General features: G+C 52.8%; 1 protein-coding gene across 1 annotated transcript; it reads left to right on the forward strand.

Annotated features, from left to right (window-relative positions):
- The first annotated feature begins 13,926 nt into the window (after positions 1-13,926).
- LOC119951013 (amiloride-sensitive sodium channel subunit alpha-like) lies at positions 13,927-60,017 on the forward strand. Its single transcript, XM_038774046.1, has 11 exons — positions 13,927-13,952; positions 27,977-28,305; positions 29,401-29,707; positions 32,317-32,507; positions 42,768-42,871; positions 45,365-45,528; positions 54,028-54,126; positions 54,378-54,495; positions 56,159-56,237; positions 58,275-58,332; positions 59,772-60,017. The coding sequence occupies exons 2-11, from the start codon at positions 27,986-27,988 to the stop codon at positions 60,015-60,017; spliced, it is 1,686 nt and encodes a 561-aa protein (XP_038629974.1). The 5' UTR covers positions 13,927-13,952; positions 27,977-27,985.
- The last annotated feature ends 1,751 nt before the right edge of the window (positions 60,018-61,768 follow it).

Consider the following 61,768-nt stretch of genomic DNA (forward strand, 5'->3'; position numbering starts at 1 on the left):
TCGTTCTTGATCTTGCCCCGCTGCGTGTTGTTGAACATGAAGGCTACCGACCGTTGGTCAGTGAGGAGAGTGAATCTCCTGCCGGCCAGGTAATGCCTCCAGTGCCGCACTGCTTCAACGATTGCCTGGGCCTCCTTTTCGACAGAGGAATGCCGAATTTCAGAGGCGTGGAGGGTGCGTGAAAAGAATGCCACGGGTCTGCCGGCCTGATTTAGTGTGGCGGCAAGAGCGACATCTGAAGCGTCGCTCTCTACTTGGAATGGCAGAGTCTCGTCTACGGCGTGCATCCCCGCCTTGGCTATGTCAGATCGGATGCAGGCGAAGGCCTGTTGTGCCTCGGCCGAGAGGGGAAAATGTGTGGACTGGATAAGTGGCCGGGCCTTGTCTGCGTATTGCGGGACCCACTGGGCGTAATAAGAGAAAAACCCAAGGCAGCGTTTGAGGGCCTTGGGGCAGTGGGGGAGCGGAAGCTCCATGAGGGGGCGCATGCGGTCGGGATCGGGCCCCAGTAGTCCGTTTTGGACTACGTAGCCAAGGATGGCTAAGCGGTCTGTGCGGAACACGCATTTCTCCTTGTTGTACGTGAGATTCAGGAGAGACGCGGTGTGGAGGAATTTATGAAGGTTGGCATCATGGTCCTGCTGGCTATGGCCGCAGATGGTGACATTATCGAGGTACGGGAAGGTGGCCTGCAGCCCGTACCGGTCAACCATTCGATCCATTTCCCGCTGAAAGACCGAGACCCCATTCGTGACGCCGAAGGGAACCCTCAGAAATTGGTACAGACGACCGTACCGCCTCAAAGGCAGTGTAGGGACGGTCCGATTTACGGATGGGGAGCTGGTGGTAGGCGGATTTCAGGTCAATAGTAGAGAAGACCCGGTACTGTGCAATCTGATTGACCATCTCAGAAATGCGGGGGAGGGGGTACGCGTCGAGCTGCGTGTACCGGTTGATGGTCTGGCTGTAGTCCACGACCATCCTGTGCTTCTCCCCAGTCTTAACCACTACCACCTGGGCTCTCCAAGGGCTGTTGCTGGCCTCGATGATACCCTCCCGAAGCAGCCGCTGGACTTCGGACCTGATGAAGGCCTTGTCCTGGGTGCTGTACCGTCTGCTCCTGGTGGCGACGGGCTTGCAATCCTCAGTCAGATTGGCAAAGAGGGAGGGAGGCTCGACCTTGAGGGTCGCGAGGCCGCAAACGGTGAGGGGAGGTAGGGGTCCGCCGAATTTGAGGGTGAGGCTCTGGAGATTGCACTGGAAATCCAGGCCTAGTAAGAGGGAAGTGCAGAGGTCGGGGAGAATGTACAGGCGGAAACGGTCGAAATCCACGCCCTGTACAGTGAGTTTAACCAGGCAGAAACCCCGGATAGGGACAGAGTGGGAACCGGAGGCAAGGGAGATCTGTCGGTCAGCGGGATGGACCGCAAGGGAGTAGCGCCTTACCGTGTCTGGGTGGACGAAGCTCTCGGTGCTCCCGGAGTCTATGAGGCAGGAGGTCACATGGCCGTTGACCAGCACCGATGTGGAAGAGGGTGCCAGGTTGCGAGGACGGGACTGGTCGAGCGTAACGGAGGCGAGCAGTGGCTGGTCGGCGATTGAGTCCGATGAGTCCGACGAGGAGCGGTAGCGACCCGTGTCCCGTGATGGCGGCCCCTGGAGTCTAGATGTCGGCATCCGCAGCACCTGTGGGTAAAATGGCGGCGTCCATGGAGCGCCCGTCATGGGGTCGGAACAAAATGGCGGCGCCCATGGAACGCACATGGCTGTGGTAGATGAAGATGGCGGCGCCCATGGGGCGCACGTGGCGGGGGCGGCAAAAGATGGCGGCGCCCACTGATCGCACGTGGGGTCGGGAGAAGCGGACGGCGGGGCCCATTGGGGGAGCGGCTGAGGCGAGGGGACCTGCGGCGCGATAGCGGCGACCGTCCGGGACTGACACACCGCTGCAAAGTGGCCTTTCTTGCCACAAGCTTTGCAGGTCGCTGTGCGGGCCGGGCAGCGTTGGCGAGGGTGCTTCTGCTGACCGCAGAAGTAACAGTGGGGACCCCCAGGGGGTGCGGTGCGGCGGGCAGCGCAGGCATGGTGCGCGGGGGCGGCTGCTGGGGGGGCCGTTTGCGGGTTCCACGCGGGGTAGGACGGATGGGCCTGGGGGGCCGTTTGTGGGGTCCACGAGGGGTAGGACGGGTGGGCCGAGTGGCTGGCGGAGTAGGTTTGCGCACTACGGGAGGCGGCCGTCATGGAGAGTGCCAGGGCCTTTACGGCCGCGAGGTCGGGAGCGACCCCTTCCAGCAGTCGTTGCCGGATGGGGTCCGATGCAATGCCTGTGACAAAGGCATCGCGCATGATTAGATTAGAGTGCTCCGTGGCTGTGAGGGCCCGGCAGTCGCAGTCTCGTACCAGAGGTATAAGGGCCCTCCAGAAGTCCTCAATCGACTCACCCGGCTGCTGGCTGCGAGTAGCCAGTTGATGCCTCGCAAACAGGGTGTTCGTCGATGGTGCATAATTCTCCTTGAGCAGTTCGATAGCAGCGGTGTAGTCGGTCGCATCTCGAATGAGCGGAAAGACGCTGGAGCTCAGTCTGGAGTACAGGAGTTGCTTTTTCTGACCCTCCGTCGGGGGAGGGTGTGCTGAAGAGATGTAGGCCTCGAAGACTGCCAGCCAGTGATCAAAGTCTTTTCTGGCGTGAGGCGAGTGTGGATCCAGCTGCAGACGGTCAGGCTTGACTCTGATGTCCATGGTGACTGGGAAATCGTACAGGAATAAATTGTGGCGCTAACAATTATACATAAAGCCGAGAGACAGGTACAATAGAGGCTTTATTCCTGTACGATGTTGTCCCTCCATCCGCAACTGTAGACTGAGGGACTGAGCAGCTCTCGTACATATTTATACATAAGCTCCCTGTGGGCGGAGCTAGCCGGCAGGGGCTGACCGGAGGAACCTGTATTACAGGTACAGGCATACATCCCCCTACTGCAGTACACATGACTCACCTAACTACAGTGGTTATCTCACCACACTGGCGCCTGGCGCGGTTCTCGATTTTGGCCTCTCTCGCTCTCTCTCTCTCTCTCTGTCCGTCTCTCTCTCTCTGACTCTCTCTTTGTCTCTCTCACTGTCTCTGGCTCTGTCTCTCACTCTTTCTCTCTCTCTCTGTGGGTTCCCAAAAAGGGAACAAAGTTACCAAGCGAGTGGGTCAAGCTGCATGTTTGCCGGCAGTGACCTGAATGGGAAACGTGTTGCTGAGGCCGCACACAGCCCTGCTTTTCACAATGGGGAGCGCCGCTCGCCGTTACCCCCCCCCCCCCCCTCCATTGTAGCGAGAGATTGGGCCGCCAATTTTAAATTGCATCCCGATCTCTGAGGCCCACAAAAAAATCCCCAACCTCTCTCCCAGCCCGAATGCAACATGAGAGGGTCCCCCGTCCCCCCCTCGAACACCCACCGTGGGAAACCCCAGCCCAATCGCAATATATGCGAGCTTGGCACATTGGCAATGCCAACCTGATACCCTGACAGTGCCACCTGGGCACCTTGGCAGTGCCAGGCTGGCACCCAGGTGGCACTGTCAGGGTGTCCAGCTGACAACAGCAGTGCCAGGGCACCACCCTGCCAAAGGGGCATGTAGCTGGGGGCCTCCAGTCCACTTGGAGACCCCCACAAGTGCCTGTCATTTTGAGGGGACCCCTACCAAACGGCACTAGTCGAGGTCCCTCTGGCGAAGGGATTGAATTCCAAAGCCTCAGGTACCTCAGGAATCTGCAGGTTAGAATAAGGCTTACAGCCTCTCTCTGACGTGCAGATTTGTCAAAATGTGATCCCGCCCATTGTGATGAATCTTGCGAGGCGTTGTGAGCCGGGTAGATCCCGGGGAGCGGGGTCTCCCGGTATTCACCACCCACACTGCACCGCGGCGAGCTGCTTTTCCGGCACACCGCGGCCGGAGGATGCCACCCCAACGGACAGGGTTGGCCAGGCACGGACCGTCATCGTGCAGCCTGCAACGCAGCCATCTTGCAGCACAACTCACTGACAATGCTCCCTGGCCCTCGGCTGTACAGAGTGACACCGGCCGGAGGGGGAGCACCCACCCCACCACCCCCTCACCCACCCCACTACACCGTCACCCAGCCCACCACACCCTCACCCACCCCACCACCCCCTCACCCAGCCCACCACCCCCTCACCCACCCCACCACCCCCTCAATCACCCCACCACCCCCTCACCCAGCCCAGCACCCCCTCACCCACCCCACCACACCCTCACCCAGCCCAGCACTCCCTCACCCACCCCGCCACCCCCTCACCCACCCCACCACCCCCTCACCCACCCCACCACCCCCTCACCCACCCCACCACCCCCTCACCCACCCCGCCACCCCCTCACCCATCCCACCACCCCCTCACCCAGTCCACCACCCCCTCTTCCACCCCACTACACCCTCACCCCCCTCACCCACTCCACCACCCCGTCACCCACCCCACCACACCCTCACCCAGCCCAGAACCCCCTCAACCACCCCACCACCCCCTCACCCACCCCCTCACCCACCCCACCACCCCGTCACCCAGCCCACCACCCCCTCACCCACCCCCTCACCCACCCCACCACCCCGTCACCCAGCCCACCACCCCCTCACCCACCCCCTCACCCACCCCGCCACCCCCTCACCCACCCCACCACCCCCTCACCCACCCCACCACCCCCTCACCCACCCCACCACCCCCTCACCCACCCCACCACCCCCTCACCCAGCCCACCAACCCCTCACCCACCCCACCACCCCCTCACCCAGCCCAGCACCCCCTCACCCACCCCGTCACCCACCCCACCACCCCCTCACCCACCCCACCACCCCCTCACCCACCCCACAACCCCGTCACCCACCCCACTACACCGTCACCCAGCCCACCACCCCCTGACCCACCCCACCACCCCCTCACCCACCCCCTCACCCCCTCACCCACCCCACCACCCCCTCACCCACCCCCTCACCCACCTCACTACACCGTCACCCACCCTACCATCCCCTCACCCACCCCACCACCCACTCACCCACCCCACCACCCCCTCACCCACCCCCTCACCCACCCCACCACCCCGTCACCCAGCCCACCACCCCCTCACCCACCCCCTCACCCACCCCGCCACTCCCTCACCCACCCCACCACCCCCTCACCCACCCCACCACCCCCTCACCCACCCCACCACCCCCTCACCCACCCCACCACCCCCTCACCCACCCCACCACCCCCTCACCCAGCCCAGAACACCCTCACCCACCCCACCACCCCCTCACCCAACCCGCCACCCCCTCACCCAGCCCACCAACCCCTCACCCACCCCACCACCCCCTCACCCAGCCCAGCACCCCCTCACCCACCCCGTCACCCACCCCACCACCCCCTTACCCACCCCACCACCCCCTCACCCACCCCCCCACCCACCCCACTACACCGTCACCCACCCCACCACCCCCTCACCCACCCCACCACCCCCTCACCCACCCCCTCACCCCCTCACCCACCCCCTCACCCCCTCACCCACCCCCTCACCCACCTCACTACACCGTCACCCACCCTACCATCCCCTCACCCACCCCACCACCCACTCACCCACCCCACCACCCCCTCACCCACCCCACTACACCGTCACCAACCCCACCACCCCCTCACCCACCCCACCACCCCCTCACCCACCCCACCACCCCCTCACCCAGCCCAGCACCCCCTCACCCACCCCGTCACCCACCCCACCACCCCCTTACCCACCCCACCACCCCCTCACCCACCCCCTCACCCACCCCACTACACCGTCATCCACCCCACCATCCCGTCACCCACCCCACCATCCCCTCACCCACCCCACCACCCCCTCACCCACCCCACCACCCGGGGGCGCCGGGGGGGGCGTAAAAAATGTCGGGGGGCCCTCCCGCGATTCTCCCAGGCTACGTGGGGAGCGGAGAATTCCTCCCACAATCTATTTCTTGTTATGGGTGAGAGGGTTAATCCCCCCTCCCTCCGATAGGGGAAGGGGCTGCCTGGTGTGTGTAACTGGGAGGAGGTGGGTGAGAGGGTTAATCCCCCTCCGATAGGGGAAGGGGCTGCCTGGTGTGTGTATCTGGGAGGAGGTGGGTGGGAGGCTTAATCCCCCTCCGATAGGGGAAGGGGCTGCCTGGTGTGTGTATCTGGGAGGAGGAGGGGGAGAGGGTTAATCCCCCTCCGATAGGGGAAGGGGCTGCTGTGTGTGTAACTGGGAGGAGGTGGGTGAGGGGGTTAATCCCCCTCCGATAGGGGAAGGGGCTGCCTGGTGTGTGTCACTGGGAGGAGGTGGGTGAGGGGGTTAATCCCCCCTCCGATAGGGGAAGGGGCTGCCTGGTGTGTGTAACTGGGAGGAGGTGGGTGAGAGGGTTAATCCCCCCCTCCGATAGGGGAAGGGGCTGCCTGGTGTGTGTAACTGGGAGGAGGTGGGTGAGAGGGTTAATCCCCCTCCGATAGGGGAAGGGGCTGCCTGGTGTGTGTAACTGGGAGGAGGTGGGTGAGAGGGTTAATCCCCCTCCGATTGGGGAAGGGGCTGCCTGGTGTGTGTAACTGGGAGGAGGTGGGTGAGAGGGTTAATCCCCCTCCGATAGGGGAAGGGGCTGCCTGGTGTGTGTAACTGGGAGGAGGTGGGTGAGAGGGTTAATCCCCCTCCGATAGGGGAAGGGGCTGCCTGGTGTGTGTAACTGGGAGGAGGTGGGTGAGGGGGTTAATCCCCCCTCCGATAGGGGAAGGGGCTGTTCAGTATGTGTAACTGGGAGGAGTGTTGCTGGGTTTCAGAGGGTTAATGTTGTTCTCAGTGATTAGCGACCTTGCCCTTAGTTCTGGAACTTTCCACTCTCCATGAGGCATGTATTAAACCAGTGACATCATTGAGAGAGAACATTACCACTCGCTCTTCTGAGCAGCCTGCCGTTTGAAGATCTTATCACAGTCACCATCGTGATAAACACAGTCAGGTCCGGATGTCATTAACTGTGAGTTCCTAAGTCAGCTGGCTTGGTCACTCCCTGCCCTCCTTCCTCACTGGCGACCCGCCAGGGGCCTGGACAGCACCCCACTGCTCCTCTCAGGTCAGCACTGGGACCCCCCCCCAACCCCCCCCAAGTGACCGGCACCACCACGCCCCCACACCTCCCCGGACTGGCCCTTCACTGACCTCCTGTTCCTACCCCTACCCACCGCCCGAGCCCCATGCCCCCCACCCAGTGTGGAGACCCCAGCCCCCAACTCGCAATCTCCACACCAACACACACAACTGTTTGTGGGGTCTACCCGCCACAATTCCACCAGTCCTTCAGGTCAAACACCCCAACACATCAAGAGAAGGAAAGAGGGACAAAGGGAGGGAGAGACGGGGAGAGAGGGGGACACAGACAGAGAGAGACACACAGAGAGACGGAGAAAGAAAGACGGAGAGACAAAGGGAGAGAGAAAGAGGGACAGAGATAGACACAAAAAGAGAGACGCAAAGAGAGAGACAGAGAAAGAGAGACATCGAGTGCAAGAGAGAAACAGAGAGGGAGAGACAGACAGATGGACAGAGAGAGAGGCAGAGATATTGAGAGACAGAGAGAGAGAGAGACGGACACAGATGAATAGAGAGACAGAAAGAGACAGTGAGAGACACAGAGACAGTGATAGGCTGAGATAAAGAGAGAGACAGACAGAGAGAAAGAGAGGAAAAGAAGGGACAGAGACAGAGGGCAAGAGAGACAGACACAGAGAGACAGAGACACAGAGAGGGAGCTGTGGCAGTCACCACCAATGTATATATTGTATATATAGGATGTAGATATAGGTGCTTTATGGTAAGGCTGCTGTACTACAGATACGGGGGTAGATCCCTGCCTGCTGGCTCCGCCCAGTAGGCGGAGTATACATATGTGTGCTCCCCGTACAGCAGCCATTTTGTCAGCTGCTGTAGGAGGCCACACATCTCAGTGTAATAAAGCCTCGATTACATTCAACTCTCGTCTTTGTGTAATTGATAGTGCATCAATTTATTACACTGAGCTTTTCAGAGATGGACCTCCGCATCAAGCCGGATCGCCTGCAGCTGCATCCTCAAGCAGACAACGCCAAAAAGGACTTTGAACATTGGCTAGCCTGTTTTGAAGCGTACATCGGGTCTGCGGCAGACACAATCCCAGAAGCACAGAAGCTCCAGATCCTTTACACGCGGCTGAGCTCCAACGTCTTTCCCCTCGTCCAGGACGCACTGACCTACGCAGAGGCCATGGCGCTCCTGAAGGAAAACTACGCTCAGCGAACTAACAATATCTACGCCAGACACCTTCTCTCCACGCGGCATCAACTTCCCGGTGAGTCGGTGGAAGATTTCTGGCGCGCCCCGCTCCCCCTAGTTAGAGACTGTGACTGTCGGGCCGATTCGACCACGGAACGCTCAAATCTGCTGATGAGAGATGCATTTGTTACGGGCATAGGGTCTGACTACATCTGCCAACGCCTCTTAGAGGGAGCCACGCTCGACCTCGCAGCGACCAGCGCTCTCACTTACGATCACATGACGCAACATTCAGGCCTATGCCCCCAACCGCGCGGCCCACCCCCCTGTGCATCGTGGACCCCGCAGACAGCCGTCCCATCGTGGACCCCATCAGCGACCGCCCTCAGCCAACCCCACACCTGTGCCACGTGGCAGCCAACCAACCCCGGGGGACCCAAATGCTACTTCTGTGGGCAGTCAATACACCCCAGTGCTGGCCTGCAGGGAGCGCCCTCTGCAAGGCCTGTGGCAAGAAGGGACATTTCACTGCAGTGTGCCAGGCCCGCTCAATCGCCGCTATTGTCCCGGCACCCCCCACGTGCGGCTAGTGGGCGCCTCCATCTTCCCCTCCTCGGACCACGTGCGGCCAGTAGGCGCCGCCATCTTGTTCCTCCCAGGATCAACGGGCGCCACCAACTTGCCTCCCCCACAACACGTGCAGCCCATGGGCGCTGCCATCTTACCTGACTCAGGACCCCTGCCTGTTGGGCACCTCATTCGGCCGCTCATCGCCTACAACCGCTGCCGACCAGCCGCGTCTCGCTTCGGTCACGATTGACCAGTCTCGACCACACAACCTCGCGACTGCTTCAACTAAAGTGAAGGTCAACGGGCACGAGATCTCCTGTCTGCTGGACTCTGGGAACACTGAAAACTTAATTCACCCCGATACGGATGTCCACCTCCGGGGTTTCGCTCCCGACATGGCTGGCAGCTCTAGGACCCGTTCTCCTCCGTAGGCATGTTTGACTCCACAAGGGGGACCCGTTGGTTGAGAGGGTACAGCTACTTCACGACAGCCCGCAGTCCGCCTACGTAGCGTACCCCGACGGCTGCCAAGGCACAGTCTCCCTCAGGGACCTGGCACCAGCTGGTTCCACACACACCACCCCCCCCCCCCCCCCACCCCGGCGCCACCCTCCCCTCGCCCGGGGCACCCCACCGCAGTCCTCGCTCCAGGACAACCCATCCTCCCCTTACTCACACCCGGGGTTGAAGAGGATTTCGACACACTCCCGGAGTCACCGAAGACCAAGCCGCCGCCGGAGTCGCCACCAGCACTACGCCGCTCTCTATGACAGATCAAGGCACCGGACCGCCTGAATTTGTAATATTATCTGTACTTTTAAAACACAACTTTCTGTATATAGTTCTCCACCACCCCCACTGGACTCATTTTTTTAACAGGGGGTGAATGTGGTAGTCACCACCGATGTATATATTGTATATATAGGATGTTGATATAGGTGCTTTATAGTAAGGCCCCTGTATTAGAGGTATGGGGGTAGATTTGTGAACTTCCCCAAAAATGTACACTTTAAAAATGCTCACATACATGTACATAGTTTTTCCACCATCCCCGCTGGATTCTTTTTAACAGGGGGTGAATGTGGTAGTCACCACTGTTTGTATATATCACGTATATGAGATGTATTACGGTAAGGCTCCTGTACTACAGGTACGGGGGTAGATCCCTGCCTGCTGGCTCCGCCCAGTAGGCGGAGTATAAATATGTGTGCTCCCCGTACAGCAGCCATTTCGTCAGCTGCTGTAGGAGGCCACAGATCTCAGAGTAATAAAGCCTCGATTACATCCTACTCTCGTCTTTGCGTAATTGATAGTGCATCAAGAGCAAGAGAGAGTTACAGAGATTGACAGAGGCAGAGTGACAGAAAGAGATACAGAGTGACAGAAAGAGAGAGAGAGGGAGAGAGAGAGACAGAGTGACAGAAAGAGAGACAGAGTGACAGAAAGAGAGGCAGAGTGACAGAAAGAGAGACAGAGGGAGAGAGAGAGACAGAGGGAGAGAGAGAAAGAGGGAGAGTGAGAGACAGAGTGAGAGAGAGAAAGAGGGAGAGTGAGAGAGGAGACAGAGAGAAAGAGTGGGAAAGTGAGAAACAAAGACAGATGGATAGAGAGAAAGAGAGAGAGAAAGAGATGGATAGGGCGAAACAGAGAGAGAGAGAGACAGCAAGAGGAAGAAGGACAGAGAAAGGAGAGGGAGGGAGAGAACGGGTCTTGAAGACTGGAACTGTCTCTGCCCCTCTCTCCCCCTCTGTCTCTCTGTCTCTCTCTCTCATTGTGTCTCTCTCTCCCTCTCTCTTTCTGTGTGTGTGTGTCTCTCTCCCTCTCTCTTTCTGTGTGTGTGTGTCTCTCTCCCTCTCTCTTTCTGTGTGTGTGTGTCTCCCTCCCTCTCTCTTTCTGTGTGTGTGTGTCTCTCTCCCTCTTTCTTTCTGTGTGTGTGTGTCTCTCTCCCTCTCTCTTTCCGTGTGTGTGTGTCTCTCTCCCTCTCTCTTTCTGTGTGTGTGTGTCTCCCTCCCTCTCTCTTTCTGTGTGTGTGTGTCTCTCTCCCTCTCTCTTTCTGTGTGTGTGTGTCTCTCTCCCTCTCTCTTTCTGTGTGTGTGTGTCTCTCTCCCTCTCTCTTTCTGTGTGTGTGTCTCTCTCCCTCTCTCTTTCTGTGTGTGTGTGTCTCTCTCCCTCTCTCTTTCTGTGTTTGTGTGTCTCTCTCCCTCTCTCTTTCTGTGTGTGTGTCTCTCTCCCTCTCTCTTTCTGTGTGTGTGTCTCTCTCCCTCTCTCTTTCTGTGTGTGTGTGTCTCTCTCCCTCTCTCTTTCTGTGTGTGTGTGTCTCTCTCCCTCTCTCTTTATGTGTGTGTGTGTCTCTCTCCCTCTCTCTTTATGTGTGTGTGTGCCTCTCTCCCTCTCTCTTTCCTTCTCTCTCCTGGAGCTGAAGTTCAGTCTGGTCCAAACTGGTTCGATTTCAGATCCTTAAACACAACCAGGTGAAAAAACCAGATTGAAATCAGAATAACGCAAGAAAGGTGCAGGTGAGTGTCAACAGAGAATGGAGGAAAGAGAGAGAGAGAGAGAGACAGAGAAAGAGAGAGACAGAGAGAGAGACATAGAGAGAGAGAGACAGAGAGGGAAAGAGAGAGACAGAGGACGAGAGAGAGAGAGCGACAGAGAGAGACAGAGAAAGAGAGGGAAAGAGAGAGACAGAGGGAGAGGGAGAGACAGAGGGAGAGAGAGAGAGACAGACGGAGAGAGAGAGACGGAGTGAGAGAGGGAGAGAGAGACAGAGAGAGAGACAGAGGGAGAGAGAGAGAGAGAGAGAGAGACAGACGGAGAGAGACGGAGTGAGAGATAGACAGAGAGAGAGACAGAGGGAGAGAGAGAGAGAGAGAGAGAGACAGACGGAGAGAGACGGAGTGAGAGATAGACAGAGAGAGAGACAGAGGGAGAGAGAGAGAGACAGATGGAGAGAGATGGAGTGAGAGAGGGAGAGAGAGACAGAGAGAGAGACAGAGGGAGAGAGAGAAGCAGAGAGAGAGAGACTGAGGGAGAGAGAGAAACAGAGAGTGTGGAGAAAATGAGAGAAAGAGGGCCAGAGAGAGAAAGAAGCGGAAGGAGGGAGAGAAGGGCTGTTGAAGACTATAACTTTCTAGTGTAGACATCTGGGTTAGTGACTGGGTTTCTCAGTCCCGAGAATATAAAGTTTGCCTTAAGAGGGTCAATGCTAGTGTTCACCCGGAGGTGGCAGCCGTTCGTTGACTTTCTCGGGGAAAATTAAAATGTCAGCAGCAGCAGAATACCAAAGGGGGGGGGGAGGGCCAGACTGTTGTGTTATTGTTGGGGGGTGCGATGATTGTGATGGGGGTGGAAATGTTTATTGTGCCATGTTTATGTCGCTGTTATTGTTATTATGATAAAAATTGCAAATACGGATAATAAAAATATTTTAAAAAAAAAGACTAGGGGCGATTCTCCGAGCCCTGGGCTGGAGAATCGGAGCAACCACGCCACGACACCCCAATGCCGGCGCGCGTTTCTCCGAGGTGCGGAGAATTTGCGCCGGCGCGTTTGGCGCGGTGCCGGCTGCTGAGCGGCCGCTCCGACACGACAGAGTCCCGCCGGCGCTGTTCACCCCTGGTAGCCGCCGGCGGGAACTCTACAGGAACGCTCGGGTGGGGGGGGGGAGGGGGCTCCCTCACCGGGGGCGGGGGGGGCTCTCTCACCGGGGGCGGGGGGCTCCCTCACCGGGGGGGCGGGGGGGGCTCCCTCACCTGGGGCGGGGGGGGGCTCCGATGGTGTCTGGCCCGCGATCGAGGCCCACCAATCGGTGCGCCTCCTTCCCTCCGCCGGCAATGTTATATCCTGCGCCATTGTTGTGCGGGGCGGCCTGGGGGAGGACGGCCACTGCGTATGTGCGAGTTGGCGCCTGCCCAACTGCGCATGCGCGCGACCCAAGGCGCTGCGTCTTTAACGCGGCACTGGGTCTCTGATGCCGCGCTGAGGCCCCGCCCTCGCAAATCGCACCACGCCCCTACCAGCCCCATTGAGGCCCCAGAATCGGGGTCTGGGAATGGGCGCCGACACCGGAGTAAAACACTCCGGTTTTTGCTCCAGCGTCGGCACTTGGACTCCCGTTGGGAGAATCCCGCCCTAACTTTCTGTCTCTCCCCCGTCTCTCTCTGTCTCTCCCTCTCTTTCTCTCTCTCCTTCTGTCTCTCTTTCTCTCTGATTCTCTCTCTCTGCCTCCTTCTCTCTCTCTACATCTCTCTGTTTATCACTTTCTCCCTCTCTCAACCTATCTCTCTCTCCCTCTCTCTCTGTCTCTGTGTGTGTGTGTGTCTCTCTCCCTCTCTCTTTCTGTGTGTGTGTGTCTCTCTCCCTCTCTCTTTCTGTGTGTGTGTGTCTCTCTCCCTCTCTCTTTCTGTGTGTGTGTGTCTCTCTCCCTCTCTCTTTCTGTGTGTGTGTGTCTCCCTCCCTCTCTTTCTGTGTGTGTGTCTCTCTCCCTCTCTCTTTCTGTGTGTGTGTGTCTCTCTCCCTCTCTCTTTCTGTGTGTGTGTGCCTCTCTCCCTCTCTCTTTCTGTGTGTGTGTCTCTCTCCCTCTCTCTTTCTGTGTGTGTGTGTCTCTCTCCCTCTCTCTGTGTGTGTGTGTGTGTGTGTCTCTCTCCCTCTCTCTTTCTGTGTGTGTGTGTCTCTCTCCCTCTCTCTTTCTGTGTGTGTGTGTCTCTCTCCCTCTCTCTTTCTGTGTGTGTGTGTCTCTCTCCCTCTCTCTTTCTGTGTGTGTGTGTCTCTCTCCCTCTCTCTTTCTGTGTGTGTGTGTCTCTCTCCCTCTCTCTTTCTGTGTGTGTGTCTCTCTCCCTCTCTCTTTCTGTGTGTGTGGGTCTCCCTCCCTCTCTCTTTCTGTGTGTGTGTGTCTCTCTCCCTCTCTATTTCTGTGTTTGTGTCTCTCTCCCTCTCTCTTTCTGTGTGTGTGTGTCTCTCTCCCTCTCTCTTTCCTTCTCTCTCCTGGAGCTGAAGTTCAGTCTGGTCCAAACTGGTTCGATTTCAGATCCTTAAACGCAGCCAGGTGAAAAAAACAGATTGAAATCAGAATAACGCAGGAAAGGTGCAGGTGAGTGTCAACAGAGAATGGAGGAAAGAGTGACAGAGAGAGACAGACAGAGAGACAGAGAGAGAGAGAGACAGAGGGAGAGAGAGACAGAGAGAGAGAGAGACAGAGAGAGAGAGAGAGAGACAGAGAGAGAGAGAGACAGAGAGAGAGGACAGAGAGAAAGAGAGACCGAGACGACAGAACGAGAGAGAGAGAGAGACCGACAGACCGAGAGAAAGAGAGACCGACAGACCGAGAGAAAGAGAGAGAGAGAGACCGACAGAACGAGAGAAAGAGAGAGAGAGAGAGACCGACAGAACGAGAGAAAAGAGAGAGAGAGACCGACAGAACGAGAGAAAGAGAGAGAGACCGACAGACCGAGAGAAAGAGAGAGAGAGACCGACACCGAGAGAAAGAGAGAGAGAGACCGACAGACCGAGAGAAAGAGAGAGAGAGACCGACAGACCGAGAGAAAGAGAGAGAGAGACCGACAGACCGAGAGAAAGAGAGAGAGACCGACAGAAAGAGAGAGAGAGAGAGAGAGACCGACAGACCGAGAGAAAGAGAGAGAGAGAGACCGACAGACCGAGAGAAAGAGAGAGAGAGACCGACAGACCGAGAGAAAGAGAGAGAGAGACTGACAGGCCGAGAGAAAGACAGAGAGAGAGAGACCGACAGAACGAGAGTAAGAGAGAGAGACTGACAGACCGAGAGAGAGAGAGAGACCGACAGAAAGAGAGACAGAGAGAGAGAGACCGACACGAGAGAAAGAGAGAGAGAGAGACCGACAGAGAGAGAGAGACCGACAGACCGAGAGACAGAGAGAGAGAGAGAACGACAGACCGAGAGAAAGAGAGAGAGAGACCGACAGACCGAGAGAAAGAGAGACCGACAGAACGAGAGAAAGAGAGAGAGAGAGACCGACAGACCGAGAGAAAGAGAGAGAGAGACCGACAGACCGAGAAAGAGAGAGAGAGACCGACAGACCGAGAGAAAGAGAGAGAGAGAGACCGACACAACGAGAGAAAGAGAGAGAGACCGACAGACCGAGAGAAAGAGAGAGACCGACAGAACGAGAGTAAGAGAGAGAGAGACTGACAGACCGAGAGAGAGAGAGACCGACAGAAAGAGAGACAGAGAGAGAGAGACCGACACGAGAGAAAGAGAGAGAGAGAGACCGACAGAGAGAGAGACCGACAGACCGAGAGACAGAGAGAGAGAGAACGACAGAACGAGAGAAAGAGAGAGAGAGACCGACAGACCGAGAGAGAGAGAGACCGACAGAAGAGAAAGAGAGAGAGAGACCGCAGACCGAGAGAAAGAGAGAGAGAGACCGACAGACCGAGAGAAAGAGAGAGAGAGAGACCGACAGACCGAGAGAAAGAGAGAGAGAGAGACCGACACAACGAGAGAAAGAGAGAGAGAGACCGACAGACGAGAGAAAGAGAGAGAGACCGACAGAACGAGAGAAGAGAGAGAGAGACCGACAGACCGAGAGAAAGAGAGAGAGACCGACAGACCGAGAGAAAGAGAGAGAGACCGACAGACCGAGAGACAGAGAGAGAGAGACCGACAGAACGGGAAAGAGAGAGAGAGAGACCGCCAGACCGAGAGAAAGAGAGAGAGAGACCGACAGAACGAGAGAAAGAGAGAGAGAGACCGACACGAGAGAAAGAGAGAGAGAGACCGACAGAACGAGAGAAAGAGAGAGACTGACAGACCGAGAGAAAGAGAGAGAGAGAGACCGACAGACCGAGAGAAAGAGAGAGAGAGACCGACAGACCGAGAGAAAGAGAGAGAGAGAGACCGACAGACCGAGGGAAAGAGAGAGAGAGAGGCCACCAGACCGAGAGAAAGAGAGAGAGAGACCGACAGAACGAGAAAAGAGAGAGACCGACACGAGAGAAAGAGAGAGAGAGACCGACAGAACGAGAGAAAGAGAGAGAGAGACTGACAGACCGAGAGAAAGAGAGAGAGAGACCGACAGAACGAGAAAGAGAGAGAGAGACCAACAGACCGAGAAAGAGAGAGAGAACGACAGACCGAGAGACAGAGAGAGAGAGACCGACAGACAGAGAGAAAGAGAGAGAGAGACCGACAGAACGAGAGAAAGAGAGAGAGAGACGACAGAACGAGAGAAAGAGAGAGAGACCGACAGACCGAGAGAAAGAGAGAGAGAGACCGACAGAACGAGAGAAAGAGAGAGAGAGACCGACAGACCGAGAGAAAGAGAGAGAGAGACCGACAGAACGAGAGAAAGAGAGAGAGAGACCGACAGAACGAGAGAAAGAGAGAGAGAGACCGACAGACCGAGAGAAAGAGAGAGACTGACAGACCGAGAAGCGATTTAATGAAAATGTCTGGAAGTGTGGTAGCGAACTGCCGCCAGCTTCCCGACCTGACCGGGTGAGGCCGTTGCTGCTATAAAGCATGAATTGGTCCACTTAACGAGGCCCCACGGGTTTCACAATGCAAATGTGTGGTGAATATAACATGGTAAATTCACACTGTATACTGTAAGCGCAGTAGCGTTAACCGACCACTAGGGGGAGTAGCTCGGGAATGTTCAGGAGCTTGTTCAGGGCTCCACCCTTGGCTCCGCCCACGACTCCTCCCCCTAGTGCTGCTGCATAAATACCCTTGTCCAGAGCCAGCCTGCAGTTCACAGAGAGTTCATCAACAGGTAACAGGCTGGCTCTGAAGTAAGTTGATTAAAGCCTAGATTCATATCGGAAACATGTGTCTGGTGAATTGATGGTTCCATCAATTTAATCAACTTAAGAACAGTAAAGATCAATCATGGAATCGGCCCTCAAGCCTGGACGCCTGGAACTCGACCCGCAGGATGCAGAGGCTAAAGATATCTTCTCCCACTGGCTGCGGTGCTTTAAGGCCTACCTGGCAGAAGCGAGCACAGCCGAAACGACAGAGGATCAGAAGCTACGTCTCGTGCACGCGAGGGTGAGCCACAGAATCTCTACGCAACTAAACTCGGCCAGTTCATATACTGCGGCGCTAGCGATACTCGATAAAATTTATGTAAGGCCTATTAATGAAGTTTACGCACGCCATGTGTTCACGACTCGCCGCCAGCGGCCTACAGAATCACTCGCCGAATTTTTAAGGGGACTCAATAATTTGTCCAATGACTGTAATTACCAAGCGGTTACCGCGGCTGAACATAGGGAGCTGGCGTGATGTTTTTGTAGCGGGCCTCAGGTCTAACTATGTGCGCCAACGACTGCTGGAAAAGGGGGCCCAAGACTTAGAAACGACTATGGAAGCTGCGACCACGATGGAGGTCTCCTTTCGCAGCCTTAACTCGTTCCCCGCGGACCCCGCGACCCAATCATGGGCCCCCGACCAGCGACTCCCCCAGGCCTGTGCTACGCGGCTGCCCAGCCACCATGCTGCCCCAGCCAGCCACCATGCTGCCCCAGCCAGCCACTATGCTGCTCCAGCCAGCCACTATGCTGCCCCAGCCAGCCACCATGCTGCCCCAGCCAGCCACTATGCTGCTCCAGCCAGCCACCATGCTGCCCCAGCCAGCCACTATGCTGCTCCAGCCAGCCACTATGCTGCTCCAGCCAGCCACTATGCTGCTCCAGCCTGCCATTTCTGCGGCCAGAACCAGCACCCGCGGCAGCACTGCCCGGCCCGCAACGCGACCTGCAGCAGCTGCGGGCGAAAAGGCCATTATGCAAGAGTGTGCCACGCAAAAAGGGCCCCAGTTCCCAACTCCCCGGCGGCACGAAGTAATCGCTCCCCAGGCCCGCGGGGCCCGAAACGCTGCGGCCGATGCCCCGACTCTGCCCCCTCCCGCCACGTGCGATCCATGGGGCCGCCATCTTGGACACCACCTTCCTCGCCGCCCGCCACGTGCGATCCACGGGCCCGACCGGCATCTCCGCGCTCGTACAACTCATTGGAAGAGTACGACTATGAACTCAGAGGGCAGTCATCACGGGGCCACTCCAGCACAGCTGATCGAGCCGCCGACTACCCGCAACTCAGCGCAGTCACTCTGGACCAATCACGCCCGGAGCATCTGCGAAATTCGATGGCAGAGGTCCAAATCAACGGGTACAAAACGCCATGCCTCTTCGACTCCGGGAGCACGGAGAGCTTCATACATCCAGACCTGGTAAGACGCTGTTCGCTCCCCGTTTTCCCCGCGCAGCAAACTATCTCCCTCGCTTCAGGGTCCCACTCGGTCCAGATCCAGGGGCGCACCGCCACGACACTCACAATCCGAGGCGCTAGCTACTCAAAATTCAAACTCTACGTTTTGCCCGAACTCTGCGCGCCACTCTTATTAGGCCTAGACTTCCAATACAACCTCAAGAGCCTCACCCTCAGCTTTGGAGGGCCCCTGCCCCCACTCACGATCTGCAGCCTCGCTACGCTGCGAATCGCCCCCCCCTCCTCTCTTTGCCAATCTCACAAAGGACTGTAAACCCGTAGCCACTCGTAGCAGGCGGTATAGCCTGCAGGATAGGGTATTTATCAGAGCAGAGGTCCGAAGGCTTCTCAGTGAGGGGGTTATAGAGGCCAGCAATAGTCCCTGGAGAGCTCAGGTGGTGGTCGTTAAGACCGGGGGAAAATTCCGCATGGTTGTCGACTATAGTCAGACTATAAATAGATTTATGCTCCTCGACGCGTATCCCCTCCCCAGGATTGCAGACGTGGTAAATCAGATCGCCCAGTACCGGCTCTTTTCCACGGTGGATCTGAAGTCTGCATACCACCAGCTCCCAATCCGCCCGGAGGACCGCCACTATACAGCATTCGACGCCGATGGCCGCCTCTTCCATTTCCTCTGGGTCCCTTTCGGTGTCACTAATGGGGTCTTGGTGTTCCAACGAGCAATGGACCGAATGGTGGACCAGTACGGGCTGCGGGCCACGTTTCCGTACTTGGACAATGTCACCATCTGCGGCTATGACCAGCAGGACCACGACGCCAACCTCCATCGATTTCTCCAAACCGCCCAGAAACTGAATCTCACGTACAACAAGGAGAAATGCGTTTTCCGCACAACCAGATTAGCCATCCTCGGCTATGTTGTGGAAAATGGAGTCCTGGGCCCAGACCCGGACCGTATGCGCCCCCTCTTAGAACTCCCCCTCCCCCATTGCCCCAAGGCCCTCAAACGGTGCTTGGGATTCTTCTCCTACTACGCCCAGTGGGTCCCTCAATATGTGGACAAAGCCCGCCCACTCTTTAGGGCCACACGATTTCCCCTGTCAGCTGAGGCACGCCAGGCCTTCGACGGCATCAAGGAGGACATCGCCAAAGCGGCCATGCGGGCGGTGGATGAATCCACCCCATTTCAGGTTGAGAGCGACGCCTCAGAGGTAGCTCTAGCAGCCACGTTAAATCAGGCAGGGAGGCCCGTTGCATTTTTCTCCCGTACCCTCTCCGCTTCAGAACTCCGACACTCCTCAGTCGAGAAAGAAGCACAAGCCATTGTGGAGGCTATCCGTTACTGGAGGCGCTACCTCGCAGGTAGGAGGTTCACCCTCATCACCGACCAACGATCGGTTGCCTTCATGTTTGACAATTCGCAAAGGGGCAAAATTAAAAACGACAAAATTCTGAGGTGGAGGATCGAACTCTCCACCTACAATTATGACATTAAATATCGACCCGGGAAGCTCAACGAGCCTCCGGATGCCCTATTCCACGGGACATGCGCCAGCGCGCAGATGGACCGATTGAAAGTCATCCACAATGACCTCTGCCACCCGGGGGTCACCCGGCTCGCCCACTACATCAGGGCCCGAAACCTGCCTTTCTCCAACGAGGAGGTAAAAGCGGTCACCAGGGACTGCCCGATTTGTGCGGAGTGCAAAACGCACTTCTATAGACCAGACAGGGCCCACCTGGTCAAGGCTTAGAATAGAATAGAACAGTACAGGCCCTTCGGCCCTCGATGTTGTGCCGAGCAATGATCACCCTACTTAAACCCACATAACCCGTATACCCGTAACCCAACAATCCCCCCATTAACCTTACACTACGGGCAATTTAACATGGCCAATCCACCTAACCCGCACATCTTTGGACTGTGGGAGGAAACCGGAGCACCCGGAGGAAACCCACGCACACACGGGGAGGACGTGCAGACTCCACACAGACAGTGACCCAGCCAGGAATCGAACCTGGGACCCTGGAGCTGTGAAGCATTGATGCTAACCACCATGCTACCGTGAGGCCCTTTGAACGCCTCGCGATTGATTTCAAAGGGCTACTCCCCTCAACTAACAAGAACGCTTGTACAGGGCTCCACCGTTGGCTCCGCCCATGACTCCCCCTTGTGCTGCTGCATAAATACCCTTGTCCAGAGTCAGCCTGCAGTTCACAGAGAGTTCATCAACAGGTAACAGGCTGGCTCTGAAGTAAGTTTTTTTTTCAAAATAATTTTTATTGAAATTTTTACAAAATATAAACATCACAACAATATTAACAAAACAACCGCGGTAGCAACCAAAGAACAACACCCACCCAACTTCAAAAGCAACTACAAACAAAACAATAAACAAAAGAACACCCAAACAACAAAAGGGAAAGAAATAACACCCGCCATATCCCACAAACCCATGTACACAGCTCTCCCTCCCACCGAACCACACCCCCCCCCCCCCCCCCCCCCCGGGTTGCTGCTGCTGCCGGCCTATTTCCCTACCGTTCCGCCAGGAAGTCCAGGAAAGGCTGCCACCGCCTAAAGAACCCTTGTACTGATCCCCTCAGGGCAAATTTCACCTTCTCCAATATGATGAACCCCGCCATATCATTGATCCAGGCCTCCAGGCTTGGGGGCCTCGCATCCTTCCATTGGAGCAAGATCTTCCACCGGGCTACTAGGGACGCAAAGGCCAGCACACCGGCTTCTTTCGCCTCCTGCACTCCCGGCTCCACTGCAACCCCAAAAATTGCGAGTCCCCAGCCTGGCTCGACCCTGGATCCCACCACCCTCGACACCATCCTTGCTACCCCCTTCCAAAACTCCCCCAACGCTGGGCACGCCGAAAACATATGGGCGTGGTTCGCTGGGCTCCCCGAGCACCTAGCACACCTGTCTTTGCCCCCGAAAAACCTACTCATCCTCGACCCAGTCATGTGGGCCCTATGCAGCACCTTGAACTGTATGAGGCTAAGCCTCGCACAGGAAGAGGAGGAATTCACTCTCTCCAGGGCATCCGCCCACGTCCCCTCCTCAATCTCCTCACCCAGCTCCTCTTCCCATTTACCCTTCAGTTCCTCCACCGAGGCCTCGTCTACCTCCTGCATCACCCGGTATATGTCCGAAATCCTTCCTCCTCCAACCCACACCCCTGAGAGCACCCTGTCCCGTACCCTACGTGGGGGAAGCAAGGGGAACCCCTCCACCTGCCGCCTGGCAAAAGCCCTAACCTGCATGTACCTAAACATGTTCCCCGGGGGGAGCCCAAACTTCCCCTCTAACTCCCCCAAGCTCACGAACCTCCCCTCCACAAACAGGTCCCTCAACCTCCTAACTCCTACCCTATGCCAGCCCAGAAATCCGCCATCAATGCTCCCTGGGACAAACCGTTGGTTCCCCCGTAACGGTACCTCCATCGAGCCCGCCACTTCTCCCCTATGCCGTCTCCATTGCCCCCACATTTTGAGGGTAGCCGCCACCACTGGGCTCGTGGTATACCTCGTTGGAGGGAGCGGCAACGGCGCCGTTACCAGCGCCTCCAAGCTCATGCCCACACATGACGCCACCTCCATCCTCTTCCATGCTGCCCCTTCCTCGTCCATTACCCACTTACGCACCATCGCTGCGTTGGCAGCCCAATAGTACCCACAGAGGTTGGGCAACGCCAGCCCCCCCCATCCCTGCCCCGTTCCAGGAACACTCTTCTAACCCTCGGAGTCCCATGCGCCCACACAAATCCCGTAATACGCCTGTTGACCCTCCTAAAAAAGGCTTCGGGATAAGGATGGGAAGGCACTGGAACAGGAACAAAAACCTCGGGAGCACCGTCATCTGAACGGACTGCACCCTCCCCACCAGTGACAGCGGTAACATATCCCACCTCTTAAACTCCTCCTCCATCTGCTCCACCAACCTTGTGAGATTGAGCTTGTGCAGGGCCCCCCAACTCCCAGCCACCTGGACCCCTAGGTACCTGAAGCTCTTCCCTGCCTGCTTCAGTGGGAGCCTACCGATCCCCTCCTCCTGATCCCCCGGATGTACCACAAACACCTCACTCTTGCCCAAGTTCAACTTATACCCCGAGAAACCCCCGAATTCACTAAGAATCCTCATCACCTCCGGCATCCCCCTACCGGGTCCGCCACATACAGCAACAGGTCGTCCACATAAAGCGACACTCGATGCTCCTCCCCACCCCGCACCATGCCCCTCCAGTTCCCTGACTCCCTCAACGCCATGGCCAGGGGCTCAATTGCCAACGCGAAGAGCAAGGGGGACAGGGGGCACCCCTGTCTCGTCCCCCGGTACAGCCGAAAGTACTCCGACCTCCTCCTATTTGTGGCTAAACTCGCCATCGGGGCCACGTAGAGCAGCCTCACCCACCGGATAAACCCCTTCCCAAGCCCAAACTCCGCCTCCCCTTCCACGGCCGGCACCATAATAACGTTGAGGAGCCTTCGCACGTTCGTATTCAACTGCCTTCCCGTCACAAACCCCGTCTGGTCCTCATGGATGACCCCGGGCACGCAATCCTCTATTCTTGTGGCCAGGATCTTTGCCAGCAGCTTAGCATCGGCGTTCAGCAGCGAAATCGGCCTATATGACCCGCACTGCAGGGGGTCCTTGTCCCGCTTCAGGATCAAGGAAATCAGCGCCCGTGACATAGTTGGGGGCAAAGCCCCCCCCCCCCCTCCCTTGCCTCGTTAAAGGTCCGGACCAACAGGGGGCCCAACAGGTCCAAATACCTTTTATAAATTCCGCCGGAAACCCATCCGGCCCCGGCGCCTTCCCCGACTGTATGCTCCCTATCCCTTTAACCACATCCTCCAGCTAGATCGGCGCCCCCAGTCCTTCCACCTGCTCCTCCTCCACCCTTCGCAGCTTGTCCAAAAAGCGGCCCATTCCACCCCCCTCCACCGGGGGCTCCGACCGGTACAGTTCCCCATAGAAGTCCCTGAAGACCCCATTAACATTTACCCCCCTCCGCACCAACTTCCCAGCTTTATCCGTCACTCCCCCAATCTCCCTGGCCGCGTCCCGCTTTCGGAGCTGGTGTGCCAGCATCCTGCTCGCCTTCTCTCCATACTCATACACCGCCCCCTGTGCTTTCCTCCACTGAGCTTCCGCCTTTCTGGTAGTCAATAGGTCGAACCTGGCCTGAAGGCTACGCCTCTACCCCAGCAATCCCTCCTCCGGAGCCTCCGCATATCTCCTATCCACCTTCACCATCTCCCGTATCAGTCTCTCCCTCTCCCTCTGCTCCCCCCTCTCCCTATGGGTTCGGATGGAGATCAATTCCCCTCTAGTCACCGCCTTCAATGCCTCCCAGACCGTCCCCACTCAGACCTCCCCGTTGTCGTTGGCCTCAAGGTACCTCTCGATACACCCCCGAACCCTCTCGGCCACCTCCTTGTCTGCCAGCAGCCTCACCTCCAAGCGCCAGAGCGGACGCTGGTCCCTCTCCTCCCCCAGCCCGAGGTCCACCCAGTGCGGGGCATGATCTGAAATGGCAATGGCAGAGTATTCCACATCCTCCACCCTCGAAACCAGCCCCCTGCTCAGGACAAAGAAATCAATCCTCGAATAGGCCTTATGTACGTGGGAGAAAAACGAGTACTCCCTGGCCCTTGGCCTCGCAAACCTCCAGGGATCCACCCCCCCATCTGGTCCATAAATCCCCTCAACACCTTAGCCGCCGCCGGCCTCCTACCTGTCTGGGACTTGGATCGATCCAATGGGGGACCCAGCACCGTGTTGAAGTCCCCCCCCATGATCAGGCCCCCCACCTCCAGGTCCGGAATGCGGCCCAACATACGCCGCATAAACCCCGCATCGTCCCAATTTGGGGCGTAAACATTCACCAACACCACCCGCTCCCCCTGCAGCTTGCCACTCACCATCACATACCTCCCGCCACCGTCAGCCACCACATTTAATGCCTCAAACGACACCTTCTTCCCCACCAGGATCGCCACCCCCGACTCTTCTCATCCAGCCCTGAGTGGAATACTTGGCCCACCCATCCCTTCCTCAGCCGAACCTGGTCCGACACTTTCAGGTTTGTCTCTTGGAGCATGGCCACATCCGCCTTCAGTCCCTTCAGGTGCGCAAACACCCGGGCCCGTTTGACCGGCCCGTTCAGCCCCCTCACATTCCAGGTTATCAGCCGGATCAGAGGGCTCCCTGCCCCCCTCCCCTGCCGATTAGCCATAACCCATCCCTTGCCCACCACCGGCCTACACTGCCTTCGAGGTGGACGGTCGACTGTATCAATTCCTCAGGGATCCCTTCGGCGTCACAAACGGTGTCTCGGTATTTCAACGAGAAATGGATCGAATGGTTGACCGGTACGGACTGCGGGCCACTTTTCCGTACTTAGACAATGTCACCATCTGCGGCCATGACCAGCAGGACCATGACGCCAACCGTGCTAAATTCCTCCACACTGCATCCCTCCTTAACCTCACGTATAACAGGAAGTGTGTGTTCCGCCATCCTCGGCTACGTAGTCCAAAACGGACCCGACACCGACCGCATGCGCCCCCTCATGGAGCTCCCCCTCCCCCACTGCCCCAAGGCTCTCAAACATTGCCTTGGGTTCTTTTCTTACTACGCAAAGTGGGTCCCACAATACGCGGACAAGGCCCGCCCACTAATCCAGTCCACACATTTTCCCCTCACGGCCAAGGCACAACAGGCCTTCGCCCGTATTCGATCTGACATAGCCAAGGCCGGGATGCACGCATTAGATGAGACTCTGCCTTTCCAAGTAGAGAGTGACGCTTTAGATGTCGCACTTGCCGCCACGCTGAATCAGGTAGGCAGACCTGTGGCATTCTTTTCCCGCACCCTCCACGCCTCCGAAGTTCGACACTCCTCTGTTGAAAAGGAGGCCCAGGCAATCGTTGAAGCGGTGTGGCATTGGAGGCATTACCTGGCCGGCAGGAGATTCACTCTCCTCACTGACCAACGGTCGGTAGCCTTCATGTTCAACAACACGCAGTGGGGCAAGATCAAAAATGACAAAATCTTGCGGTGGAGAATCGAGCTCTCCACCTATAACTATGAGATCTTGTGTCGCCCTGGCAAGCTCAACGAGCCCCCAGACGCCCTCTCATGAGGTACATGTAGCAGCGCACAAGTGAACCAGCTCCGTGCCTTGCACGAGAGCCTTTGCCACCGGGGGTCACTCGTTTGTACCACCTCATCAAAGCCCGCAATCTGCCCTACTCCGTCGAGGAAGTACGGACAGTCACCAGAGACTGCCAGGTCTGTGCCGAGTGCAAGCCGCACTTCTACCGGCCAGATCGCGCATGCCTGGTGAAAGCGTCCCGCCCCTTTGAACGCCTCAGCGTGGATTTCAAAGGGCCCCTTCCCTCTACCGACCGCAACACATATATTCTCAGTGTGGTCGATGAATTTTCTAGGTTCCCCTTCGCCATCCCATGCCCGGATATCACGTCTGCCACCGTCATCAAGTCCCTTGATTCAATTTTCGCTCTGTTCTGTTTCCCCGACTACATCCACAGTGACAGGGGATCCTCATTCATGAGCGATGAGCTGCGTCAGTTCCTGCTCAGCAGGGGTATCGCCTCCAGCAGGACGACCAGCTACAACCCCCGGGGTAACGGGCAGGTAGAGAGGGAGAACGGGACGGTATGGAGGGCCGTCCAGCTGGCCCTACGGTCCAGGAACCTCCCAGCCTCGCGCTGGCAGCAGGTCCTCCCTGACGCGCTCCATTCCATTCGGTCGCTACTGTGCACCGCAACTAACCGCACACCCCATGAACGTGTTTTTGCCTTCCCTAGGAAGTCTACATCCGGAGTGTCGCTCCCGACTTGGCTCACGACTCCGGGCCAAGTCCTTCTCCGTAGGCATGTCCGGCACCACAAGGCGGAACCCCTGGTGGACAAAGTACGCCTTCTCCACGCGAACCCCCAGTATGCCTACGTGGAGTACCCCGAAGGCCGCCAGGACACAGTCTCGCTCCGGGACCTGGCTCCCTCGGGTGCCGATCCCACCCTCCTTTTCCCCGGCGCCCCCGTATTCGTCCCCACCGGGTCCATCCCTCGTCCCCCTGCCCACCCTGGAGGACACGGAAGATTCCGGCTCCCTCTCGGAGTCACCCCGCCAGCAGCCAGCACCAACACCGCCAGCACCTGCACCGTCGTCACCAACACCGCCTGGGCCGACGTCGCCACCACAGCTACGCCGATCACAGCGGAACGTTCGACCACCGATTCGGCTCAACCTGTGACCGGATCGCCTGATGGACTCTTGGTTTTCTGTTGTTTGGACCTTTTGTAAATAGATCACCTCTTGTATTATAGTTCGACGTCACCCCCGCTGGACTCATTTTTTACAGGGGGTGAATGTGGTGATATAACCACTGTAGTTATGTGTACTGCAGTAGGGGGATGTATGCCTGTACCTGTAATACAGGTTCCTCCGGTCAGCCCCTGCCGGCTAGATCCGCCCACAGGGAGCTTGTGTATAAATATGCGCCAGCTTCACTGAGATACTATTCTACAGCTGTAGCCGGAGGAATAGCATCTCACAGCAATAAAGCCTCTCTTGTACCTTATTGAGTCTTTTGTGTGCAATTGTTAGCGCCACACTGGTGCTGTAAGACTTCTTACTGTGCTCACCCCAGTCCAAAGCCGGCATCTCCACATCATAATCACCTGGCCACTGTTTTGTTACCTGTGTGGCAGGTAACATGTGCTACTCAAACCTTGGTTAGTGATGAGGTCTTCTGAATCTCGAAGAAGACTCAAACTCATCCAGTCGTAACAAAAAGTTTATTGAGTAACTATAACAATAATTGCATGATTTCTTCACTTTAACTTTGATACTTGTGAGAAGGTTAACAAGATGGTAACTATACGTAACTCCACTAGCCATCTGAACTAGTCTGCTATTGCCCTGGTCACAGTGCACCCAAGAGAGACCCGGAGACCCAAGGTGGTTGCCTTTTATACCCCTGTTGGTCCTGCCCTCTAGTGATCATGTGGTGCTATTGATTACACATTAACCCTTTGTGTACATGCACATATAGAGATCACTACAGCCACAGCTCATCAGACCCCACATCTGTACCCCAGACACCCTCACATAACGTTACCGGGACCGGATGCTGGTCCCCTCCTGGAACACCCACCAGCGGGTCGGCAGTATGTGCTGGGGCCCAGCCCCAGGGTGTTCGGATGTTAGTCATTGCATCAGTGGTGTTTTCCTCCCGCAATGTTCAGGCACGGTGTCCAGGCATCACGGTGTGAATAGGATGGTACTTAATGATTCCCACCTGTTGCATGACACGCCCATCCACGAGGAGCCACTAGGGATGTGCGAAGTGCGACCATTCCCAATTAGCAATAGCCTTCAGCCGCACGGCCAGAGGCCTCCGCGGATAGTGAGAGTTATGGGTGGTCGGTGGGGCAGACTGGCAGGGGCTGGGGTTGGCCCCAGGAATGGGACCACACAGAGTTTGGTGTGGCAGAACCAGGGGGCACTGAGACACCCCCGTCCCCTAATTGGTACCCACATGACCACTCGCTGGGGAGGTGGCTGGATCACGGGAGGCTGTTAGATAGGAGCTTATTCCGTTAATTATATGGAGATTGGGCTTATGTGGTGATTATTGATTTCTCGCCTCGCTACAACAGGATCCTGATTTCACCAAAAGGAGTGGGCCGGTTAGATCGCAAACCGATTGGCGCCTGGCGTGGTTCTCTATATTCACCTCTCCAGCGATGTAACGGCCTTGTCACACTCTCTTTCTGTCTCGCTCTCTCTCTTTCTGTCTCGCTCTCTCTCTTTCTGCCACTCTCTCTGCCACTCTCTCTGTCTCTGTTTTCAGCTCACTGAGATGCCGGACAAAGAGGGAGCCGATGGGACTGAGGACGGGGAGGGGTTGATCGAATTCCACGGCTCGTACCGAGAAATCCTCCAGTTCTTCTGCAGCAACACCACCATTCATGGAGCTGTCAGGCTGATCTGCTCAGAACGGAACCGCATGAAGACCGGATTCTGGGCAGCGCTACTTGCCATCACCATGGGAGTCATGTACTGGCAGTTTGGACTCATCTTTGGGCAGTATGGTCTCTATCCCGTCAGCATCGCATTGACTGTGGATTCACGGACCCTCAAATTCCCAGCCGTGACTATCTGTACACTCAACCCTTATCGGTAAGAATCCGTCCCCACTATCCCCATCAAACACTCCCAGGACAGGTACAGCACGGGGTTAGATACAGAGTAAAGCTCCCTCTACACTGTCCCCATCAAACAGTCCCAGGACAGGGACAGCACGGGGTTAGATACAGAGTAAAGCTCCCTCTACACTGTCCCCATCAAACACTCCCAGGACAGATACAGAACGGGGTTAGATACAGAGTAAAGCTCCCTCTACACTGTCCCCATCAAACACTCCCAGGACAGGTACAGCATGGGGTTAGATACAGTGTAAAGCTCCCTCGACACTGTCCCCATCAAACACTCCCAGGACAGGTACAGCACGGGGTTAGATACAGAGTAAAGCTCCCTCTACACTGTCCCCATCAAACACTCCCAGGACAGGTACAGCACGGGGTTAGATACAGAGTAAAGCTCCCTCTACACTGTCCCCATCAAACACTCCCAGGACAGGTACAGCACGGGGTTAGATATAGAGTAAAGTTCCCTCTACACTGTCCCCATCAGACACTCCCAGGACAGGTACAGCACGGGGTTAGATACAGAGTAAAGCTCCCTCTACACTGTCCCCATCAAACACTCCCAGGTCAGGTACAGCATGGGGTTAGATACAGAGTAAAGCTCCCTCGACACTGTCCCCATCAAAGACTCCCAGGACAGGTACAGCACGGGGTTAGATACAGAGTAAAGCTCCCTCTACACTGTCCCCATCAAACACTCCCAGGACAGGTACAGCACGGGGTTAGATACAGAGTAAAGCTCCCTCGACACTGTCCCCATCAAACACTCCCAGGACAGGTACAGCACAGGGTTAGATACAGAGTAAAGCTCCCTCTACACTGTCCCCATCAAACACTCCCAGGACAGGTACAGCACTGGGTTAGATACAGAGTAAAGCTCCCTCTACACTGTCCCATCAAACACTCCCAGGACAGGTACAGCACTGGGTTAGATACAGAGTAAAGCTCCCTCTGCACTGTCCCCATCAAACACTCCCAGGACAGGTACAGCATGGGGTTAGATACAGAGTAAAGCTCCCTCAACACTTTCCAAAGCGTTTTAATTGGTTGATCTCCTCTGTATTTCCAGATACAAGAATGTCCAAGAGGATCTTTGTGAACTGGACCGCTTGACAGAGGAAGCTCTCTACACTCTCTACGGCTACAAGTCCCCGGCCCGCAAGGGGGACCCTCTCCCTCCTCCCTCGCCCCGCCGTCGGGGGGTTTTCCCACACCAGCTAAGCCTGCGGCTGCTGGGACCCGGGAGGCAACACCAGCCCACGCTGGAGATCGGCGGCAGACGGGCCCAGGGTAGGGGCAACGGCAGCAGACTCAGCGCCTGGCTCCACAATCCACCTCTGAGCCGGAATAGCTCCTGGAAGATCGGTTTCCAGCTGGTGAGCTGGGGGAGGGTGGGTAGGTGCGACTGGGTTGTTGACAGGCTGTCGGCTGTGGTGGGGCGGGAACCATGGAAACCACAATGGGGCTGGTCAGTGTGCTCCCAGACAATTTCCATTGGCTATTAAAAAAGGCATGTAAAAAAGGCAATATTATGGGTGGTACGGTGGCACAGTGGTTAGCATTGCTGCCTACGGCGCTGAGGACCCGGGTTCGAATCCCGGCTCTGGGTCACTGTCCGTGTGGAGTTTGCACGTTCTCCCCGTGTCTGCGTGGGTTTCACCCCCACAACCCAAAGATGTGCATGTTAGGTGGATTGGCTACACTAAATTGCCCCTTAATTGGAAAAAATTATTGGGTACTCTAAATTTAAAAAAAAAAGGCATTATTACAATAATCATGGGGGACTTCAATATGCAGGTGGACTGGGAAAATCAGGTTGGCAGCGGATCCCAAGGAAAGGAATTTGTGGAATGTCTAAGAGATGGTTTTTGGAGCAGTTGTGACAGAGCCGACTAGGGAACAGGCAATTCTGGATTTGGTGCTGTGTAATGAGGCAGACTTGAGGTCAAGGAACCCTTAGGGAGCAGTGATCATAATATGATAGAATTTATTCTGCAGTTTGAGAGAGGGAGAAGCTGCAATCAGATGTAACAGTATAAAAATTAAATAAGGGTAACTACAAAGACATGAGGGAGGAGCTGGCCAGAGTTGACTGGAAAAGGAGCCGAGCAGGGAAGACAGTTGAACAGCAATGGCAGGAGTTTTGGGGGCTAATTAGGAAGACACAACAGAAATTCATCCCAAGGAGGAGGAAACATGCTGAGGGGGAGGACAAGGCAGCCATGGCTGATCCATGGCAGCATAAAGGCTAAAGAAAAAGCATACAAAGTGGTGAGGATTAGTGGGAAGCCAGAGGATTGGGAAGCCTTTAAAAGCGAGCAGAGGACAACTAAAAAAGCAATAAGGGGGAGAAGATGAATTATGAGTGCAAGCTAGCTAGGAATATAAAGGAAGATAGGAAGAGATTTTTTCAATATGTAAAAGGTAAGAGAAAGGCAAAAATAGACATTGGACCACTGGAAAATGTGGCTGGAGAAGTAATAATAGGAAACAAAGAAATGGCAGATGAACTGAATAGTTACTTTGCATCAGTCTTCACTATGGAAGACACCAGTGGGATGTCAGAGCTCCAGGAGAACCAGGGGGCAGAGGTGAGTGCAGTGACCATTACTAAGGAGAAGGTTCTGGGGAAACTGAAAGGTCTGAAGGTGGATAATTCACCTGGACCGGATGGACCCAGGGTCCTGAAAGAGAGAGCTGAGGAAATTGTGGAGGCGTTAGTGATGATCTTTCAGTAATCACTGGAGGCAGGAAGGGTCCCAGAGGACTGGAAAGTGGCTAATGTAACATCTCTGTTTAAGAAGGGAGGGAGGCAGAAGACAGGAAATTATAGGCCGGTTAGCCTGACTTCGGTCATTGGTAAGATTTTAGAGTCCGTTATTAAAGATGAGATCGTGAAATACTTGGAAGGGGATGGTAAAATAGGACTGAGTCAGCACGGCTTTGTCAAAGGGAAGAACAAATCTGTTCTTTGAGGAGGTGACAAGGAAGTTAGACAAAGGAGAACCAGTGGACGTGATTTATTTAGATTTCCAGAAGGCTTTTGACAAGGTGCCGCATAGGAGACTGTTAAATAAGTTAAAAACCCATGATGTTAAGGGTAAGATCCTGGCATGGATAGAGAATTGGCTGACTGGCAGAAGGCAGAGAGTGTGGAAAAAGGGGTCTTTTTCAGGATGGCAGCCGGTGACTAGTGGTGTGGCTCAGGGGTCTGTGCTGGGACCACAACTTTTTACAATATACATTAATGATCTGGAAGAAGGAACTGAAGGCACTGTTGCTAAGATTGCAGATGATATAATGATCTATAGAGGGACAGGTAGTATTGAGGAAGCAAGGGGGCTGCAGATGGATTTGGACAGGCTAGGAGAGTGGGCAATGAAGTGGCAAATTAAATACAAAGTAGAAAAGTGTGAGATTGTGCACTTTGGAAGGATAATTTAGGCAGATTATTAGGCAGACTATTTTCTAAATATAGAGTGGATGTGGAGAGGATGCTTCCACTTGTCGGAAAAACTAGAACCAAAGGACACCATCTCAGACTAAAGGGACGATCCTTTAAAACCGAGATGAGGAGGAATTTCTTCAGCCAGAGGGGGGTGAATCTGTGGAACTCTTTGCCGCAGAAGGCTGAGGAGGCCAAATCACTGAGTGTCGTTAAAACAGAAATAGATAGGTTCTTGATTAATAAGGGGATCAGGGGTTATGGGGAGAAGGCAGGAAAATGGGGATGAGAAAATATCAGCCATGATTGAATGGCAGAGTAGACTCGATGGGCCGAGTGGCCTAATTCTGCTCCTATGTCTTACTTGACTCGGTAGGACGGCGTGGCATCAGTTCCCCCCCCCCCCCCCCCCCCCCTTGTCCTGGTTCCCCTGAGCTCGCCCTCATGGGGATGAGTTGGATTCTCCTCCTCATTTTGTGACAGGTGCCCTCCCTTCACACTGACTGATTTTGGGTGACTCTAACCCATGCTCTTTTTCAGTGTAACGAGAGCGGAGATGATTGCTTCTACAACTGGCACTCGTCTGGAGTGGATGCGGTGCGCGAGTGGTACACCTTTCACTATGTCAACGTCATGACACGGGTGCCCAGCGCACAGGGAGTTCATGATGATGCGCGCATTGCAGACTTTGTGTTTGACTGCAAGTTCAACGGCCTGTCCTGCGGAAAGAGGTGAGCGAGAGGGCAAAGCAGGGCGGACGCAGGGGGGGGTGGTAAGCGGGCGGTAAGAGGGAGTGGCAGACAGCGAGGGGGACAGGGAGAGGGACAGACTGAGAGAGGGACAGACTGAGAGAGAGACAGACTGAGAGAGGGACAGACTGAGAGAGGGACAGACTGAGAGAGACAGACTGAGAGAGGGACAGACTGAGAGAGAGACAGACTGAGAGTGAAAGGGACAATGGGACAGACAGAGAAGAGAGAGACAGCGGGAGACAGAGAGAAAGGGTGCAAAAGAGAGACAGCGGGATCGACAGAGAGAGATGATGTGTTGGGTACTCTGGATCTGTGGAGACTGTGTTTACCATAGCAGTAACATAGACAGGCTACCAACACTTGTAATAGTACAACTCTATTTTATTAAGCTAAGAGCTGTTAAACATACTTTCACTGTGGATCGACACTATGTTAGATTGACTGAAGACCTATGTCCAACCTGACCAGCCTATACTGCTAGCACATGGCGAAGGTCTGTGCTACTGACTGCGGGCTCTGTCTGTCTCAGAGGCTGCATCCCGAATGAGCGGGAAAACTAGTGCCCTCTGGCTTTATAGTGACCGTGCCCTAACTGGTGATTGGCTGCTGTGTTGTGTGTGTTGATTGGTCTTGCAGTGTGTCAGTCAGTGTGTGTCTCTGCACCATCATATACTGATGTGTATATTATGACATCCCCCCCTTTTAAAAAAAATATGTGTTCGTGGCAATAAATAATGTAGTATGTGAATGTTCCTAACTATGTGTGGCATATGTGAGCATATTTACAGGACTATGTACAGAAACTCTAAGATATTTACATTGGAAGGGGTCTAGTGCAGATGGACAGTATGTAACACAGAATATAACTAGAACAACAGTATGTACAAACCAGTGAGTTAATAAAACGGGGTAACGAAACAATCAGTTCATGAGTTCAAAGAGTCCATGAATTTAGGCAGTTCATAAATTCAGTCTCTGAGGTGGGCGACGAATTCTGTTTGACCAAAGGAGCATTTGGCCCTGTTGAGGTGGAGGCCATGCTCATGGATTCTCCGGAAGATGCGTTGGAGGCGATCAATGTGCTCCTGCGGGGTGGTGGGCCAGACGATGATGCTGTCCACATATACGCGAACCCCTTAGATACCTTCCATCATCTGCTCCATAATTCTGTGGAACACTTCCGATGCAGAGATGATGCCAAACGGCATCCGGTTGTAACAATACCGGCCAAAAGGGGTGTTAAAGGTGCAGAGCTTCCGACTGGATGCGTCGAGTTGGATCTGCCAGAACCCCTTGGATGCGTTTAGCTTGGTGAAAAATTTGGCGCGAGCCATCTCGCAGGTGTGTTCTTCACGCTTTGGAATGGGATAGTGTTCGCTCATAATATTGCAGCTGAGGTCCTTGGGATCAATGCATATTCGTAATTTGCCGGATGGTTTCTTAACACACACCATAGAGCTGACCCAGTCGGTTCTGTAACTTTAGATATTACGCCCCTGGTCCTGGAGGTCCTGCAGCTGCTGCTTGAGGCGGTCCTTGAGGGGTGCTGGGACCCTGTGAGGTGCGTGAACCACAGACGTGGCATTTGGTTTTAACAAGATTTTATAAGTGTATGGGAGTGTGCCCATGCCCTCGAATACACGTGGTATCGGGTGATGATGGCGTTCAGCTGTGTCCGAACGTCAACGTCCTGAGATGCGGAAACATCAGCGGGTGACAGGGAGTGAACGATTTGGATGAGGTTTAGGGGTTTGCCGCCTGAGCACCAAGCAGGGAAGCTTTAGTGGGTCCAACTATATTGAATGGCAGGTTAACCTTTAATGAATGGTACGACACTACAAGTTGGCACGAGCCACTGGCAGCAATGGCATTACCATTATAGTCCAGAAGCTGGCAGGCGGATGGCAGGATGGTAGGCTTGACTTGGAGGCTTTTGAGGTCAGACCGCGCAATGAGGTTGGCTGAAGTGCCGGTGTCCAGCCGGAATCGGATTCGGGATCGGTTGAATGTGAGGGTGGCACACCACTTGTCGTCCGGGTCAATACTGAGTACTGGGAGAGACTTGGCTTTTGTCTTCTGGAACACCTTGTGTTTGGTGATGAAGCCCACCCGAAATGGTGCTTTGGGGTCCTCGGTGTCAAGGTCCGGAATCAAGTCGGAGTCGGAATCGGTTACCGGTGGCTGGATGGTTCGGACATCCCTGAATGGCTGGTTGGAGAGATGAGAGGGAGTAGGTTGAGCAGACCTGGATAGGGCTGCATAGTGGCCAAGCTTGCCACACTGGAGACAGCGTTGGGATTTTGCAGGACATTGCCGCTTTAAGTGGGCGGAGCCACAGTTGCTGCACGTCGTGACGTCAGAACGTTCGGTGCGCCACCGCGCATGCGCGGTGCGGTCGTACATGGAGCGCAGCTGTGCACTTTGAGGAGTTGCTGGTGTAGGGGGTCCGATTGTACACCGAAAACAATCTGGTCACGGATCATCGAGTCGGAGGTGGAGCCGTAATTGCAGGACTGCGCAAGGATGCGAAGGTGGGTGAGGAAAGATTGAAAAGGTTCATCCTTACCCTGCAGACGCTGTTGAAAGATGTAGCGCTCAAAACTTTCATTTACCTCGATGTCACAGTGACTGTCGAATTTGAGGAGGACTGTCTTGAACTTGGACTTGTCTTCACCGTCAGCGAATGTGAGAGAGTTGAAGATATGGATGGCGTGGTCCCCGGGCGTGGGAGGGCGGACGCTGTTCATACTACCGGATGGCTGTTTGCTGGTCGAATGCAGATCACTTGAAGGTAGGTCTATTAAACTCCAACATCACGTACTGGTGATGTGCTGGGTGTTTGGACTGAACAACTAAGTCACAATGTATCTCCTAATGCAAATTTATAAATGTCATTTACTTACTCACATAACAACTGGGGGCAGCACGGTAGCATGGTGGTTAGCATCAATGCTTCACAGCTCCAGGGTCCCAGGTTCGATTCCCGGCTGGGTCACTGTCTGTGTGGAGTCTGCACGTCCTCCCCGTGTGTGCGTGGGTTTCCTCCGGGTGCTCCGGTTTCCTCCCACAGTCCAAAGATGTGCGGGTTAGGTGGATTGGCCATGCTAAATTGCCCGTAGTGTAAGGTTAATGGGGGGATTGTTGGGTTACGGGTATACGGGTTACGTGGGTTTAAGTAGGGTGATCATTGCTCGGCACAACATCGAGGGCCGAAGGGCCTGTTCTGTGCTGTACTGTTCTAAAGTTTCATTACAAATGCACGCATTTAGTATACCTTTTTATCTCTCAATTCTTCCAGATAATGAAATTATTCTCACACAGCCACACAAACAAGAACAATTCTCTTGATTGGGTCTCTGCCTCTGATAGCCTCCTCTCCCTCTGCAAACCAGGCTTGCCCACTAATGTTACAGGTTCCAGAAGTTCTTTGTTGGCCAGACAGGCCAACCGCTTGCAAGCCCGCCCCACCTCGGGTAGGTGACAGTTGAGAGAGGAACCTGCAATCAAAGAAAAGCCACAATCACCAGGCAGGAATGTTCCCTTCCAGTCGAGGAACACTTCAGCAGTCAAGGGCATTCAGCCTCGGATCTCCGGGTAAGCGTTCTTCAAGGCAGCCTTCAGGACACGCGACAACGCAGAATTGCCGAGCAGAAACTTATAGCTAAGTTCCACACGCATGAGTGCGGCCTCACCGGGATCTTGGATTCATGTCGCATTACATCCACTCCCCACCATCTGGCCTGGACTTGCAAAATTCCACCAACTGTCCTGGCTTGAGACAATTCACAGCTCTTTAACCTGGGGTTACCCCTCTCTCTGGATCTGTAATGATTTGATTACCTGCAAATTCTCGCATTCCAAGCATTGTCCGGCATCGCTGACTTTGTCTATGTAAATGTTTCTGGATCATACCTCTCCATTCACCTGAAGAAGGAGCTGCGCTCCGAAAGCTCGTGTTTGAAACAAACCTGTTGGACTTTAACCTGGTATTGTAAGACTTCTTACTGTCCTTATATATGGGTTGGTGTAATGCCCTCCTGTGGTAGTGTCACCTCTGTGTGTGTCTTGAATGCCTATTAGTCGTGTCCTATCTTACTGACCTATTGGTTGACTGTCTGTATGTTATGATGTCTCTGGTGCTCCCTCTAGTGTCCAGCTAGGTGTAGTGTACATACATTAACCCCTTCTGTATTTACAGTGATGCATATCACCACACCTTTAAACCTGCAACAAAGCATCCGCTATTACATTATCCTTTCCGGGAATGTGTACAATTTTGATATTGAACTGTTGCAACAATAAACCCCACCGGAATAATCGGGCGTTCCGGGTTTGACACTGCAATGCAAGCAGATTATGGTCAGTTGATTGTCGTTTTGGACAGGGACTTCAAAGTGCTGATGGGCTAGCAGCAAGACTTCCTTTTCAATGGTGGAGTACTTTCTTTGCCCGCACTTTGTTTTTTTTTTCCAAAAAATATCCCCCTCACCTCTCTATTCTTGTGACGTTGTCTTGTAATAGCACTGTCCCTACCCCTAGGTACACTGTCACTAGGGGGACGGGATGTGGGGCTGGAGGGGGGGGGGGGTGGAAACAGCTCTCCCTCTGTCACTTCAACTGGGGGAATTAACAAACAGCGATCCAATCCCCCCCCAAAAAATTCCAAAAAGAGGGTGAGGTGTGGAAGACTTGAATGCCTGACCCTGTGAACTCAGGAGGGGACGGAGGGTGTGTGGGGGTGGGGGAGGGGGTTGGGGAGGGAGTCATAATGATGCAATATGTGGGGCAAACTGGCATAACTTGTAAATGAATTTGATAAAGATATGGAGGAGTGGCAGTATGGGGTTAATGCGGAGTGGACTCGATGGGCCGAATGGCCTTACTTCCGCTCCTATGTCTTATGGTCTTATATAGGGTTATTATGGGACTGGACACAGTTCACCATTGCATAGTGATGGAAGAGAACATGTGTCCTGCATCAAGGGGCTTGAGTTGCGTTGGACAGAGACGCGTGTACAAACAAGCATGGAGGCCGTTCCTAGTTTAGAGTTTTACTGTGCCTAACATCTAGTTCCAGATGATTAACTATCACTTACTGTTGAATTAGCTAGACTACGTGTACCTTAATAAGAGCTGCTGAAAGCTATACTCAACAATGTACGTGAGAGAGAGAGAGAGAGAAAACAGGGAGAGTGAGAGACAGAGAGAGACACACACAATGAGAGCGTCAACAAGAAAGAGAGAGACAGAGAGAGGCACAATGAGAGAGACAGAGACAGAGAAAGAGACAGAGAGATGATGAGAGAGACACACTCAATGAGAGACAGAGAGTGTGACAGAGAGAAGCAGACAACCAGAGAGATCGATGTGTTGTTACTCGTGTCTTAATAAAGCTCGTAGTCTCAAATGTGGAGAAGATGCTTTATTGTGAGTTCGTTCTCTCTTCAGAGCTGTTTCCTAAGGTTACCTTCAGTGCTCCCAGCTGGCATGTGTGTGTGTGTGTGTCCTGCTCCAAGTTCTGCCCTCTGTGAAGTGTCCTCACTTCCTGTCCCCGTCTATTTATATGGCTCTCCTGTGCCCCCTCTAGTGTTTGCTCAGTTGTATTGCATCTAGTTAACTTGTGATCACCACATCCCCCTTTTTCTCTTTACATATTTTCTGTACATCGTTAAAGAAAATTGTACATCCTGTCCCGGTGTATTTATAGCTCTCCCTCTGGTGTTTGCTCAGTTGTTTTGTATCTAGTCAATCTACGATCACCACATCCCCCTTTTTCTCTTTACATATTTGCTGTACATCGTTAAAGAAAATTATAGAAAACGGTTACTTATGATATGCGTATCTATACAGGTGATGGTGCTATTGCATATTTTACAAAGCCAATGTAGTTATATGTCCAATCTTAATAAAAACATTTATGAGTCCAAACTTGATGAATTTGTTCAGAGCTTTTTTTCTTTTTGTTGTTGATGACGTGGTGATATTGATATTGCAAGTCCGCTGTGAATGTTGTTGGTGTTCCTTGTTATTTTAAGTACCCAATGCATCATCCCGAGGTGTTTGCATGGTCACCTCACTGATGTTGACTGGCATGGACTTTTTTCTGTGCTTGTGGTGTTGATTTATTGTCTCATCCGCCTTGGATGCTGGTGTGCTTGCTCGTTCTGGAGCAGACGTGGGTTTGTGCGCTTCGTTGTCATCCCATGACATGTTTGTGGTCTTGTCATCGTTTTGCAGTGTGCTGTGGCATTGTCCTTCATGTGCCGAGTAGTACCATTGTGTACAAGTCGTTGTTTCATTGCTGTTGTTTCTGTCGTACCTGTCTTTGTTGTTTCCGTTGCCGTACTTGTTGCTGTTTTTGTCGTTTCTGTCTTTGGTGTTGGCACTGTCGTTGTTCCTGACTTTGTTGTTTTCGTTGCCGTTCGTGTTGCTGTTTTTGTCGTTTCTGTCTTTGGTGTTGTCGCTATCTTTGTTCCTGACTTTGTTGTTTTTGTTGCCGTTCTTGTTGTTTCTGTTTCTGTCGTTGTCGCTATCTTTGTGCCTGACTTTGTGGTTTGTCTTGTCGCGCTTCATGTTGCTTTTGTTCTTACTGTTGTCGTTCTCGTTTCTGCTGTGCTTCTTGCTATTGTTGTTGGTCTTGTCGCGCTTCATGTTGCTTTTGTTCTTGCTGTTGTTTGTCCCGTTTCTGCTGTGCTTCTTTTGACTTTTGTTTTTCTTGTTATACTCTATTCGTGTCCCGAGTGGATAATTTGAGTCATTGAGCATTTCGTCTCGAGAGTGGTGCGTATGATCTGATGTTGCATCGGTGCAGGTGGCATCAATCATTTGTGGAGAATTGGATTCCTCATCTTTGCTTTCTTGGTGCTCCTCTTCCGGAGTCAAATTCTTCTCGATTTCATTTGACGCGGTGTCTCTGGATTCTTGGCGCTCCTCTTCTGGAATCAAAACCTCCATGATTACAATTGACGTGGTGTCTGTGGACTCTCGGCGCTCCTCTTCTGGAGTCCAAATCTGCATGATTTCAGTTGACGTGGTGTCTCCGGACTCTTGGCGCTCCTGTTCTGGAGTCCAAATCTGCATGATTTCACTTGACGTGGTCTCTCTAGACTCTTGGTGCTCCTCTTCTGGAGTCAAAATCTGCATGGTTTCTTTTGGCTTGGTCTCTCTGGACTCCAGGTGCTCCTCTTCTGGAGTCAGAATCTGCATGGTTTCTTTCGGCGTTGTCTCTCTGGACTCCAGGTGCTCCTCTTCTGGAGTCAAAATCTGCATGTTTTCTTTCGGCATCGTCTCTCTGGACTGTTGGGTGGCCCGACTCTGTGCTTCTGTACAGACAAGCTGAGAACTGTCAGTCTCGCTGTGATCCTGTACGTCGAGTGTGATCACCTTGTTACTGTTTTCGCTCTGTGCTTCGGTACAGACAAGCTGAGAACTGTCAGTCTCGCTGTGATCCTGTACGTCGAGTGTGATCACCTTGTCACTGTCTTCGCATGCAGTGGGTAGAGGTGCATTGTTTTCTTCTTGTTCATGGGAGCTTGTTAGACTTTCATAGTCTGCTTGTGGTTGCTCAGATACGGCAGGTTGACCTTCATGGTCTTGTGCATGCATGGTGTCAGTGGTTAGATGTACGTTGTCTTCTTCTTGTTCCTGTGAGCTTGGTAGACTTTCATAGTCTGCTTGCGGTTGCTCAGATACTGCGGGTTTACCGTCATGGTCTTGTTCATGCATGGTGTTCGCCAGGGAGTGTTTGCTTACATCCCTTTTGGAGTCTTTCATCACTCGCACTATGGAGCCTGTCATCGCTCGCTCTGTGGAGTCTTCCTGTGCTCTCTGTGTGGCGTCGTCTTCGTCTAGGGTATTGCTGTCATCCAATGTATCGACGAGCTGCCATGGCATCATGGTGTTGGATTCATCTACCATGAGTAGAGTCGTGTTGAGCTTTGCAACGGTGTCGCTGATGCTGTGATCAGCATGTCCAAATAACTCCTCCATGTCTGAGTAGTATTCTTTGAAAACCATTTCATCTTCGTTGGCTTCTTCTACCACGAGTTGATTCGTGTTGAACTTTGCGACCGTGTCGCTGATGCTGTGATAAGCATATCCGACTGACTCAGCTGTGTCTGAGTAGTATTCTCCGAAAACCAAATCATCCTGGTTGGATTCTTCTACCACGAGTTGATTCGTGTTGAACTTTGCGACCGTGTCGCTGATGCTGTGATAAGCATGTCCGACTGACTCAGCCATGTCTGAGAGGTAATCTTCGAAAAACAAATCATCTTTTGTTGTTTCGGAATTCTTTTTGTTCTCTTCACTTTGGGTGGTGCAGACTGCTTTTTTTCAGGGTGTTGTGCAAGTTGTTTTTAACTGTTGGTTTAAGTTCAGGCGTTTTTCTGTGTTCTGAGGCAAGAAAATTTGTGTTTACCACTTTAAGTGTCTTGTTTTCAATTTTCGGGCATTTCCCTTTTAAGTGGGCGTGGTCGGGATGCTCAGACGTCATGCGCAGGAATGCATTGCGCATACGCAAATCGGCCTTCTTCCTTCACTGTGCGGTTTTGTTTCCATTGCGCATGCGCGGCTTGCGCATGCGCATTACGATCCGCGACCAAAACTTTTTTTGACTGCGCATGCGCGGCTTGCGCATGCGCATAACGATCGGCACTGCGATATTTTTTAAACTGTGCATGCGCGGCTTCCGGTTCCGGCGCATGCGCAGACGCAATTTGTAGTTCTTTGCTTACCGGAGACTGCAAAATGTGCTCCGACGCCATTTTATCGCGGATTTCAGCGATTTTTCTGTCCCATCTGGACTGGATTTCTAAAAGTTGTAAGTTACCTTCTCTTCCCGATCTGGACTGGATTTCAGCGTTTTGGCTTTGTGATAAATTTGTGTTATTTCTTCTTTTTGATCTGTACTTTTCATTCACGATTTCTTGTTCTTTTCGTGATTTTTTAAGTTTTGCATCACTCAGCCTCTCTGCAGTTTGGCCTCTGAGCATGCCTTGCTGTGCAAATTCCTTACAGTACTCTTCAAATTTGTTTAGTATCGTTTGTAAGCTGTTTCTGTCTTCACCTTTTGAGTATTTAAATCCATTATAAACTTTCGTAGGTTCATGTCCTTCGATGAGAATTGCTATTTTAATTTCGTCTGAGGCTGCTTCTGCATCATATGCTATGATACCGATATCGAACCATTGTTTAAACCTTTCCCAGACACTTTTTACATTTCCAGTCGTGTCCAGCTGAAGTGTGAATCCAAGGCACGTCCTCCCATCAGCGATGTCTTCCCAAGTCGAATGTCCAGTAGGAGATTTCCATGCCATTTTGTTCTTTCTGTGTCTGCCACTGAGTTGTCCTGTAGTAAGCGTCTGAAGCCACTCCTGGGTACCATGTGTTGTTACTCGTGTCTTAATAAAGCTCGTAGTCTCAAATGTGGAGAAGATGCTTTATTGTGAGTTCGTTCTCTCTTCAGAGCTGTTTCCTAAGGTTACCTTCAGTGCTCCCAGCTGGCATGTGTGTGTGTGTGTGTGTCCTGCTCCAAGTTCTGCCCTCTGTGAAGTGTCCTCACTTCCTGTCCCCGTCTATTTATATGGCTCTCCCGTGCCCCCTCTAGTGTTTGCTCAGTTGTATTGCATCTAGTTAACTTGTGATCACCACAATCGAGAGATCGAGAGAAAAAGAGATAGAGAGGGAGAAAGCGACAGACAGAGAGAGAAACACAATCAGAGAGACAGAGCGTAAGAGAGATTGACCGGAGGAGACAGAGAAACAGAATCAGAGAGAGAGAGAGACAAAGTGAGCTAGAGAAACAAAGAGATAGAGAGAGAGAGAGATAGGGAGAGGCAGAGATAGAAGGACAGAGGGAGGTAGAGTCAGGGGCAGAGAGAGACAGAGAGAGGGAGACAGAGGGAGAGACAGACAGAAACACAGAGAGAGGTAGAGACAGAGAGAGAGAACAGGGAACAAGTCAGAGAGAGGTGGAGACAGAACACAGGGATAGAGACAGAGAGAGGTAGAGACAGAACAGTTGAAGATAGAGAAAGGTAGAGATAGAGAGAGGTAGAGACAGAGAGAGGTAGAGACAGAGAGAGGTATATATATATATATAGAGAGAGGCAGAGAACAGGGAAAAACTGAGGGGGGTAGAAAGAGAAGTGAGTGAGGTGGAGACAGAGTGCGACGTAGGGTGAGAGACAGAAAGGGTCTGAATCCTCTTAGTATCTCACAGACTCTCTCTAATTTCAGCAACTATACAAGATTTCATCATCCAATCTATGGCAATTGCTACACGTTTAATGGGATAAATAGCAGCTACCAGTGGAAAACTTCAAAGACTGGTAAAGATCATGGTAAGAGATTGAAAATCAAGAGTACAGCTCCCTATACACTGTCCCCATCAAACACTCCCAGGACAGGTACAGCAAGGGGTTAGATACAGAACAAAGCTCCCTCTACACTGTCCCCATCAAACACTGCCAGGACAGGTACAGCACGGGGTTAGATACAGAGTAAAGTTCCCACTACACTGTCCCCATCAAACACTCCCAGGACAGGTACAGCACGGGGTTAGATACAGAGTAAAGCTCCCTCTACACTGTCCCCATCAAACACTCCCAGGATAGGTACAGCACGGGGTTAGATACAGAGTAAAGCTTCCTCCACACTGTACCCATCAAATACTCCCAGGACAGGTACAGGACGGGGTTAGATACAGAGTAAAGTTCCCTCCACACTGTCCCCATCAAACACTCCCAGGACAGGTACAGCACGGGGTTAGATACAGAGTAAAGTTCCCTCTACACTGTCCCCATCAAACAGTCCCAGGACAGGCACAGCACGGGGTTAGATACAGAGTAAAGCTCCCTCTACACTGTCCCCATCAAACCCCCAGGACAGGTACAGCACGGGGTTAGATACAGAGTGTGATGAACAGTATTAATAACTGCTGTAAACGGTACCTGACCTTTAATACCTTGCCCCTTTAAGATGCTTGGAACCCTGGGGGACTCCGCCTCTGGCTACGCCCCCAGGAAACGGTATATAGGATAAGGCTCCATGTGGTGAAGACACTTCTCTCGGCTGCTGTTCAGTTCTCTGTAGATTAAAGCCTTTTGATTACCGACCTCGCTCTCGCATCGTAATTGAGGGTGCCTCACAGAGTAAAGCTCACTCTGCACTGTCCCCATCAAACACTCCCAGGACAGGTACAGCACGGGGTTAGATACAGAGTAAAGCTCCTCTACACTGTCCCCATCAAACACTCCCAGGACAGGTACAGCACGGGGTTAGATACAGAGTAAAGCTCCCTCTACACTGTCCCGATCAAACACTCCCAGGACAGGTACAGCACGGGGTTAGATACAGAGTAAAGCTCACTCTGCACTGTCCCGATCAAACATTCCCAGGACAGGTACAGCATGGGGTTAGATACAGAGTAAAGCTCCCTCTACACTGTCCCCATCAAACACTCCCAGGACAGGTACAGCACGGGGTTAGATACAGAGTAAAGCTCCCTCTACACTGTCCCCATCAAACACTCCCAGGACAGGTACAGCACGGGGTTAGATACAGAGTAAAGCTCCCTCTACACTGTCCCCATCAAACACTCCCAGGACAGGTACAGCACGGGGTTAGACACAGAGTAAAGCTCCCTCTACACTGTCTCCATCAAACACTCCCAGGACAGGTACAGCACGGGGTTAGATACAGAGCAAATCTCCCTCTACACTGTCCCCATCAAACACTCCCAGGACAGGTACAGCACGGGGTTAGATACAGAGTAAAGCTTCCTCTACACTGTTCCATCAAACACCCCCAGGACCGGTACAGCACGGGGTTAGATACAGAGTAAAGCTCCCTCTACACTATCCCCATCAAACACTCCCAGGACAGGTACAGCACGGGGTTAGATACAGAGTAAAGCTTCCTCTACACTGTCCCCATCAAACACTCCCAGGACAGGTACAGCACGGGGTTAGATACAGAGTAAAGCTCCCTCTACACTGTCCCCATCAAACACTCCCAGGACAGGTACAGCACGGGGTTAGATACAGAGTAAAGCTCCCTCTGCACTGTCCCCATCAAACACTCCCAGGACAGGTACAGCACGGGGTTAGATACAGAGTAAAGCTCCCTCTGCACTGTCCCCATCAAACACTCCCAGGTGAGGTACAGCACGGGGTTAGATACAGAGTAAAGCTTCCTCTACACTGTCCCCATCAAACACTCCCAGGACAGGGACAGCACAGGGTTAGATACAGAGTAAAGCTCCCTCTACACTGTCCCCATCAAACACTCCCAGGACAGGTACAGCATGGGGTTAGACACAGAGTAAAGCTCCCTCTACACTGTCCCCATCAAACACTCCCAGGACAGGTACAGCACGGGGTTAGATCCAGAGTAAAGTTCCCTCTGCACTGTCCCCATCAAACACTCCCAGGCCAGGTACAGCACGGGGTTAGATACAGAGTAAAGCTTCCTCTACACTGTCCCCATCAAACACTCCCAGGACAGGTACAGCACGGGGTTAGATACAGAGTAAAGCTCCCTCTACACTGTCCCCATCAAACACTCCCAGGACAGGTACAGCACGGGGTTAGATACAGAGTAAAGCTCCCTCTACACTGTCCCCATCAAACACTCCCAGGACAGGTACAGCATGGGGTTAGATACAGAGTAAAGCTCCCTCTACACTGTCCCCATCAAACACTCCCAGGACAGGTACAGCATGGGGTTAGATACAGAGTAAAGCTCCCTCTACACTGTCCCCATCAAACACTCCCAGGACAAGAACAGCACAGGGTTAGATACAGAGTAAATCTCTGCTCTCTATGTCCTCCCAGGTCTCTCCTTGCTATTGAAGACCGTACAGAATGATTATATTCCACTACTGTCCACTGAGGCTGGGGCCCGGGTGATGGTCCATGAGCGCAACAAGTTCCCATTCATGGAGGATGGAGGTTTTGATATTCGACCTGGTGTGGAAACCTCGATTAGCATGAGAAAGGTCAGAAACGGGGCCCTTAGAAAGAGGGACGTTTTGCTGTTCGTCACTGTCTCTACTTCTCCCTCTCTCTGTTTTATTCTCCCTCTCTCTGTTTTGTTCTCTCTCCCTCAGGCTCTCTTCCTCGGTCTCTGTCTCTCTCTCTCTCTCGATCTGACTCCCTGCTCCCTCTCTCTGCCTCTTTCTCTCTCCCTTTCTGTCTTTGTGTCCCTCTCCCTCTCACTGCCTCTCTCTCACCGTCTCTGTTTCTCCCTCTGTCACTCACGCACGGTCTGTCTCTCTCGCTGCTTCTCTTTCTCTCTCTGTATCTCACTTTCTCTATCTCTCTCTTCATCTGTCTCCCACGCTTTCGCTGTCTCTCTCTCTCTCTGTCTCTGTCTGTCTCTCGCTCCAGCTCTCTCGCAGTCTGTCTCTCAGTCTCTCTTGGACTGTCTCTCTCGGTCTGTATCTCTCGCGGTCTGCTTTTTCTCTTTCTGTCTCTCCCTCTCTCCCGAACAGTCTCTGTCTCTCTCTCTCTCTCTCTCTCACGGTCTCCGTCTCTCTCGGTGCATCTTTCTCTCTCTGTCTGTCTCTCTCTGTCTCACTCTCTCTGCCTGTTACTCTCTCTGTCTCTCTCTCTCTGACTCTGTTTCAGTGTCTCCCTACATCTCTGTCCCTCTCACTCTCTCCCTCGCTCTCTCCCATGGTCTGCCTCTCACTCTCTCGCACTTTCTCTGTCTCTCTCACTGTCTGTCTCTCTCTCTGACTCTGTTTCAGTGTCTCCCTCCATCTCTGTCCCTCTCACTCTATCCCTCTCTCTCTCCCACTGTCTGTCTCTCTCTCTCTCTGCCTTCTTGAAAGTGAATCCGGGGAAAGCGACGGGCGCGATGGAGTCCCTGGGTGAGCACTCAGAGCCTGCGCTGACCAGCTGGCGAGTGTATTCGCAGATATCTTCACCACCTCACTCCTCCGCTCTGAGGTCCTCACCTCCTTCAAGAGGACCACCATAATACCAGTACCAAAGAAGAACAAGGTAGCCTGCCTCAACGACTACCGACCGGTGGCCCTGACGTCTGTTATGAAATGCTTCGAGCGGCTAGTCATGAGGCAGATCACTGCCAGCCTCCCAGACGGTCTCGATCCATTGCAGTTTGCCTATCACCGCAACCGGTCCACAGCAGATGCTCTGTCCCTGTGTGGTGAATGTAATATATAGATGTATATATGATAATTCACACTGTCTTTGTAAGCGCAGTAGCGCTATCCTACCACTAGGGGGAGTAGTGCTGGGAGCACTCAGGAACTCCACCCTTGGCTCCGCCCATGACTCCTCCCCCTAGTGCAGCTGTATAAATACCCTTGTCCAGAGTCAGCCTGAGTTCACTACGAGTTCATCAACGGGTAACAGGCTGGCTCTGAAGTAAGTCGATTAAAGCCTAGATTCACATCGGAAACACGTGTCTGGTGAATTGATGGTTCCATCACCCTGGCCTGACAATCAGCACTCGAACACCTCGACAACAAGGACACCTATGTCAGGGTGCTGTTCATAGACGACAGCTCCGCCTTCAACACCATTATCCCGATGATGCACGATCAATTGTACAAAGACTAACGTTGGATACAACAGTGGCTTTATTGCAGTCAGATGTGTGGCCTCCCACAGCAGCTGGTGGCCTGTGCATTACGTGAGGCGACCGTCATGGAGAGCGCTAGCTTTTTAGTCTCAGCTGGGTCAAGCGTGGCCCCTTCTAACAGTCTTTGGCGTATAAGGTCCGACCCAATCCCCGTTCCAAACGCATCGCGCATAAGGAGGTTGGAATGTTCCGTGGCCGTGACGGCCTGACAGTTACAGTCCTGGATGAGTGGGATTAGGGACCACCAGAAGTCCTCTATGGACTCACCAGGGAGTTGAGAGCGAGTGGCGAGTACGTGCCTGGCGAAGAGTGTGTTCGTTTTCTGTGTGTAGTTTTATTTGAGGATCGCCATGGTATCTGCGTAATTCGGGGCGTCCTGGATCAGTGGAAACACGTTGGAGCTCAACCGTGAGTACAGGATCTGTATCTTCTGAGCCTCTGTCGGAGGGGTGGTCGCTGAGTTGATATAGGCCTCGAAACAAGCTAGCCAGTGATTAAAGTCCTTTTTGGCGTTGCTTGATTGCGGATCCAGCTGCAGGCGATGTGGTTTGATTCGGAGGTCCATCTTTTAGAAAATCTTACTGCAATAAATTGATGCACGATCAATTGTACAAAGACTAAGGTTGGATACAACTGAGGCTTTATTGCTCTAAGATGTGTGGCCTCCCACAGCAGCTGGCGAAATGGTTGCTGAATAGAGGACACACATTTCTACTCCTCCTACTGGGCAGAGCCAGCAGGCAGGGGCTACCGGCGAACCTGTAGTACAGGTCCTACCTTACATCACCTAATACAGGTGTAACAGTGGTTTACCACACCCGACAAGACTAATAACCAAACTCTGCAATCTTGGACTTGACCCCTCCCTGTGCAGCTGGATCCTTGTCTTCCTCACCAACAGACCGCAATCTGTCAGGATAGGCAACAGCACCTCCTCCACAATAGGCCTCAACACTGGGCCTCGCACGGATGTGTGCTCAGTCCTCTACTGTACTCCCTATACACACATGACTGTGTGGCAAGATTTAACTCCAACTCAATCTATAAGTTTGCGGATGATACGACTGTGGTGGGCCGCATCTCAAACAACAACAAATCAGACTACAGGAGGGAGTTAGATCACTTGGCTGCATGGTGTACTGAAAACAACCTTTTCTAAATGTTGGAAAGACCAAGGAACTGATCATCGACTCCAGGAAGCGTAGCACAACGCATGCCCCAATCTACTAAGTGGCTCCGATGCGGAGATGGTCGATAGCTTTAAGTTCCTTAAGGGCAGCACGGTGACGCAGTAGTAGCACTACAGTCTCACGGCGTTGAGGTCCCAGGTTCGATCCCGGCTCTGGGTCACTGTCAGTGTGGAGTTTGCACATTCTCCCCATGTTTGCGTGGGTTTCGCCCACACAACGCAAAGATGTGCAGGCTAGGTGGATTGGCCAGGCTAAATTGCCCCTTAATTGGAAAAGGTGAATTGGGTACTCTAAATTTTTTTTTTTTTAAAGCTTTAAGTTCCTGGGGGTCACCATCACCAACAGTCTGTCCTGGTCCACTCACATTGATGCAACAGGCAAGGAAGCCCCACAACGTATCTACTTCCTACGGAAGCTAAAGAAATTCAGCATTCTGCATCAACTCTCTCAAACCTCTACAGATGTGCGATAGAGAGCATCCTATCCAGCTGTATCACAGCTTGGTACAGCAACTGCTTGGCCCAAAATTGCAAGAAACTGCAGAGTGTGGTGAACTCAGCCTAACACATTACACGAGCTTGCCACCCACACATTGATTCTGTCTACACCTCCTGCTGCCTCAGGAAGGCAGACAGCATTGTCAGAGATCCCTCACACCCAGGCTTTACCCTCTTCCAGACCCGTCCATCAGGCAGAAGGTACACAAGTCTGAAGACTCGCACATCCAGACACAGGAACAGTTTCTTACCCACAGCTACTAGACTCCTCAACGACTCCCCCTCGGACTGATCTGTTCCCTGTAAGAACACTATTCACGACACCCTATGTGCACTTGCTCATGTATTTGCTTTGTTTGGCCCTTGTTCCGCACTGTAACCAATCACTGTTTGTTGATGTACTTTGTCTACTGTGTGCATACTGTGTACGTTCCCTTAGCCGCAGAAAAATACTTTGCACTGTACTTCGGTACAAGTGACAATAAATCAATCAATCAATCAATCAATCGGTCAATCAATCGATCTATGTCTTTATCTTTCTGTCTGTCTCTCTGTCTAGCCCTCTGTCTCTATCTCTCTCACTCTCTCTGTTCCTGTCTCTCTCTGTGTCTCACCGTCCTCCCTGTCTTGGTCTGGCTGTCTGTCTCTGTCTCTCTCTCTCTCTCTATGTCTCACTGACTTTCTCTCTCTCACTCTGTTGGTCTCTCTCTGTCAGTCTCTCTCTCTCATGGTGTGTTTTCTCTCTTTTTCCCACTCACTCACTCTGTCATTCTATGTCTGTCTACCTGTCTCTCTCTCTCTGTCTGTGTGTGTGTGTGTGTGTGTCTCTCTCTCTGAGGTCTGTCCCTCTCGAGGTGATATTGCCTGTAGACAATATTGTATACAGTTGGCGATGCGACCTCCAACCATCAGGTGGCAGTACAGATCTACCATGCGGTCTCGAGACAGTGGTCATGTGACAAAGCACTCTCATCAGAAGGTTGTAAGACGTACATGAGGACAGTCGTGCATAGGTGTAGTTCCAGGGGATTCTAAAGAAACTATGATAACTTGCTCTGTATCTGATCGTTACCTTACCACGCGTACATTAATAAAAATCCTGGTTTGAACAGGTCACCGGCAGTTCTATAGATTCCTTGCTGGACAACGAACACCAAACACAGCATGGTACTAGATGGGGTCTGAAGACTTGAAGGTAACGTACGAACTGAAAGACAAAGTTAAATCAGCTGAAGAACCGACCTGGTGAATTGCGACCATTGTGGCAACTCGGCGCAATAGAAGGATGAAGTTCGAGATGGAAGGTTTAACGGGATCCCATGAGCTTCAATTCACGGGCAACGTAGAAATAAATTGGCGTGTTTTTAAGTAGCAATTCGGATTCTATATTGTAGCCCTTGGACTGCAGGTACAGCCTGACGACAGGCTTATTGCTTTGCTGCTCACGGCAGCAAGTCCTCAAGCAGCAGAAAAGCCTGTTCGAGGTGTGGCCGTGTTGGTCATTTTGCGAAACAGTGTTTTTCGTGCCCTACAATGGACCATATAAGATTAGTAAACGTCATTGATGAGATACCTCCAGACGAACAGTTCTTCACCGATTTCATTGCATCCAAGGACCAGAAGAGTCCGACCCAAAATGATGAAGACACAATTTCAAAAAAGAACAAAGCTGGTAAGAACTCGCCGGAAACCATTCAAACCAGATGGAAAACGATGGTCTTCCTAAATAACTGATTATTACGATGTGACCTTGACATTAAAACGAGGGCCAACCTCCTCAGTCGATCTGCTTTGCAGAAGCTGAACGCGCAGCTGAAAGTTGCTGATCGGCTGGGATCCCCGGTTTATTACGGAACAAGAACGAGGGAGACTTTCGTTGAATATGAACTTGAGCTCTCCATGGATGACATGACGTACATGCCACTGTTTTATATTATGGACATGGACACTGAGTCCATCGTAGGAGCAGATGCATGTGAATCCCTGAACTTAGTTGAGTGACTGTGAGTCCCAGAAGACGAGTGGCCAGCTGAATATTACAGATCCCGACAAGATAGAAGAGTGTGCACGGTTGGTGAGGATTCAGAAGAAATCCAGGCGGAGGGCAACAAATCAGACAAAGTGACGGAAGAGCCAAAGAGCATTCTGCAATTCTGGTTAACAGTCTTCAAGAAGGTGTATGTGTATGTGCTCAGTGACATGATACAAGAGGATGATGTGCCCTTATTAGAGCATCTACAAGATGTGAATGTTAAATGTTCAGAGCACGAGAAGCCGAGGAGCTTCACTCTGGAGTTTAAGTTCGAGCCCAATGAATATTTTACAAATGAGCTGATTGCGAAAGTATATCAGATGGAATCTCAGCCTGACAAGTTTGAATCTTCATTCTTTGATAAATTAGAAATCATGGGGTGTACAGGCTGTAAGATCGACGGGAGGGAGGGGAAAAATGTCACGTTGAAAACAATTAAAACCGAAGCACAAAGATCGAAGCACTCACAGAACGGTTACGAAAACTGTACCAAACAAATCATTCTTTAATTTCTTCAGTCTTCCTGAAGTTGCACAGTGTGGAATGTTAAATAAGAGATCGGCAGCGAAACTCGATGCTGACTTTGAAATTAGCTGCCCCCTGCGTGAACACATAATTCCGTGTGCAATGTTGTCTTTTACAGGGGAAATCATGGCAGACGATGCTGAATCCGACGATGAATACTACAAAGTATGCTGACCTCGAAGGTGAGGCGGAAAGCAAAGGTGTTGAATGTGAGCCCGGTGAAGACGGGTATGAACTGTTTGTGTATCGACTCTGCAGGAACAGTGATGGACATGATGAAGAGGCCCAAGATGTGCTGCCCCCTGTGGTTTGGCGGGAGTGATAAGGTGGTCATGGGGGACGCCCAGACTGCGTTGGACACTAAGAAGGGTGTGAGCTCTGAGGTGGCGCATTCCAAAATAAAAACTGAGATCCCAGTAGCTGATACCTCGGAGGAACAGACAACATCATACCAGTCTTAGCAAAGCTTGCTGCAGAGGAACTTGGTGAGTCACCTCAGGCCTTTGAAACGGTTATCAACTCCATGCTGCTCAAGGTCACCCCATCGGATGATGAGTAGGAAGATATTTATGATGAATACGATGAAACCATCATTGATGATATTGAAAATGATGACTCTGGGTGGGCGTCAGTGCAGGAGCTGATGACTATCTCGCTGAGTAGCTCGACGAATCACACACCTCTACTCGAGCAAGACTATGATGCTCCAACGCCTGGATCATCACGACCAGAGAGTGTCAGCGTCGTCATTTCCTGTGATGAGGAGCTGTTGAGCATTGCTCCAGTGAGCCACAAAGGGGCAACACTTGATGTCGCAGATCTAACCTCCAGCCAGGCACCAGAAAGCGAGGCGCTCCAACATCCAGTTGAGGCCGCGGAAGTGGGCGTGGTCACAACCCTGTGATGATGCGCCGGTGCCTCAGGATCCGCCTGAGACTCCGCAGACTTCCGAGCACAGGGTGCAGACCAGCACCCAGCCAGGGGTTGTCAAGCCCAAAGAAAAAAAGAAAATAATTTGCAAACTAATTGTTAAAACAAGGAGGAGGAAGAGGATAAGACTGGGAGGGCTAGCTCTTCCCACTGACAAAAACAAAAGAGAAGAAAGCAATATGATGACCAACAAGCCAGAGACAGAAAAGACAAAAAAACACACAACGAAGCAGTAAACACCATCATTGGAAGACACGAACAAAGAAGAAGCTGGTCACACACGTGTGGCCATCTCGGATGCAGGCCTTCCAAAGGCACAGAGTAAAGAGGATACGAAGCAAGAGGCCGGCACGCAAACCGATCTTCCAAAAGGCTGGCAACAGCCCAAGTGATCAGAGGGGCGATCCCGTGAGGGAGGCACAATGAGCTGTCTGAAAGGGACGGACACTGACCAGGCACATCATGTTCATGGACATCCTAGTTAAATGTGTTTACATTGTTATGCATATCACAAATGTATAAAGTAAAGATAGTAACCATGTTTGTATACAAACATCAATGCCTCTTAAGGAAGGGGGATGTGGTGATATTGCCTGTAGACAATATTGTATACAGTTCATGGTGCGACCTCCAACCAGCAGGTGGCGGTACAGATCTACCATGCGGTCTTGAGACAGTGGTCATGTGACAAAGAACTCTCATCAGAAGGTTGTAAGACGTACATGAGGACAGTCGTGCATAGGTGTAATGTACCATCAATTGGACCCGGGACACGATGAAGATCCAAACTTAGGCTTTAATCAGCTAGTTGTTAGCCCGGTGGTCGACTACAGAGAAAGGCCAACCGCCGGGAACTCTGGGTACTTATACCCCACCTCAGAGGCGGGGTCTACTTGCCTCTCGACCAATTGGTGAGCAGTCACATGACTAGTCCCAGCCAATCAGACGAGAGGCACATGACCAGCCAGAAACAATGGGAAACCAATGCTCTGCACCAATGGCAGTGCTCCCATTCGTACCACCACAAGGTGTCGTTCCAGGGGATTCTAAAGCACCTCTATGATAACTTGCTCTGTATCTGATCATTACCTTACCACATTTACATTAATAAAAATCCTGGTTTGGACAAGTCACCAGCAGTTCTATAGATTCCTTGCCAGACAACGAACACTGAACACATCTCTCTCTCCCTTTGTCATTCTCACTATCTCTCCCTCACTCTGTCTGTCTCTCACTCTCTCCTTGGCTCGCTCTCTCTCTGTCTCTTCTTTTGTCTGTCTGTCTGCCTCTCTCTCTCTCTCACACTCTTGGTCCATCTCTCGGTCTACCTCTCACTAACTCTCTCTGTCCATCTTTCTGTCTCTCTCACTCTCTTTGGGCGGGATTCTCCGCCGGCGAGATGCTCCGTTTTGCCGGCCGGCTGGAGAATTTCCCGATGGTGTGGGGCTGCCCCCCATTGACCAGCCGGCGTAACGGAGCATCCCGCCGGCGTACTGCACCAGAAATGTGGCACAGCGGGGAGGAGAATCCAGCTCCTTGTCTCTCTCTCTCTTTCTCGCTCTCTCTTCTCCATCTGTCTCTATCTCTCTCATTTGTCCCGCTCTCTCTCTGTCTCTCTCACCCCGTGTCTCACTCTGCCTCTCTCTCGGTCAGTCATTTTGAAGGTGGGATCACTCACTGCAGCCTCGGCCCCATCCTGTTCTGTGTTTCAGGAGGAGGTCAGGCGCCTTGGCGGAGATTACAGCGACTGTACCCAGGATGGAAGCGAGATCAGCGTGCAGAACCTCTATAGGTCCGACTATACCCAGCAGGTAAACTGGGGCTGGGGGGGCAACGGGGAAATTAGTCCCAAGATGGGCTGAGCTGTTCTTCAGCTCAGACCCGAAACTGTACCTTGTTGACATATGGATGTAGAACGCAGGCACTCAGGCCTGTTCCTGAGGCTCTTGTGTGGAGACCTCTGACCCAGGCTCTTTCCCCTACCCTTCCACCCCAGTTTCGACTGTTTTTCTCTCCCTCTCACTGTCTCTCTTTCTTTATCTCTCTCCTCCTTGCTCCATAGGCCTGTGTTCGATCCTGCTTCCAGATCACCATGGTTTCTCGTTGTGGCTGCGCTTACTACTTTTACCCGCTACCGCCCGGGGCCGAGTACTGTAACTATAACAAGCACACTGCCTGGGGTAAGTAGTGGGGGATGTGGGTGGGGTTATGCTTCCCGAACTGCGCACTGGACCATCTAGGCTTTCAGGACTGGTTTGGGGTCTCTCAGGCCTGTAGCTATGGCTGATGTGAGTAGACTGCAGACTCTTGGGCCCGTTGTTAAGGCTGATACGAGTAGACTGTAAACTCTTGGGCCTGTTGCTGAGGCTGATATGTGTAGGCCGCAGGATGTCAGGCCTGTTGCTGAGGCTGATATGACTAGACTACAATATCCTAAGGCTGATATGAGTAGATTGCAGGATATTGGGTCTACAGGTAAGGCTGATATGAGTAGATTGCAGACTCTCGGGCCTGTTGCTGAGGCTGATATGAGTAGTTTGCAGACTCTTGGGCCTGTTACCAAGGCTGATCTGAGTAGGCCACAGGATGCCGGGCCTGTTGCTAAGGCTGTTATGAGTAGACTGCAGGCCGTTGGACCTGTACTAAGGCTGATCTGAATAGGCCACAGGCTATTGGGTCTGTTGCTAAGGCTGATATGAGTAGGCTGCAGGAGATCGGGCCTGTTGCTCAGGCTACTATGAGTAGGTAGCAAGCTGCCAGACCTGCTACTCAGTCTGCTATGAGCAGGCCACAGCCTCTCCAGCCTGTTGCTATGGCTGATATGAGTAGGCCGCACGCTGTCAGGTCGATTGCTAAGGTTGATATGAGTATGCTGTAAGCTATCGGGCCTGTTGCTAAGGCTGATATGAGTAGGCCGCAGGATGTCAGGCCTGCTGCTGAGGCTGATATGACTAGACTACAATATCCTAAGGCTGATATGAGTAGAATGCAGACTCTCGGGCCTGTTGCTAAGGCTGATATGACTAAACTGCAGGATATTGGGCCTGTAGCTAAGGCTGATATGAGTAGATTGCAGGATATCAGGCCTGTAGGTAAGCTGATATGAGTAGATTGCAGGATATCAGGCCTGTCGGTAACTGATATAAGTAGTTTGCAGACTCTTGGGCCTGTTACCAAGGCTGATCTGAGTAGGCCACAGGATGTCGGGCCTGTTGCTAAGGCTGTTATGAGTAGACTGCAGGCCGTTGGACCTGTACTAAGGCTGATCTGAATAGGCCACAGGCTATTGGGTCTGTTGCTAAGGCTGATATGAGTAGATAGCAAGCTGCCGGACCTGCTGCTCAGTCTGCTCTGAGCAGGCCACAACCTCTCCAGCCTGTTGCTATGGCTGATATCAGTAGGCCGCATGCTGTCAGGTTGATTGCTAAGGTTGATATGAGTATGCTGTAAGCTTTCGGCCTGTTGCTAAGGCTGATATGACGAGGCCGCAGCCCATTGGGCCTGTTTCTAAGGCTGATATGAGTAGGTCGCATACTGTCGGACCTGTGCAAAAACTGATATGAGTAGGCCGCAGTCTCACAGCGCTGTTTCTAAGGCTGATATGACAAGGCCTCTGCCTCTCAAGGCTGTTGCTGACGTTGATATGAGTCATTTGCAGCCTCTCGGGGCTGTTGCTAAGGCTGATACAGGTCACAGCCCTCAGGAATGTTGTGAAGGATGATATGATGAGGCCATAAGCTGTTAGCTCTGTTGCTGAGGCTGATATGAGGTTGACTTTCTGTGGTGTTAATCAGAATAATGTTCCAAATTCCCCTCCTCCATTCCTGCTTTCCCCACCTCCAGGACATTGCTATTATCGATTGTCCAAAGAATTCTCTGAGGATGTTCTGAACTGTTTCAAAACGTGTCGGAAACCATGCCGGTGAGTATCAACCAACTTTGCGCTCACTTACTCATCTTTCCCACCACCGAGGGACCGCCACAATGTCGGGGGGGTCAGTACTGAGGAAGCACTGCACTGTCAGAGGGACAATACTGCGGGAATGCCCCACTTTCGGCGGGTTAGTACTGAAGCAGTGCCCCATTGTCGGAGGGTCAGTACTTTTGTTTAATTTGTCCAATTAAGGGGCAATTTAGCATGGCCAATTCACCTGCCGTGCACATCTTTGGGGTTGTAGGGATGAGACCCACACTGACAAGGGGAGAATTTCCAAACTCCACACAGACAGTGACCCGGGGCGAACCGGATTGAACCCCGGTCCTCGGTGCCGTGAGGCAGCAGTGCTAACCACTGAACCACTGCACCGCCCCTGAGGGTCAGTACTGAGGGAGCGCCGCACTGCCAGATGGCCAGTACTGAGAGAGTGTTGTCCTGTCGGAGGGTCAGTATTGAGGGAATGCAGCCCTGTCGGATGGTAAGCACATCAGGAGTGCCGCACTGTTGGGGATTCAATACTGAGGGAGTGCAGCACTGTCAGAGGGTCAGTACTGAGGGAGAGCCGCACTGTCAGAGGGTCAGTACTGAGGGAGTGCCGCACTGTTGGGGATTCAATACTGAGGGAGCGCAGCACTGTCAGACGGTCAGTACTGAGGGAGAGCCGCACTGTCAGAGGGTCAGTGCTGAGGGACTGCCGCACTGTCAGAGGGTCAGTACTGAGGGAGAGCCGCACTGTCAGAGGGTCAGTACTGAGGGAGAGCCGCACTGTCAGAGGGTCAGTGCTGAGGGAGCGCCACACTGTCAGAGGGTCAGTGCTGAGGGAGCGCCGCACTGTCAGAGGGTCAGTACTGAGGAAGTGCTGCACTGTCAGAGGGTCAGTACTGAGGGAGTGCCGCACTGTCAGAGGGTCAGTACCGAGGGAGTGTCGCACTGTCAGAGGGTCAGTACCGAGGGAGTGCCGGATTGTTGTAGGGTCAGTACTGACGGAGTGCTGCACTGTCAGAGGGTCAGTACTGAGGGAGAGCCGCACTGTCAGAGGGTCAGTACTGAGGGAGAGCCGCACTGTCAGAGTGTCAGTGCTGAGGGAGCGCCGGATTGTTGTAGGGTCAGTACTGAGGGAGTGCTGCACTGTCAGAGGGTCAGTACTGAGGGAGAGCCGCACTGTCAGAGGGTCAGTACTGAGGGAGTGCTGCACTGTCAGAGGGTCAGTACTGAGGGAGAGCCGCACTGTCAGAGGGTCAGTACTGAGGGAGAGCCGCACTGTCAGAGGGTCAGTGCTGGGGGAGCGCTGTACTGTCGGAGGGTCAGTACTGAGGGAGAGCCGCACTGTCAGAGGGTCAGTACTGAGGGAGTGCTGCACTGTCAGAGGGTCAGTACTGAGGGAGAGCCGCACTGTCAGAGGGTCAGTACTGAGGGAGAGCCGCACTGTCAGAGGGTCAGTGCTGAGGGAGCGTCACACTGTCAGAGGGTCAGTACTGAGGGAGTGCTGCACTGTCAGAGGGTCAGTACTGAGGGAGTGCTGCACTGTCAGAGGGTCAGTACTGAGGGAGAGCCGCACTGTCAGAGGGTCAGTACTGAGGGAGAGCCGCACTGTCAGAGGGTCAGTGCTGAGGGAACGCTGTACTGTCGGAGGGTCAGTACTGAGGGAGAGCCGCACTGTCAGAGGGTCAGTACTGAGGGAGAGCCGCACTGTCAGAGGGTCAGTACTGAGGGAGTGCTGCACTGTCAGAGGGTCAGTGCTGAGGGAGAGCCGCACTGTCAGAGGGTCAGTACTGAGGGAGAGCCGCACTGTCAGAGGGTCAGTACTGAGGGAGTGCTGCACTGTCAGAGGGTCAGTACTGAGGGAGAGCCGCACTGTCAGAGGGTCAGTGCTGAGGGAGAGCCGCACTGTCAGAGGGTCAGTGCTGAGGGAGAGCCGCACTGTCAGAGGGTCAGTACTGAGGGAGAGCCGCACTGTCAGAGGGTCAGTGCTGAGGGAGTGTCACACTGTCAGTGTTATTAAGATCATTGCTCTTGTTTCAGACAAACAGAATATCAGATGATTGCAGGATATGCAAATTGGCCATCAAAAAATTCAGAGGTGAGTGTGGAAATTAAATCCAAACCCTTATCTACTCACACACACTCACACTCTCTCACAGACTGTAATGACTTACACCAGGCCAATTGGAATACGAGTACCCTGCTTAGTGGCCCAATCAGGGAACCCCTTTCTCTGTCTATAACAGAGAGTGTCCGCTCCTCTGCACTCCCGGTGTAGACAGCAAGCTGAATGCACCTGGTTGTACCGGTGTTGGTTTTGTTAATAAAAGGATTCTGGTGAAGAGACTTCTGCCTCTGTGGACTTATTACAGTGGCAACGAGGAAAATGGAATGACCTGAAGGAACCTGCTCATTATCATCCGGCGCATATTGAGGGTCAGCCACTGACGGGCAAAATGCCTTTATTTGGAAGTTGGATGCTTTTCACCCTGCAGTGGAAGACTGGGCCCAATATGTAGAGCGGATGAAGTACTTTTTTAGAGCAAACGATATAATTCCGGATGAAAAGCTCCGGGTTATTCTGCTGACTGCGTTTGGACCAGCAGCCTTTGCCATTATACGCAGTCGCACTTTTCCGGAGGCACCGGACACGAAAACGTTCCAGGAATTGACGGACTCAGTAAAAGAGTACTATGACCCTAAGCCACCTCTGATCCTGCAAAGGTACCGATATTATTCAGCAAACAGCCTAATTTGAGACACGATTAAGACGATTAGCAGAGGCTTGGCCTGAGGAATTTGGCCTGATGCTAAATGAGATGCTCCGAGACCGGTTGGTGTGCGGAATAAATAATTTAGCAATACAGAAATGTCTGTTAGCAGAGGCCGAGCTGGATTGCAAACAAGCATTGTAGCTAGCTTTGTCCTTAGAAAAAGCAGTGAGCAGAGCACGTGAGTTACAGGGTACTCTGATGGAGGTAGACACCCATACCAGTGCAACTGAGTTCAGGGACTACCGCTGGGGGATAGGCAACCATATAGCCACCCTCAGGAATGACTTGAATACTAAGGAACCCAGGCCCACTCGCAGAACCACTCCCAAGCAAGGGAAAATTAGGACCAGACAGACGGCAGCCCCTGCAGGCTCCCGCCCAGTATGATATTGTAGTTGTTGCCAAAGTTCAGAGCCAAGATAAGAAATAGAAGTCCAAAACCAACATCTTGGAGGAGGACACGTAGGCCGGGGTACAGGAGAACGCACACCCTGGAAGCCCCACCTACCTCCGACGAGGAACAACTAAATTGTGTAACGATGGTTAAATCAAAACCCATTAAATTAACCATAAGGTTGAATGGGCATCCAACATTAATGGAGGTCGCCACGGAGGCAGCCTTATCAGTGACAGGGGAAACAGTATTTAATAAAATTTGCACTGGACTCCAACCTTTATTCCTAACCAGGAACTTGGAGAGTGTGGGGTACACACATGTACCTGTGGCTTAGGAGAGGAACTGGTTAGATGCCTTTAATTGTAGTGGAGAGGTTCGGGGGCTGATCTCATTGGACGAAACTGGCTAAAAGAGATCCAGTTGGATTGGGTAAAACATTTCCAGCAGGAAAATGATCGCCTGAGCGATTCCTGTGCAAATACCCAGAGGTTTTCCGAAGAAGTGTTCTCGGAACATAAGGAAGCAAAGGTAACATTACACGTAGATCCAGAGGCAGTCCCAAAATTCTACAAAGCCGACCGATCCTTCGGATTAAGGGAGAAGTCATACTGAAATCAAGAAGATTGGAGTGGGAAGGAATAACAAAACCGTCCAGTTTGGCAGAAAGGGTAATACCCATGGTGCCTATCCTTAAGACGCACGGCTCGGTCCATCTTGTGGAGACTTCAAATAAACAATTATTCGCCACTCACAACGGACAAATACCCATTCCCTGGATTGAGGATTTGTATGCAGAGCTTGCTGAAGGACTCGTATTTTCGAAGCTGGATATTGTCATGCGAGAGTACCTTTAAGAAATGTCTTGTTCATAAATGGGTATGTATAGTAATTATCTGTAGTGAGAGTACCTTTAGAAATGTCTGTCATAAATGGGTATGTATATAATTATCTGTAGTGAGAGTACCTTAAGAAATGGGTGTTTATTACTGCAGGTGATGTCCAGACAGTGGGTGGAGCTATGCTGTCTGTCAGCTTTTTACTTTCGTTTTAGGCGGTTTGCTGCAGGGTGTTGTTTTAGTTTCGTTTTCAGAGGCCGGGATAGCTGCAGTCACAGCCAGAAGGTGTATGAATCTCTCGATCTGTAATCTAAAGAATGTAAATCGATCCTTTGGTGATTTAAAACTAATTACTGCTCTCAGTAGTGACTTTAACCTGATATGCTTCTGTTAAAAGTTCTTTTTTTAAGTCTTATGGATGTTAAAAGGACAACTTAAGGATTACTTAGTGTTGTATTCTTTGAGGGTTGTATTTGAATTATGGTTGCTAAGATGTTCACCGTATGTTTTAAAAGGTTAACATGAGTTCATAGAATAAACATTGTTTGTTTTAAAAAATACTTTTTCCATTTCTGCTGTACCACACCTGTACGAGTGGGCCGTGTGCTCCCCATACCACATCTATTAAAAGTTGTGGGTCAGGTGAACGCCATGATACACTTTGGGGTTCTCTAAACCCTGGCCCATAACATATGAGGCACACATATCTACAAGCTGAAGCTGGAAGAAGAGTCACAAAAATTCTCAACGATCAACACACTGAAGGCCCTTTTCAGTACACAGGATTATCCTTCGGGGTATCGTCAGCCTGTGCAATATTCCAGAGGACAATAGAGAATTTGCAGAGCACCTGTAAAACCTGGAGGAAGTCTTTAGACCTGCCTCTATCTCTCCCCCAGCCCATCTTCCTTTAGGTCCTTTATTGGAGTTTCCTCCGGCTCATAAGTTTTCGATAGATATCTGATACCTTCCCCTCTCCCACCCAGGTTCTGGAAACTACCCTCTCCTGTATACCCCGTGTGACAGGGTGCGAAGGTTGGAACCTGCCTTCTCAGAAAATCCCGTACCTGAAGATATCTAACCCATTCCCTGCCGGCAGTTCAATAGCTCCTCCAAAGCCTTCAAGCTGGGGAAGCTCCATCTATGAATAGATCTCCCATCCTCTCATTCCTGCTCTCTGCCATCTCCGAAACCGTCCATCCAGTCCTCCCGAAACAAACCGATGGCCCAAACTGATGCTCCCTCCGCTCCCTGGATTTCCTCCACTGCCTCCAGATTCTCAGAGCCGCCACTACCACCGGGCTTGTGGACTAGCGGGCTGGCGAGAATGGAAGGAGGGAGCCGTTATCAGTGCCCCCAAACTTGTATTCTTACACATGCCACCTCTGCTCGCTTCCCACGCCCCCCCCCCCCCCACTACTCACTTCTTGATCATGGCTCTATTAGCCTGCCCAGTAGTAGTTACAAAAGTTCGGCAGCGCCAACCCACCCTCCCCTCAACTGCGCCTATTTTCATCGTCGGGTTTA

This window comes from Scyliorhinus canicula, chromosome 16 (assembly GCF_902713615.1).
Source record: "Scyliorhinus canicula chromosome 16, sScyCan1.1, whole genome shotgun sequence".
Classification (NCBI taxonomy): Eukaryota; Metazoa; Chordata; class Chondrichthyes; order Carcharhiniformes; family Scyliorhinidae; genus Scyliorhinus; species Scyliorhinus canicula.

What these genes read in the sequence shown, in the direction of transcription:
- LOC119951013 (XM_038774046.1), top strand. Translation starts at nt 27,986, where the DNA reads ATGCCGGACAAAGAGGGAGCCGATGGGACTGAGGACGGGGAGGGGTTG. An exon ending in AAAGACTGGTAAAGATCATG is followed by an intron (nt 42,872 to 45,364) that starts GTAAGAGATTGA and finishes ATGTCCTCCCAG; the next exon opens with GTCTCTCCTTGCTATTGAAG. An exon ending in CCTCGATTAGCATGAGAAAG is followed by an intron (nt 45,529 to 54,027) that starts GTCAGAAACGGG and finishes TCTGTGTTTCAG; the next exon opens with GAGGAGGTCAGGCGCCTTGG.